This window comes from Somniosus microcephalus, unplaced genomic scaffold (assembly GCF_052327205.1).
Source record: "Somniosus microcephalus isolate GS21.2 unplaced genomic scaffold, FLI_Smic_1.0 scaffold760, whole genome shotgun sequence".
In the NCBI taxonomy this organism is placed as follows: domain Eukaryota; kingdom Metazoa; phylum Chordata; class Chondrichthyes; order Squaliformes; family Somniosidae; genus Somniosus; species Somniosus microcephalus.
Genome location: NW_028225947.1, coordinates 1 through 72089, shown reverse-complemented (window position 1 = coordinate 72089; position 72089 = coordinate 1). Strand labels below are relative to the sequence as shown.

The 72089-nt window shown below is 47.4% G+C and overlaps 1 long non-coding RNA gene across 1 annotated transcript; it reads left to right on the top strand.

Annotated features, from left to right (window-relative positions):
• Positions 1-41188: 41188 nt before the first annotated feature.
• On the top strand, positions 41189-68187 carry LOC147081144 (uncharacterized). Its single transcript, XR_015076819.1, has 3 exons — positions 41189-41373; positions 66949-67045; positions 68127-68187. It is a non-coding gene; the product is annotated as an uncharacterized LOC147081144 (long non-coding RNA).
• The last annotated feature ends 3902 nt before the right edge of the window (positions 68188-72089 follow it).

The following is a 72089-nucleotide window of genomic DNA, read 5'->3' as shown; positions in this document are numbered from 1 at the left end:
AAGTTTTACTCTTGTGGTCTGTGTAGTAATTATCAATATAACACACAGACTTAACAAATGTGACCCCCCATGAAAGGCTCTTTAATTACCCGCAGAGATCTACTACGGGATATTCGGTACCTTCATGGCTTACTATGCAGGGACCTGTGCTGCTTCGACGCCATGTTAGATTGTCAAAATATGATCCTTTAGTGGAGGAGGTGGAGCTGTTGGAGGCAAATTCCCAATATGCTCATATTCGATTCCAAGATGGGAAAGAAAGTACTGTTTCAATTAAAGATTTGGCTCCTTGTGGTGGCCAGCCCTCTTCTGAGGATACTAATAATAGTCACGATTCAGATAATGTGGATGTTGTTATAGATACTACGAATATTTCCAATCCTACTGCAGATAATTATAATTCTATTAGTCAGCCTTTGATGGATGTTCATGACCGTCCCAGTTTACGTCCTGATGGGATTTTCAATTCGGAAACCGTTGATAATCGGGATATGGATAGCCTTCCTGCAGAAGATACTTCGGTGTCTCCGGGTGTGGGAGGGCAAGGACTTTCACAAAGGTTAAGAAGGTCGACACGAACAAGATATCCGGTCGACCGATTGAAAATGGACTTTTAAATTGATAGTAATGTTTAAAATTGTTGAAATATTATATTTGTATTTTAGTTGTAAATAAATTAATTATAAATTGTAAAGGTTGTTTTAGGTTGGAGCATGTTTTAAAAGGAGGGGTGAATGTGGTGATTATTTCCTATGTTTAATAAGAAGTATTGTGATTGGTGAATGGGGTGGTTGTTCTGTGTTAGTAAGAAGTATTGTAATTGGTTGTTTGTTTCTACCTTGAGATATATGCTGTAAACTCATTGGTAGTGGATGTCAGGTGATTTGTGGTGGCCATCTTAAATTCAGTTCTCTCCAGTCATGGTTGGAGACTGGTGTTGAAAGATGTGCTACTGGATTTTTAAAGTTAATAAAGCCTAGATTAGAAAGGCAAATCTATTCTTTATTTCAAGGCCTTAATTTTAAAGACTGTTTTAAAAGAAGCCCAGAAAAAGGGGCATACAAAATGGCCACCAGACCCCGTGACCAGCTTTTTGGACATTTTAAAATGGTTCCTGCAGTCCCCAGACAGCCTTTGTGGATTCAGCCCACAATAAGTTCTGGAAGGCCATTTCGGAGAAAACAAAACCAGACAGAACCACATACATATGGATTGGATGCAGATCCAGTCAGATCGGCCTGTAGATAAAGGCCATCTATATGTTTACCCAGACAAAGGGAAACAGTTTTATATTCATAAGGGGAGCATCAAAGACCCATTAAAGACATCAAGAAGACATTCAAAACAATACAAGGTCATTCCAGACCAGAGATGGCCATCACCGGCCATCCCAAAAGCAGTTTAAACACAATAACTACCCAGTTGTGATACCAGCCCGTCAAAAAGTAAACAAAGACTAACCTTGATTTGGCGGGAGATAAAGGCCTCTTTTGAGAAGTGAATTGTAGTGTATGTACCTTTAAGAGAGAACTACTTTTACAGCTCCTGTATACTGTAGTAGCAGCAGTGACCACACCTGTATATAAGCCTTGAGCATGCCTGTGTACCCCAGTCTTGAGACTACCCTACTCCAGTAAATACCTGTTGATTGTTAAGTTACAGCATCCGTGTGGTTATTGAAAAACATCATACTCTCAGAATCATGGATCTAACAGTGGCGACGAGTGTCGATTCGAATCTACCTGCAACTCTGCATTTCCCTTCGAGGATTCGCTCCAGGAGGGCGGTGGAAGAAAGTCGAGGCCAGAAACACTGGCGTCGACCACGAGCAACTGCCCAGTCGTCCGGCAGAGAGTGAACATCACAGGGGAGGCTGTGGAGAGCCGGGCTTGGTTCCCCAGCCACGACGATCAGCAACAGACTGACGACAGGTACAGCGCAGACCCTTCCCGGACAGTGGCGGCTGGAGCCGACCGACGGCGGAGAGAAAGCCGAGCAGCGTCGACGGGGTAAGACAGAGGGTGAAGCGCACAGGGCGCAGCCGGGGGTTGAAAACCGAGCGGCGTCGAGGAAAAACAAAACGGAGAGAGAGAGGGTAAAGCAGCAGCCGGGCTCAGGACCGAGCGGCGGAAACGGGAAAGGCGCACAAAAAAAAAGAATGCGCAGAGCACAGCCAGGGCTCAAGGGCTGAACAGTGTCCGCGGGGAGAAGAAGGGAGAGCGCGGGAGACGCCATTGAGCCGCGGAAAAGAAGGAAGAGCGCGGGAGACGCCATTTTTAGAAGCCGCAGCGGAGAAGAAGGGCGAGCGCGGGAAGGAAGGAAAGCGCGGGAGACGCCATTTTGTGCCAGCGGAGAAGAAGGGGAAGCGCGGGAGACGCCATTTTTGACAGTTAAATCACACCCAGGGATGCCGAAGAGTGGCAGTATCTCTACGTTCGACAATGAAGTCGAAGATTGGGCGACATATGTGGAACGTATTGAGGTGTACTGCAGGGAGAATGAAGTGCCAGATGCGAGGAAAGCACTGGTTTTGTTAAATTCCATGGGTGCAAAAACTTATGGGTTACTGCGAAACCTAATAACCCCAGAGAAGCCTGTGGACAAGAATTTTGAAAGCATAGTAGAAATCCTACAGGACCACTTAAACCCCACACCGCTGCTGATAGCAGAACGATTTAAGTTCCATAAAAGGAACCAACACAAAGACGAAAGCAATGCTGAGTACCTAACGGAACTGCGCAAGCTATTGAAACACTACCAGTTTGGAGCAGGACTAGCAGATACGTTAAGGGACAAGTTTGTGTGTGGGCTGCAAAGTGAAGGAACCCAGAAACGGCTTCTGTCAGAAAAGGATCTTACGCTGGACAAGGCTTTCAGTATGGCAGTATCACACGAAGCAGCCGCAAGGGGCGCTGCAGAGATACAATGGAGACCGCAAGAATATGGCACCAATGAAATGTCCTATGGGACAGGGAAGTGCTATCACTGCGGCAGAACAACACACGACCAGAAGGAGTGTTGGTTCAAGGACCAAGTGTGCAGACAGTGTGGAAAAGCAGGACACATAGCAAGAGTCTGCAGGTCTGGGAAGAAAACCAACAGTAAGAAATCTCCACAGGAGAAGTACAAAAAGGTACACAAGGTGATGGACAGTAGTTCAGACGAACAGAAAAGTGACACAGACTCTGGAAGCAAGGAGCTGGGTTGCCTGAAACTACATAAGGTAACCAAAATGGAGGATCACCAGACTATCTGGGTTACACTCAAGATAGACGGAGTCGAAGTGAAAATGTAATTGGACACAGGATCAGCCCTAACAGTCATAAACCAAAGGGACTACAAACGGCTATTTTCACATATACCCTTGAAAGCTACAGAGATTGTTTTGATGACGTACATGGGGCAAAAAGTCTACCCCAAAGGAAAAATAAGGGTGAAAGTGATATATAAAGGCCAGGAAATACCTAAAATGGACATATATGTATTGCCAGATGGAGGACCACCACTACTAGGACGTGAATGGATCCGGAAGATACAATTAGATTGGCATTCCATACAGGCACTAAAGGTTGAGGCCAAAAAGGATGACGACGTCACACCTGGACAACTGTCAAAAATGCTAACTGACACAAAAGAAGTGTTCTAGGAGGGACTCGGAACACTAAAAGGCATAACAGCAACGATTAAAATAGAGGAAAATGCAAGCCCAAAGTTTCTTAAGGCCAGACCAGTGCCTTATGCGATCAGACCAGCTGTCGAAGCAGAGCTGGAAGGGTTGGAACGTTCAGGAGTACTGTCCAAAGTAGACTGGAGTGAGTGGGCTACACCCATCGTTCCTGTAATGAAGAGGTCGTTGAGTAATACGCCTGGGGGAACCAAAGATGGTCCCTGTTTCTAGGGGCGAATCAATATGAAATAGAATGTAAAGGCACGAAACAGCATGGAAACGCTGATGGGCTATCGCGCCTGCCACTGCCTACTGTGGAGGAAGCACCAGCAGTGAACCCTATCGAGATATTTTATTCGTCAATAATTGAACGATTGCCAGTAACGAACGCGGATATAGAGAAGGAGACCTGCAATGATCCGACGCTGTCTCGGGTATATGATTTGACGGTGAGGGGATGGCCAACACATGGCGACTCACTGTTGCCAGCATTCTCATCCAGAAGAGAACAGTTGTCAGTGTGCCAGGGGACAGTGATGTGTGGATCCAGAGTGGTGATTCCACCCAAGTTAAGGGAGAGAGTGCTCAATGAGCTACATGAAGGTCATCTGGGGGGAGTGAAAATGAAAAGCCTTGCTAGGGCTTATGTGTGGTGGCCGGGAATCGATCAACAAATTGAAGACCTAACCAAGAGCTGCTCAGGATGCCAGAAGGTCCAAAATGCACCACCACATGCCCCTCTACACCCATGGGAGTGGCCCTCCTCTCCATGGCAACGGGTGCATATTGATTTCGCTGGTCCATTCATGGACTCAATGTTCTTAATAGCAGTAGATGCTCATTCGAAATGGCCTGAGGTGATAAAAATGTCCTCAACCACTACAGAGAAAACGATTGCAGTCCTACGGACCATATTTGCCAGGAACGGCTTGCCAGAGCAGATCTACTCTGATAATGGACCACAGTTTGTGTCCAAAGAGTTTCGAAAACTTATGAGAAGGAATGGGCTAAGGCATTACACATTCGCCCCGTATCATCCAGCCACAAATGGATTGGCTGAGAGGTTCGTAGAAACCTTTAAGAAGGCGATAAAGGCCATGTGCGATGATGAAATTCCACTACAGCATAAGGTGGACAATTTCTTATTAGCCTACCGAAACGCGACACATGCAGTTACCAACCAGACCCTGGCCATGATGTTCTTTAACCGAAGGTTGAGATCTCGTCTGGTCTTGCTCAGACCAAATGTGCGAAGAAATGTTGAGGATTAACATTTCCAGCACATCAATGAGAAGCCGACAAGGAGCTTCAACGTAGGACAACCAGTCTTGGCCCGTGACTACCGAACAGAGAAATGGCAAACCGGAACGATATGCACAAGGCAGGGGCCATTAATGTACACAGTGGATGTCGGGGAGAACATTGTGAGACGCTACGTTGATCAGATCTTAGCGTCACAGGAACGAGTCAGCCCCATGTCTTGGGTACCTGGGGATGAACCCGACATACCGGTAGCATCTACCTCCGAACCAGTAGCAGTGGAACCCGATGAACTAACCTATGAAAAGGGGCCAGAATCGCCTCCACACCAAGAACAAGAACCTCAGGAAAGGCGCTATCCCGAAAGGGTCAGGAAGCCGCCCCAAACACTGAATCTATAAATGGACTATTGTTGTTTAATGTACATGTTAAAGTGTTAATTGTTATTTGAATATTATGGGTACTACTAATCTAAAAGGGGAGGAATTGTAGTGTATGTACCTTTAAGAGAGAACTACTTTTACAGCTCCTGTATACTGTAGTACCAGCAGTGACCACACCTGTATATAAGCCTTGAGCATGCCTCTGTACCCCAGTCTTGAGATTACCCTACTCCAGTAAATACCTGTTAATTGTTAAGTTACAGCATCCGTGTGGTTATTGAAAAACATCATACTCTCAGAATCACGGATCTAACAAGAAGTATATCTGGGAGACGCGGAGTAGCGATCGAGGTTCTGAGGAGGTTCACAGGATCCGAGGCTTCAGCTGGGCTTTTACATCGGTATGGAGTTCAAGCGGGGATGACGGAGGATCAAGGTTCGAGATAGGAGGTTGAGTCAGCATCTAGCCCCGGGGTAACTGTTGGGAGATCATCCACCAACCCCGGGACGCTGACAAGTATAGGTGAAACCTATATGAAAACGGTGAACCAACTGGGCTCTGCGACGAAACCCATACGAAAATGGTAAAACAGTTGGTCTCTCCCCCACCAACTCCCAGGCCTGCTGACATTCAGCCTGTCCGTGACCTTCACCTTGAGGAAGAAGAGAGAGTGTCGCAGCCCGCAGCACTGACCACGTGGAGACAGGACGCTTGAAAGGATCAAAACGCAGACCTGTTTCAAAACTCTATACTTTCCAACTGGATTGGTGAGCATGTTTCTGGCCCCTCACAATCTGATCTAGGTAGGCTTAGGGGGTGGGCATTTAAAAGGATAATTTTAACAATGAGTTGTTGTCCCTTGATGTTCCGTGTGTTTCCCCATTTCGTGATGACTTTTGTAAAGTATAATATGCCTGTATATATCTTAGCCAGTACTGTATTATGATTTGTTTTTCCCTCCCATGTACCTTATTGGCTTGCAGTTTGATCTGTTCCTTTATGCAATAAAGTTTCATTTCGTTTTCATTAAGCCTGGTCTATGGAGTTTTCTCTGCATTGTAGTTCCTGCCTCAAATTCCAGTGTCTAGAACCTAAGGGGTGAGTGGGTCGAACCACTCAAGGTTTTACTGTGCAAGAGAGGGAGGCCTCTAGAGAGAGAAACCTCTGCGATCTAAAACCCCTTACAGAAAATGGCGACCGCGGCAGGACACCGGCAGCAGGATTGCAATGTGTTAGACCCAGGTTTGAATGTTCGAAATGTTATGGATGAGAGGATAGCGGATTACGTTTTTAGCAAGGTAAATCTCACTAAGCAGTGGATTTCCGATCTCTTACTGGATGGGTGTCCGGTAGACGCAGCCATCAGGTGGACAGAGAGCAAAGAACATAAAAAGTCAGTGGAAAAGGCAGTGTGGCTGATGTGCTACAAGAAACAAGTCCAGATTTTGAACAGAGTCGTTGCAGCACAGGCAGCCAAGATCACTACCCAGGCAGCAGAAATAGAGGAAAAGGCCATGGGTGGGGAAAAACTCATCACAGCGCTTCACGCGCTGAATCAGGAACGCCAAGTTGTAGCCAGCCAACAACAGGCTAGAATAGAGTACCTGGAATGCCAGGTTACTGAGGCAAAGATCCATGAAGCGAGAATACGGGAGAAAAACGCCCGCCTCGCACAACAGCTAAGAGCGTAGGAGGAGAGAGTAGTGGAGGTCAAGGCAGCTTACAAGCTGTCCCTTGAGCACGGGTTTGAGAGCACAGACCATGGCACCTGCCAAAAGACCATAGAAGACCTAAGAATGGCCTTGGTTAAGGCAAAAGGCAAGGTATGCCTCGTAAGCCCAAAAGCAAGTCACATAGACTTTTTGCAGGAATCCAAAAATCCGATTCCGTATGAAGTAGTTGCGGCACCAGCCACTGAACCCTCAGCGCCACCGAGCTATAGTGAGGCTTGGCCCGAAGGGGGGGTGGTGAAAGGAAGGGCAGCCGAGGTGGAGCAGGAGGAGGAACAACCCCTGGTAGTAAAGCCGGAGCCGGCACCAATGTGTCCTACTCGGCACCAGAGGTTCGGTCCCACCGCTGCAAATGGCGCGGACGGACCCCACATGAACCTGCTCGTGGTGCCCCACGGTGCCCAACAACTCAGAGCGATGATAAGCCACCTCCCAAAACTCTCCGAGAAGGGAGATCCCTCAGTCCATTTCAGGGAGGTAGAGGAGACAGCCGCCATCAATGATTGTGATGATCTTGAACAGGCAAAGATGCTGCTCTTCTCCCTGGATAGCACAATCCTTCAGTGCCTCTCAGACGGGAGTAAGAGGGGACGAACAGGGTATGTGGAACTCAGGGACGGGGTCTTGGAGGTTCTGGGAGTGTGGAAGGGACTGTGCAGCTAACTGGAGAACCCCAGCGGGTTTTCGCAGAAAGTCTGTGGCCAGTGTATCGGCGCAGTTGTCCGGGCATGCCTGAACGGGCTGCAATGAATGCCGAACAGTGGGTTCATTGGCTCCATTGTTTGGTTGCTAACAGCTTGCCCCAGATACGGGCCCTAGCCAAATCTTGGTTTGACCCCCAAGGTCCCGGTATCACGGAAGAGACAGTGCTCCGACAGCTTAACATTGCTTACAAGAATTGTAGAAGTCAGGAAGCACCTCCCTCTAAAGGAAAAGTGCATGAGGCAAAACCCGCAGCCCCAAGCAAGAAGGAGTGGCGTCAGGAGGGAATCGCCCTGCCCAAGCCAAGCTCAATTGTTACGGGTGTGGGAAGGATGGACATTGGCGCAAGGACTGTAAAAATCCGTGGAAGGATAATAAGGGAAAAGCTCCCGCAGCCCAAGCCCAAGCTCAGACCGCCGCCCCAGCATGAGTCCAGGTCCAAGACACAGCCCCTGCCCCTGAAAGAGGAACCGGTGCAGCTATGGATCCCGCTGCAATAGAGTCAATTATAGAGACAATGCAGTCTCTTAAGGTAGAGCAGGGGAGGATAGCCGTCGCCACCGGTCCTGTCATTCCTGCAGCCCCGACCGCTGCACCCAAATGACTAGAGCCGGCGCAGCCCGTCTACCTGTGCACGCTGTGATATGATGTATGGAAAAAACCCATCGTGGAGATGGAGGTGGAGGAGGTGCAGGGGACCTATCTATTGGATACGGGGGCATCGTGCACCGTGATCCACTCAGATAACCCTACCACCTCACCTCTGTCCACCGGAGTTCCATATATGCTATCGGGCTTCACAGGCGAAGAACAGGCTGGCGCATTTTCCATTCCCCTCTCCATTCGTTTAGGACCACTCCGCACCACGTGGAAGTGCACCCTAATGAAGTGGGAGACAGGGGGTGGAAAGGGGGTCCTTGGGTCCGATTTCCCAGTAGAACACGGGATTCTCATGGATCTTAGAAATCATTGTCTCTGGGGAGCGAGTAAGGGAGAGAAAGGAAAAGAGGGTTTCAAGGTGAAACCAAAGAAGGCACGGGTCGATCGGCAGGAAATAAAATTCCTAGGTCTGACCATCCGCGCTGGGGAGAGAGCCATAGAAGAGGCTAGATGGGAGTCGGTGCAAGACCCACCGGTCCCCGCCACCAGCGTAGTGAAGTTGCCCCGACGCACTAAATGGCTTCACATCAACCAGTGCAAACTGTTTAAGCCGGGTGCAAAAGAGCCAACAACCGAAGCCAGGTCTGAGGGTAAAGATCCTCAGCCTGAGGCGTGCAATAAGTCACAGACCACACAGGCTGGAACCACAGCCTGCTTGAAGGGAGAAGCTGTCCCGCCCACCTGGGAGGTTTCCCCATTGGACTGGGACTCGGACGAGGAGGAGCCCGAAGACCAAGGCCCTCCCCCTGATGCGAACACCATCGGGGGGGAGCCCGAACAGCTAGGCCCCGCCCCTGACACGATTCTGGAGGAGGTGGAGTTGGAGGACGGAGATCCCGTCCTCGACTCAGGTGTAGGGGAGGTAGAACTTGGGGGCGGAGATTCTCCACCTGTAGGGACAGGTAGGGAGAAGTCGTCTGCCACAGACCCAAATCCCAAAGGGGCGGAGCCTGAGGGAAGGGAGCCAAAGCCGGCAGTCGTGGAGGAGCCACGGGCTGTGAGGGCTAAAGTCCCAACCACAGGTCCACTCGCTAAGGGAGTCTCGCCCAAGGCATCCTCTCGCAGGTCGTCTCGGACGCCCCAGCCAAGAAAACCCTGGCCAGATTCCCCCTACCCCAGCAGACACCGACTTGGCAAATCCCTGGAAAAACGCAATCCACAATTGGCAGCAAAAGGCTGCGAGGGACCCAAGCTACAGGTCAATACAGCCCCGCCACAGGGAGCGGTGAGCTGCAGTCCAAACAGGGATTAGGCAAGCCGCCCGGGGACGGGCGGCGTTGTACATAAGTTAAGTTTAAGTTTAGTTAAGTTTAAGGTGTGTAATTTTTAAGATGATAGTGTGTATAAGTAATAGTTTTGGAATCTGCCCAGCATGTGTGTTGTTTTGGATCAAGGTCGAAAGACCCGATCATGCCTTCACCTAGGCCAGAATCTCTCGGGAGCCTGGCTGTATCGTTTAATTTGTTACAGGAACCAAAAGGATAATGAAGGGGATTCTCGTCACGTTTACGGTGATCGGGTGTAGCCTGGCCTATCGGGGCTACATCAAGGACTCCATCGTGTATGGCTGTTCCGGGGACACAGTCCCCATCGCGACCGATGGGACGGGAAGACGGGACATTGAAGAAACAGCCACCTATTTCCATGAAGGGAGGTGGCCAGGATGGCTGGGGTCGAACTCTACAGAATACTACAGCCAGTCGGGTTTTAAGTACAGAGAGACTTCTCTAATGTGTCCCAGGGTGAGGATCATCACGCCCAGCGTCAGTGTCACTGTCGGGAAGAAGATCTGTTTAGAATGCTACAGACATGTTCCTTTGGACAAATGGTGGTGGCTCAGGAAGTTGAGCAAAACCATGAAGAACTCCACAGTTGAGTGGGAGCGACTGGGTAACAATACCCATTGGACTATTGCGGGGACTCATGGGGGATTGAGTGTCTGTTGGGACAAATGGTGGGAACCAAATGAGGGGATTTACATCTGGATGTGGGGTTCAGAACGTGTCTGCCCCACAGGCATCTCCATCTTTTTCCAAAGACAGTGGCAGGATGCTGGGAAAGGGATGAGGTGGGACGTCAGCACACGGGCGTGCGGTGTCCCATACTCTCAGATCCCGGTGAATGCCACTGAGCTCATCATCCGCCCCGCAAGCCCCTGCCCACAATTCCGGAGGCCAAAGCCCGCAAGGAAGGGTGCCCCACCACTACCAAAGGACCCGGGAACGGATTGGTATTAGTGCCCACAGGTCAGGTGCTGTACCAAGGGGTGCACTACGCGGTGGCCTCGGTGATCTTAAACCTCACCGAGGTACGATTGCCAGAGTGGTGCCCCAAGGAAACGGAGCAATTGTACCAGGTCGTGTTAACAAACATGTTCAGACAGTTTTATGAGTTCGACTTTGCCGATGTCGACAGAGCCGGACTGTACACCACACCACATGAGGTCTTGGACAGGGTAGGGAGACAAAGAAGGGGTACAGTAAATGATATTTTTCCCGCTTTTAACACAGGGACTTCCGTCATCAACACTCTGGATGACGTGGAGCTGCAGACTCAGATCAATGATTTAAAAGGGCTGTTAAGAAAGATACTGATGGATAAGAATAAGGTAGTGGGTTCTGAGTTAAATGAGGGCCAGGCCATGACACTACACTTAAAAGAAATTATAGCTGAGCTGGAGAAACACGCTAAAACGGTAAATGCTCTCATCAGAGAGGATCGGAATGCGTCAGATCAGGCTGCGCAGAACGAAGCGTGCGTGCTGTATGGGGCGTGGTTACTGGGCGAGGGCCGCAGTAATCTGGAGGCTTTAAAACAAGGTTTGGCCCCCTCCTGGATCGGCACTAAGCACTTCGCAGCCCTCCACCCTTTTGAGAACGCATTAAGTCCGTGCCAGCTCAGACTAGCTTCAGAGGACTAGTGGACTGTGGGCGGTCTAATCATACCATTATGGGTATAGTGGTAAGAATGCCAGTTATGGGAAAAACGGCTAAACCCGCCCCGGTATACAGGGTGGAGAACATTGGAGTCATTCAAGGGGGTGCACACATTCGCTATACGGCGGTCCCACCGTACATCATTCGATGGGAGCATGCAATGACGGGTACCGACCTCTCGGGGTGTCGGAGCCGGGGAGCACTCATCATCCTGTGTCCGCAGCACTTGAATGCCTATTCGAAACCACAGTGCGGGTTCAGAACTGCTGGTGCGAAGCCTATAAATTGCTCCATGGAGGCAATGGCACAAGGCTATGTGCCCCCACAGGTGGCATATATAGGAGGTGGGACGTACTGTGTCACCACTGCAGCGCCCCACTACCAACATGGACAGCACAGCTGGTGTCCGGTCAGTGACAACAGTTTTTGTTTCAAACCCAAGGCAGAAGTTCAAGTGGCCCAAGAGCGAATTGTCCCCATTCCTGAACCTTCCGCTGTTCACATCACTGTCAAAGAAAATTTCACCGATCTGCAACGATTCGTTGCACATTTTGGCTATATCATTCCCCCTCTCCCTGAACACCTCACCAAGATACTAAAAGCCGTTGCCGTTTCACAGAAACATTTTTACACGCTGGAGCAGAAGACTTTAGAAATAGGGGCAGACATACTAGATATAGTGACCCCACAGTGGTGGGACCTGTTCACTAATATAGAAGTCCCTTCTTGGATTAGGATAGCCTTCCACATCCTTGTAGTGTGTCAGGTTTTTATTGTGATTTATTTACTGTTTGTACACTGTAAAAAGGTCAGACATTCGCAGAAGTATGAGAACAGAGGAGAATGGAGGGAGCATTATGTGCGGGTAGACGAGGAGACACCCGTTTAGATTTTTGCTGCTATGTATAAAGTTAAAGTTTCCCTCCCTCCTCTATGTTTGATGTTTGTTCATGTGCAATTTTGTGTGTACTTTATTTTTATTATTGAAGTTCATTAAGTGAGTTGTTGTTAATAAAAGATAATGCGTATGAACCAGGTGGTGTAGGGGTACTAGGCCCCCCTCCACGCCTGGAAATGAATGTGTCAGATTTTAAATCCAATGTATTGCCATCTATAGATGCTTAATGTACACTGTAGGTTTTCTGAAATGGGAAATACATGTGTCGTGGGATCATAGATAGGTAATTACAGGGGATGGTTTGATTGTGGAGAGTCAGAAAATTTTGCTCACCCAGAGTTATGATACTTCAAGCAAGTTATAGTATCATCAGGGGGGACTGTAAGATTTGCAAAATTGAACATTGTCCTATAAGGGTCTATTGGCAGAAGAGGCCTTAATTTTAAAGACTGTTTTAGAAGAAGCCCAGGAAAAGGGGCATACAAAATGGCCGCCAGACCCCGTGACCAGCTTTTTGGACATTTTAAAATGGTTCCTGCAGTCCCCAGACAGCCTTTGTGGATTCAGCCCACTGTAAGTTCTGGAAGGCCGTCTCGGAGAAAACGAAACCAGACAGAACCACATACGTATGGATTGGATGCAGATCCAGTCAGATCGGCCTGTAGATAAAGGCCATCTAAATGTTTACCCAGACAAAGGGAAACAGTTTTATATTCATAAGGGGAGCATCAAAGACCCATTAAAGACATCAAGAAGAGATTCAAAACAATTCAAGGTCATTCCAGACTAGAGATGGCCATCACCGGCCATCCCGAAAGCAGTTTAAACATAATAACTACCCCATTGTGATACCAGCCCACCAAAAAGTAAACAAAGACTAACCTTGATTTGGCGGGAGATAAAGGCCTCTTTTGAGAAGTATATCTGGGAGACCCGGGGTAGCGATCGAAGTTCTGAGGAGGTTCACAGGGTCCGGGGCTTCAGCTGGGCTTCTACATCGGTACGGAGTTCAAGCGGAGACGACAGAGGATTGAGGTTCGGGATGGGAGGTCGAGTCAGCATCTAGCCCCGGGGTAACTGTCGGGAGATCATCGACCAACCCCGGGACACTGACAAGTATAGGTGAAACCTATATGAAAACGGTGAACCAACTGGGCTGTGCGACGAAGCCCATACGAAAATGGTAAAACAGTTGGTCTCTCCCCGCACCGACTTCCAGGCCCGCTGACATCCAGCCTGTCCGTGACCTTCACCTTGAGGAAGAAGAGAGAGTGTCGCAGCCCGCAGCACTGACCACGTGGAGACAGGAAGCCTGAAAGGATCAAAACGCAGACCTGTTTCAAAACTCTATACTTTCCAACTTGATTGGTGAGCATGTTTCTGGTCCCTCACAATCTGACCTAGGTAGGCTTAGGGGGTGGGCATTTAAAAGGGTAATTTTAACAATGAGTTGTTGTCCCTCAATGTTCTGTGTGTTTCCCCATTTCGTGATGACTTTTGTAAAGTATAATATGCCTGTATATATCTTAGCCAGTACTGTATTATGATTTGTTTTTCCCTCCCATGTACCTTATTGGCTTGCAGTTTGATCTGTTCCTTTATGCAATAAAGTTTCATTTCGTTTTCATTAAACCTGGTCTATGGAGTTTTCTCTGCATTGTAGTTCCTGCCTCAAAGTCCAGTGTCTAGAACCTAAGGAATGAGTGGGTCGAACCACTCAAGGTTTTACTGTGCAAGAGAGAGAGGCCTCTAGAGAGAGAAACCGCTGCGATCTAAAACCCCTTACACCAGACGTCGTTGACGAAGTCCAACACCGCCTTCAGTGTGCCAGTGCAACCTTCGGTCGCCTGAGGAAGAGAGTATTTGAAGTCCAGGTCCTCAAATCCGGCACTAAACTCATGGTCTACAGAGCAGTAGTGATACCCCGCCCTCCTGTATTCTTCAGAGACATGAACCATGTACAGCAGGCACCTCAAAGCACTGGAGAGGTATTACCAACGCTGCGTCCGCAAGATCTTGCAAATCCATTGGCAGGATAGGCACACCAATGTCAGTGTTCACGCTCAGACCAACATCCCCAGCATCGAAGCTTTGACCACGCTCGATCATATCCGATGGACGGGTCACATCGTCCGTATGCCCGATATGAGACTCCCAAAACAAGCGCTCTACTTGGAGCTCCGACGCGGCAAGAGAGCCTCAGGTGGGCAGAGGAAACACTTCAAGGACACCCTCAAAGCCTCCTTGAAAAAGTGCAACATCCCCACCAACACCTGGGAATCCTGGCCCAAGACCGCACAAAGTGGGGGAGAAGCATCCGGGAAGGCGCCAAACACCTTGAGTCTCTTTGCTGGGAGCAAGCGGAAGCGAAGCGCAAACAGCGGAAGGAGCGCACGTCAACCCAAGCACCCCACCCACCCGCCCCTTCAACCACCGTCTGCCCCACCTGTGACAGAGACTGTAGGTCCTGCATTGGACTCATCAGTCACCTGAGAACTCATTCTTAATGTGGAACAAGTCATCCTCGGTTCCGAGGGACTGCCTAAGAAGAAGAAGGGAATCACTGCAAGATGTAAATGCCTGATTAACCCTTATGCTGGAAGGTTCTTCAGAAGCACCTTGATCGCAGCATGTGTGTGGCACTAAATGAAAGAAGGAAAACCAAGGTGATCAAGAGTCAGCGTTGCTTGTTTGCTCATACCTGCCAAGAAGGCACCAATTATTTCTACAGGCCCTGGCAAACCTACCTAGGAGTGATGTGGGGAACCTCTCTTCTCAGGGCCTGGGTCTGCAAATAGGCAGATACGGAGCTGTGCCATCTGCTGCAAGTACACTACCAGTATAGGACTGGCACATGCAGTGGCATTAACAATCATAGCTTAAAACCTGCCTCAGCCTCCTTTCAGGCGTTCTGCAATACCTGACCTGTGCAGACTGACACAGAGGGCAGCCTTCTTCATTAACAGTTCACACAGCAGGCCATCTTAAATTCATCAGCCGTCAAACTGGGGGGTTTGGGCACTGGACTGCTCACTTACTTGTCTGCCTTCCCTTAGGGCCCCTTTCCCTTCATTTTTGTTTGACAGTTCTTAACCTCCTCCCCCATTCAGTCTTGGCAAAGCTATTAATGGGTTGAGATGTCTTTTAATGCTCTCCAAACAGTTGCTGAATTTTTGTCCACCAGGTGGTACTCCCATTAAATTTCTCTTATACATAATTTTCCCCCTTCCACCATGAGTGTCATCCCTAGACCCATCTAAGTGCCCACCTAGAGTTAAAGATGAAAATAGGTCCCTATATAGAGTCCCCACCAGGCTACTGTCACACTGCTCCTGACAGCCAGTCAAAAGCAGCTGTACTTACACTCGCAATTTGCCTGTTTTGGTGCTGCATAGGCAATGCATGTCCCAACCGGGAGGCCTGAGGACAGCGGAAGAGCTGAGGAAACCCCGGAAAAATGGTGTAAATAACGGTTACGCTGTAGGAATGTCTAGTTCCTATCCAAAAGACTGAGGTCCACTCAGGCGATCAAACAAAACGAAGTTTAATGGAAACTAACAGGTATAAACAAGTAACGACAGGAGAACATCGAGTGTAGGTCTGCTCAGTTCGGAGGCTCCATGAGGATTGACTGGGAGGTCCCCGGGTCGACGTCATGACGTCATCACGTTTTTCCCGCCGCTGGAGGATCACGTGATCAACGTGATGACGTCATCGCGTTTGGCCGCGCTCTTAAAGGGGCCGCGCTATTTACATGCAAACAATATAAACAAAGATACAGATTCAGTCTGTAGCTAACAAGTTGTTAAAAGGGAATTATGTACAGTTGTTTAGAGTCCCTTAGTGGCTCTGCCACATGTGCCCCCCCAGAATTGCCTTTAACAGAAAAAGTCAACCGGCGAGGAGGTCTGACAAGCCTGTCAGAGCGACTTCTGTATTCCTGAAGTGGAAGCTGCTGGATGGTGGGCGGGCTGGTGGCTGGAAGCATTTGGTCTGGCGCGGGAGCTGCGGGTGGTCGACCACGTCTTGGCGGCTGTGCGGTCTCGACAGGACGGTCAAGGTCCAGGTGTGCCGGCTTAAGACGATCAATCGAAACGTGGTCCGGTTTACCCCCGATCTCCACAGAGAAGCTTTTGTCCCCTGCTTCCAGTACACGGAAAGGGCCTGTGTAAGGGGGCTTGAGCGGATCCCGATGAGCGTCGTGGCGGATGAACACATATGTGGCATTCTTCAGCTCTGCTGGGACGTGTGAGGTTTGCAAGCCATGATGCGACGTTGGTATTGGAGCGAAAGACTTGGCTGTTTCCTGGTGGCTGATGAGTTGGTCGGATGCGGACCATGGCTCTGTTGGACTCGGGAGGATGTCACCCGGTATGCGGAGTGGTTGACCGTACACGAGCTCAGCCGAAGACGACTGAAGATCCTCCTTGGGTGCCGTACGCAAACCCAACATGACCCACGGTAGCTTATCTACCCATCCGGCGCCTTGGATACTGGCCCTCAGTGCTGCTTTTAAAGACCTGTGAAAACGCTCGCACAAGCTGTTCGCCTGTGGATGATAGGCCGTGGAGCGGTGTAGCTTGGTGCCGAGGCCCCGGGCCACAGCGTTCCAGAGCTCAGATGAAAACTGCGGGCCCCGGTCTGAAGAGATGTCCGCCGGAACACCGAAATGGGCAACCCAAGTGGATATGAACGCCCTGGCGACGTCAGCTGAAGTGGTAGATGACAAAGGAACGGCCTCTGGCCATCTAGTGGTGCGGTCTACCGTGGTGAGGATGTGTGTGAACCCCTGTGATGGTGGAAGCGGCCCAACCAGGTCTACGTTCACATGGTCAAACCGACGCTCCGGTACTGCAAAAGTGGCCAATGGAGCCTTGACGTGGCGTTGGATCTTTGATTTTTGGCAGACAACGCAGGTGTTAGCCCAGTCGCGGACATCCTTGTGCATACCTTTCCAGACAAATTTTGACGACATCAACCTTTGGGAGGCCTTCATTCCAGGATGTGAAAGCCCGTGGATGGCGTCAAAAATTTTGCGGCGACCGGAACGATAGGGCGAGGATCTCCCATGGAGACGTCACACAGTAGCATGGTGCCTGCTGCATGGAATTTAACATCAGCCGGTTGGAGGCTAGAGATGCCGGTTCTGTAAGCCTGCACCTCAGGTTCTGATACTTGCTCGGCAGCCATGAGGGCAGAGTCGATGCCCAGCTGGACCGCCTGAACGGTCGCGTGGAAGAGGCAATCTGCCACCAGGTTGTCTTTGCCAGCTACGTGTTGGATATCTGTCGTGAATTCCGATATGAACGTTAACTGGCGTTGTTGTCGGGCTGACCACGGTTCGGCGGTCTTGGCCATGGCGAAGGTTAATGGTTTGTGATCCACAAACGCGATGAAGGGACGTCCCTCCAACAAGAACCGGAAATGGCGGATGGCCAGAAAGAGTGCCAGCAACTCCCGGTCGAAAGTGCTGTATTTTCATTCATTGCGCCGTAGCTGACGGCTGAAAAACTCCAGTGGTTGCCACGTCCCGTTGACCCACTGTTCCTGCACAGCGCTGATGGCGTAGTCTGATGCGTCGGTGGTAAGGGCGATGGTGGCTCCTGGCAGTGGGTGCGCCAGCATGGTCACGTTGGCCAAGGCGCTTGTTGTGTCGATGAACGCCTGGTCCATGTCGACCGTCCAGCTAATCGGATCCTTGCCGGACTTGCCCTTGAGGGCCTCGTACAGGGGCTGCATGAGCAGAGCTGCGTTTGGGATGAACCGGTGATAAAAATTCACCATCCCGAGGAACTCCTGCAGGGCCTTGACGGTCTGCGGGCGTGGGAAAGATGGAACTGCTTCCACCTTCGTCTGCAAGGGAATTGTGCCGTCCGCTGTGATGTGATGGCCTAAGAAGTCAATCTGCTGCAGGCCGAACTGGCACTTGGCCGGGTTGGTGATCAAGCCGTGTTGACTGAGGCGTGTAAAGAGGGTGTGTAAATGGCAGATGTGCTCCCCTTTGCTAGGGCTGGCGATGAGGATGTCGTCGAGGTAGACGAATAGAAATTTTAGGTCCTGAAGCACGGAGTCCATCAAGCGCTGGAAAGCCTGTGCCGCAGTCTTCAATCCAAACGGCATCCGCAGAAATTCAAACAGGCCTAATAGGGTGATGACTGCGGTTTTCGGGACGTCTTGCGGGTGCACGGGGACCTGGTGGTAACCACGGTTGAGGTCGACTTTGGAAAAAAAAGTATTTCCCGCCAAATGGGCCGAGAAATCCTGAATATGCGGGATCGGGTACCGATCAGGAGTAGTGGCGTCGTTCAGGCATTGGTAGTCGCCGCATGGCCGCCATCCGCCGCCAGGTTTTGGAACAATGTGGAGAGGCGAAGACCAGGGACTATTCGACCGGCGAATAATCCCCAGCTCGTGTCAAACTCCGCTTTCGCAGCCGCGAGCTTGCCGGGTTCGAGTCGTCGGGCCCATGCGTAAACCGGGGAGCCAGTAGTGGTGATGTGATGTTCTACACCATGCTTCATGGCCGAGGAGGAGAAAGTGGGCCTGGTCAGATCTGGGAACTCTCCGAGGAGGCGAGTGAAGTCATCCAGAGGTGGGAACGCACAGGAGACAGTGCGCAACATGGCGTTACCGCGGTGGCACGGGATGGAGTGGAACGTGGCCGCATTGATCAACCGGCGGTGCCTGACATCGACCAGGAGGCCATTGGCGCGCAAAAAATCCACCCCGAGGATGGCCTGCGAGACTTTGGCTGTAATGAATTCCCAGGCTGGCCGCCGAAACACACCTGGACCCGCCGCCTTCCGAAGGTCCGAATGGCCCCGCCATTAGCTGCCTCGAGGGAGAGGCCGTGGCCCCCAGCTTGTATATCGAGATTTGACGCAGGTAGGATGCTACACTGCGCCCCGGTGTCGCAAAGGAAACGTCGACCAGATAGGGAGTCGGTGATGAAGAGGAGCTTTCCCGAATTTCCGATGGCCATCGCAGCCGCGGGGTGCTCGTTAGACCCGGTCTTCTTTCACCAGGGTTGCTGTTGATGCTTTTTTTTTTGAGCGAAAAGCTGCAGGAGGGGCGGCAGCATCTTGCTTTTGCGCCAAAATGGGCGTGGTAGAAGCACAACCCCGCTGATTGAGGAGCTGGAGCAGTGTCTGTGGGGGATGGGCGCCTCGTGGCAGCGCAGTACTGCTGTGTCACTGCGAAAATCTAGTCCGCTTCGGCAGCAAGCTCTGCGCAGTCTGTGACTTCGGACCTGGCTAGGGCAGCCTGAACTTGCTCCGGTAGTTGGCTGAGGAATAGCTCCCTGAAGAGGAAGCATTCCGGTTCGGAACCTAGGAGCGTGAGCATTTGGCTCATGAGCTCGGACGGCTTGGAGTCCCCGAGGCCGGGCATAGCGAGCAGCCGGCGGGCGCGCTCCGACTTCGTGAGCCCAAAAACCTGTAGCAACCGCGCCTTTAACGTGTCACACTTGCGATCAGTAGGTGGACTACCAAGTAGGCTGATGATCCGCGAGGCTGTGGCGCTGTCGAGGGCGGAGACCACGTAATAATAACGGGTCTGATCCGCAACGATGTCCCTGATGGCGAACTGGGCTTCAGCCTGGATGAACCACGTGGCTGGTTGTTGCTCCCAGAACAGCGGTAGCTTCGAAGTAACGGCGTTCGTTTCCATGTTGAGTATCTTCTGCGAAAACCGTTCGCAAAAGTCGGGGTCACCAATGTAGGAATGTCTAGTTCCTATCCAAAAGACTTAGGTCCACTCAGGCGATCAAACAAAACAAAGTTTAATGGAAACTAACAGGTATAAACAAGTAACAACAGGAGAACATCGAGTGTAGGTCTGCTCAGTTCGGAGGCTTCACGAGGACTGACTGGGAGATCCCCGGGTCGACGTCATGATGTCATCACGTTTTTCCCGCTGCTGGAGGATCACGTGATCAACGTGATGATGTCATCGCGTTTGGCCGCGCTCTTAAAGGGGCCGCGCTATTTACATGCAAACAATATAAACAAAGATACAGATTCAGTCTGTAGCTAACAAGTTGTTAAAAGGGAATTATGTACAGTTATTTAGAGTCCCTTAGTGGCTCTGCCACAACGCCATTATCCTGGGGTTTCCGTGCCTCTTCGACCAAAGCTTCAGCAGATGAAAACGACGACCCCTGAGGAAATACGCCTGTGGTTTGCACTGCAGAAACCTGACAATGACAGCAATTCTGGGAAATGAACTCATGTTTTGTTCTGAAAGTGAAAGATAATGTTGCCTACATCGAAACTAATTATCACATTGCATCAAACATTTAAATGTAAATTAGGGTGGATTTTTTGAATAGTTTAGCACGTAACAAATTGGCAAATTGGGCAGAAACCTGTTAGGTTGTATCTTTACCTGTAGTTTTTACACATCCCTTTTGACAATATAAATTCTAATGTTTGCAGGAAGCAACCGCCAATTTAGAATCATAGAATAGTACAGCACAGAACGAGGCCTTTTGGACCATCCTGCCTGGGCCGGCTCTTTGGTAGAGCTAACTGTTAGATCCGTGGTTCAGTGGATAAATAATTACATGGATGCTGTACATAAACAAATAACAGGTCTTTACTGGAGGAGGGTAATCTCTAGACTGGGGTACAGAGGCATGCGCACAGCTTATATACTGGTGTGGTCACTGCCGATACTACAGTATACAGGAGCTGTAAAAAGTAGTTCTGACTTAATTGATGTGCCTCAATAAATCCGAGACTCGATGTTAGCGAAACAAAACAAGGCTTTTATTGACTTAGAAGGTAACACACAGGAGAGAGGTATCTTCCATCCAGAGCTCTGCCGTACTGGATGTGCTGCAGGCTGGGCCAGCTTACATAGGGGCCAGGTATGGGCGGAGCCCTACACATAGTACAATACAATGGGCCAGGTATGGGCGGAGCCCTACACATAGTACAATACAATGGTGAGGAAACGGAACAGAGGTAAGGGAAATGAAACTGAAACCAACGACAGTCACAGGCAGTGATGAATGGAATATTTCATCACAAAGCACATACACTACAATTCCTCCCTTTTTAGATTAATAATACCCCCTTAATATTCAAATAACAATTACATTTTTACATGTACATTCAATAACAAAAGTCCATTTATAGATTCAGTCTTTGGGGCGGCTTCTTGACCCTTTCGGGATAGCGCCTTTCCGGAGGTTCTTGTTCTTGGTGCAGAGGCGATTCTGACCCCCTTTCATCGGGTAGTTCATCGGGTTCCACTGCTACTGGGTCTGAAGTAGATACTACCGGTATGTCGGGTTCATCCCCAGGTACTCGAGACATGGGGTTGATGCATTCCTGTGATGCTAAGATCTGATCGACGTGGCGTCTCACATTGTTCTCCCCGACATCCACTGTGTACATTAATGGCCCCTGCCTTGTACATATCGTTCCGGGTTGCCACTTCTCTGTTCGATAGTCCCGGGCCAAGACTGGTTGCCCTACATTGAAGCTCCTTGTTGGCTTCTCGTTGATGTGCTGGAATTGTTTGTCCTCAACATTTCTTCGCACATTTGGTCTGAGCAAGTCCAGACGAGATCTCAACTGTCAGTTAAAGAACATCATGGCCGGGGTCTGGTTGGTAATTGCATGTGTCGCGTTTCGGTAGGCTAATAAGAAATTGTCCATCTTATGCTGTAGTGGAATTTCCTCTTCGCACATGGCCTTTATCGCCTTCTTAAAGGTTTGTACGAACCTCTCAGCCAATCCATTGGTGGCTGGATGATACGGGGCGGATGTGTAATGCCTTATCCTATTCCTTTTCATGAATTTTTGGAACTCGTCGGACACAAACTGTGGTCCATTATCAGAGCAGATCTGCTCTGGCAACCCGTTTCTGGCAAATATGATCCGTAGGACTGCAATCGTTTTCTCTGTAGTGGTTGAAGACATCTTTATCACCTCAGGCCACTTTGAATGAGCATCCACTGCTATTAAGAACATTGAGTCCATGAATGGACCAGCGAAATCAATGTGCACCCATTGCCATGGAGAGGAGGGTTACTCCCATGGGTGTAGAGGGGCATGTGGTGGTGCATTTTGGAACTTATGGCATCCTATGCAGCTCTTAGTTAGGTCTTCGATTTGTTGATCGATTCCCGGCCACCACACATAAGTCCTAGCTAGGCTTTTCATTTTCACTCCCCCCAGATGACCTTCATGTAGCTCATTTAGCACTCTCTCCCTTAACTTGGGTGGAATCACCACTCTGGATCCACACATCACTGTCCCCTGGCATACTGACAGCTGTTCTCTTCTGGATGAGAATGCTGGCAACAGTGAGTCGCCATGTGTTGGCCATCCCCTCACCGTCAATTCATATACCCGTGACAGCGTCGGATCATTGCGGGTCTCCTTCTCTATACCCGAGTTTGTTACTGGCAATCGTTCAATTATCGCCGAACAAAATATCTCGATAGGGTCCACTGCTGGTGCTTCCTCCACAGTAGGCAGTGGCAGGCGCGATAGCCCATCAGTGTTCCCATGCTGTCTCGTGCCTTTATATTCTATTTCATATTGATTTGCCCCTAGAAACAGGGACCATCTTTGTAACCGCTGTGCAGTCATTACTGGCACGCCCTTCTTAGGATTAAAGATGGAGACAAGTGGTTGGTGGTCAGTCAGCAAGGTGAACTTCTGTCCATGCAGATAGTGGTTGAATTTTTTTACTCCCCATACTAGGCTGAGGGCCTCCCTGTCAATCTGGGCGTAGTTGCGCTCGGCTGAGGTTAGTGACCGAGACGCAAAGGCTACTGGCCTCTCCAACCCGTCTGGGAATTTGTGCGACAGCACCGCTCCAGTGCCATAGGGTGATGCATCACATGCCAAACTAATTGGTAGTGCTGGGTTGAAATGGGCCAACACCTCTTTTGATGTGATCAATTCTTTACACTTCTGGAAAGCTCGTCTACGTTCATCATCCCACTCCTGTTTGCAGTAGGGTGTTCAGCGGGTGTAATATCGTAGACAAATTTGGTAAGAACTTGTGGTTATAGTTTACCAGCCCGAGGAACGACCTCAGTTGTGACACATTTTCCGGTGCTGGAGCCTTGACTACTGCCTCTATCTTGTCAGGGGACTTATGTAACCCCTCTTCATCGATGACGTGGCCGCAATACGAGATCTCTTTCTGGAAAAACTCGCACTTGTGGCGATTAGCTCGTAGCCCATATTCCTTTAATCTGGCGAGCACCTTCTCCAAGTTAGCGAGGTGATCACCGTCATTTTCGCCCGTGACCAAGATGTCGTCCAAATAACACTGGGTCCCTGGAACCCCTTGCAGGACCTGATCCATCGCCCTTTGCCAGATAGCCGGAGCCGAGGCTACTCCAAACACCAGCCGGTTGTATTGATAGAGACCTTTATGGGTGTTGATCGTAAGGTAATGTTTCGAAGCTTCTTCTACCTCCATTTGCAAGTACGCCTGGGCTAGATCAATTTTGGTGAAGCGTTTACCACCAGATAGCGAGGCGAAAATATCCTCAATTCGTGGAAGCGGATATTGCACCGTGTGAAGGACTGGGTTCACTGTCACCGTAAAATCCCCACAGATGCGGACCTTCTTTGGTTTCCCAGGCATATTACTCAACGACCTCTTCATTACAGGAGCGATGGGTGTAGCCCACTCACTCCAGTCCACTTTGGACAGTACTCCTGAACGTTCCAACCCTTCCAGCTCTGCTTCAACCGCTGGTCTGATTGCATAAGGCACTGGTCTGGCCTTCAGAAACTTTGGGCTTGCATTATCCTCTATTTAATTGTTGCTGTTATTCCTTTTAGTGTTCCTAGTCCCTCCTGGAACACTTCTTTTGCGTCAGTTAGCATTTTTGACAGTCGTCCAGGTGTGACGTCGTCATCCTTTTTGGCCTCAACCTTCAGTGCCTGTATGGAATGCCAATCTAAATGTATCTTCCAGATCCATTCACGTCATAGCAGTGGTGGTCCTCCATTTGGCAATACATATATATCCATTTTAGGTATTTCCTGACCTTTATATGTCACTTTCACCCTTATTTTTCCTTTGGGGTAGACTTTTTGCCCCGTATACGTCTTCAAGACAATCTCTGTAGCTTTCAGGGGTATGTGTGAAAATAGCCGCTTGTAGTCTCTTTGATTTATGACTGTTAGAGCTGACCCTGTGTCCAATTCCATTTCCAATTGGACTCCGTCTATCTTGAGTGTAACCCAGATAGTCTGGTGTTCCTCCATTTCGGTTACATTATGTAGTTTCAGACAACCCAGCTCCTTGCTTCCGGAGTCTGTGTCACTTTTCTGTTCATCTGAACCACTGTCCATCACCTGGTGTACCTTTTTGTACCTCTCCTGTGGAGATTTCTTACTGTTGGTTTTCTTCCCAGACCTGCAGACTCTTGCTATGTGTCCTGCTTTCCCACACTGTCTGCACACTTGGTCCTTGAACTAACAATCTTTCTGGTCATGTGTTGTTCTGCCGCAGCGATAGCACTTCCCTGTTCCATAGGTCATTTCGTTGGTGCCATATGCTTGCGGTCTCCATTGTATCTCTGCAGCGCCCCTTGCGGCTGCTTCGTGTGATACTGCCATACTGAAAGCTTTGTCCAGCGTAAGGTCCTTTTCTGATAGAAGCCGTTTCTGGGTTCCTTCACTTTGTAGCCCACACACAAACTTGTTCCTTAACGTGTCTGCTAGTCCTGCTCTAAACTGGCAGTATTTTGATAGCTTGCGCAGTTCCGTTAGGTACTCAGCATTGCTTTCATCTTTGTGTTGGTTCCTTTTATGGAACTTAAATCGTTCTGCTATCAGCAGCGGTGTGGGGTTTAAGTGGTCCTGTAGGATTTCTACTATGCTTTCAAAATTCTTGTTTACCGGCTTCTCTGGGGTTATTAGATTTTGCAGTAACCCATAAGTTTTTGCACCCATGGAATTTAACAGAACCAGTGCTTTATTAGCATCTGGCACTTCATTCGCCCTGCAGTACACCTCAATACGTTCCACATATGTCGCCCAATCTTCGACTTCATTGTCGAACGTAGAGATACTGCCACTCTTCGGCATCCTTGGTTGTGCGTTAACTATCCCCAATGGCGCCTCCCGCGCTTCCCCTTCTTCTCCGCTGGCACAAAATGGCATCTCCCGCGCTTTCCTTCATTCCCGCGCTCACCCGTCTTCTCCGCTGCGGCTTCTAAAAATGGCGTCTCCCGCGCTCTTCCTTCTTCTCCGCGGCTCAATGGCGCCTCCCACGCTCTCCCTGCTTCTCCGCGGCTCAATGGCATCTCCCGTGCTCTCCCTGCTTCCCCGCGGCTCAATGGCGTCTCCCCTTGCTTCGCCCCGCGGACCCTGATCAGCCCGTGATCCCTGGCTGTGCTCTGCGCGTTCTTCTCTTGATATTTGTCGACGCCGCTCAGTCTAGAACCCGGCTGTTTCTTACCCTCTCTCTCTCCGGTTTGCAGTATTTTTCCTCGACGCTGCTCGGTGATCAACCCCTGGCTGCGCTCTGCTCTCTTCACCCTCTTTCTTACCCCGTCGACGCTGCCCGGCTCTCTCTCTCTGCCGTCGGTCGGCTCCAGCCGCCACTGCTCTGGAAGGGTCTGCTCTGGACCTGTCGTCGGTCTCTTACTGCTCGTTGTGGCTGGGGAACCAAGCCCGGCTCTCCACAGCCTCCGCAGCGAAGTTGGATCTCTGCCTGACTGCTGGGCAGTTGCTCGCGTTCGACGCCCGTGTTCCTGGACTCGACTATTTTTTTTTTTATGTTGCAGGTAGATTCGCATCAACACTCGTCGCCACTGTTAGATCCGTGGTTCAGTGGATAAATAATTACACGGATGCTGTACATAAACAAATAACAGGTCTTTACTGGAGGAGGGCAATCTCTAGACTGGGGTACAGAGGCATGCGCACAGCTTATATACCTGTGTGGTCACTGCCGGTACTACAGTATACAGGAGCTGTAAAAAGTAGTTCTGACTTAAAGCACATACACTACACTAACCAATTAATCCCACTCCCCTTTCTCGATAGCCTTGTAAAATGTTTCCCTTGTTATTCAATTTCCTTTTGAAAGTTACTATTGAATCTGCTTCCACAACCCTTTCAGGCAGAGCATTCCAGATCTCAACAACTCGCTATGTAATAAATTGTTTCCTCGTGTTGTCTCTAATTCTTTTGCCAATCACCTTAAATCTGTGTCCTCTGGTTAGCAACCCTTCTGCCACTGGAAACAGTTTCTCCTTATTTACTCTATCAAAACCATTCATGATTTTGAACACCTCTATCAAATCTCCTCTTAACATTTTTTGCATTTTGGTAGGAAGAATAAGCTCAGATAATAGAGACTAAATTGGGTAGAGGAGCAAAAGGATGTAGGGGTACAGATATACAAATCACTAAAAGTAACGACGCAGGTTAACAAGGCCATAAAAAGAAAACCAAGCACTGGGGTTCATTTCTAAAGGGATAGAATTGAAAAGCAGAGAAGTCATGTTAAACTTACATAGAACTTTGGTTAGACCACACTTGGAGTGCTGTGCACAGTTCTTGTCTTCATGTTATAAAAAGGAAATAGAGGCACTGGAGGAGATGCAAAAAAGATTCACAAAGATGATACCAGAATGGAGAGGTTGTAACGATCAGGAAAGGATGAACAGGCTGGGATGCTTTTCTCTGGAAAAGAGAAAGCTGAGGGGTGGCCTGATAGAAGTGTTTAAGATAATGAAAGGGTTTGATTGAGTAGATGTGGAGGAAATGTTTCCACCTCTGGGGGAGACCAAAACTAGAGGCCATAAATATAAGATAGACACTAATAAATCCAATACTGAATTCAAGAACAACGTCTTTACCCAGAGAGTGGTTAGAGCGTGGAACTCGCTACCCACAAGGAGTAGTTGAGGTGAATAGCATAGATGGATTTAAGGAGAAGCTAGATAAGCACATGAGTGGAAAAGGAACAGAAGGATATGCTGATAGGGTTAGCTGAAGAGGGGTGGGAGGGGGCTCGTGTGGAGCATAGTGTTTACGTTACTGGACTAGTAATCCAGAGGCCTGGACTAATAAGCCAGAGACATGAGTTCAAATGCTCACCATGTCAGCTGCGGAATTTAAATTCAGTTAATTAAATAAATCTGGAATAAAAAGCCAGTATCAGTAATGTTGACCATCAAACTACCAGATTGTCGTAAAAACCCATCTGGTTCACTAATGTTCTTTAGGGAAGGAAATCTGCCGTCCTTACCTGGTCTGGCCTATATGTGACTCCAGAACCACAGCAATGTGGTTAACTGCCCTCTCAAATGGCCTAGCAAGCCACTCAGTTGTAGCAAACTGCTGCAGTGAAGTATACTAAGAATAAAACCGGACGGACCACCCGGCATCGTCCTAAGCACTGAACATGACAAAGGCACATCCAGCCCAATTGTCCCTGCAAAGTCCATCTGGGACCCAATGTTCCCGTTAAGCTGAAGGTCCAGCACAGGCTGCTTACCAGCTTTTGAATGGGAGATTTCGTGCAGCCCGTTAAAGGGACCATGCACCCAAAAAAAAGTTAGGTGGAACATTGCCGGGGACTTGTGCCAAAGTTGGGAGAACTGTCCCACAGACTCGTCAAGCAATAGCCTGACATAGTCATACTCACAGAATCATGCCTTTTAGCCAACGTCGCAGAATCCTCCATCACCCACCGGCAGGACAGGCCCACCAGAGGTGGCGGCACAGTGGTACACAGTCGGGAAGGAGTGGCCCTGGGAGTCCTCAACATTGACTCCGGATCCCATGATGTCTCATGGCTTCAGGTCAAACATGTCAAGGAAAGCTCCTGCTGATTACCACCTACTCGGAGGTCGAACTCCAAACCATCGTCAACACCTTCACCGAAGTGTACGAGAGCATGGGCCTTACACTAAACATCCGTAAGACAAAGGTCCTCCACCAACCTGCCTCCGCCACACAGTGCTGTCCCCCGATTATCAAAATCCACGACAAGGCCTTGGACAACGTGGACCACTTTCCATACCTTGGGAGCCTACTGTCAACAAGGGCAGACGACGACGACGAAGTCCAACACCGCCTTCAGTGTGCCAGTGCAGCCTTTGGTCACCTGAGGGAGAGAGTGTTTGAACACCAGGACCTCAAACCTGGCACTAAGCTCATGGTCTACAGGGCAGCAGTGATACCCGCCCTGCTGTATGCCTCAGAGACATGGACCATGTACAGCAGGCACCTCAAACCACTGGAGAGGTACCACCAACGCTGCCTCCGCAAGATCCTGCAACTCCATTGGCAGGATAGGCGCACCAACGTCAGTGTTCTTGCTCAGGCCAACATCCCCAGCATCGAAGCTCTGACCACGCTCGATCAGCTCTGATGGACAGGTCACATTGTCTGCATGCCCGATAAGGGACTCCCAAAAAAAAGCTCTACTCGGAGCTCCGGCACGGCAAGAGAGCCCCAGGTGGGCAGAGGAAACGCTTCAAGGACACCCTCAAAGCCACCTTGAAAAAGTGTAACGTCCCCACCGACACCTGGGAATCCCTGGCCCAAGACCGCACAAAGTGGAGGGGAAGCATCCGGGAAGGCGCCGAACACCTCGAGTCTCTTCACCGGGAGCAAGCGGAAGCCAAGCGCAGGCAGCGCAAGGAGCACACATCAGCCCAAGCACCCCAGCCACCTGCCCCTTCAACCACCATCTGCCCCACCTGTGACAGAGACTGTAGATCCCGCATTGGACTAATCAGTCACCTGAGAACTCATTTTTAGTGCGGAAGCAAGTCATCCTCGGTTCCGAGGGACTGCCTAAGAAGAAGAAGACCGCCCTCTTTCAGCTGATGAATCAGTACTCCTCCATGTTGAACCCCACTTGGAAGAAGCACTGAGGGTAGCAAGGGCACAGAATGTGCGCTGGGTGGGGGACTTCAATGACCATCACCAAGAGTGGCTCGGTAGCACCACTACTGACCGAGCTGGCCGAGTCCTGAAGGACAAAGCTGCCAGACTGGGCTTGCGGCAGGTGGTGAGGGAACCAACATGAGGGAAAAACCTACTGTGGCACTACCACCGTGCTATAGGGATGAATTCAAAACAGATCTAGCAGCTCAAAACTGAGCATCCATGATGCGCTGTGGGCCATCAGTAGCAGCAGAATTGTATTCCACCACAATCTGTAACCTCATGGCTTGGCATATCCCTCACTCTACCATTACCATCAAGGCAGGGGACCAACCCTGGTTCAATGAGGAGTGTAGAAGAACATGCAAGGAACAGTGCCAACCTGGTGAAGCTACAACACAGGACTACATACATGCTAAACAGCGGAAACAGCATTCTATAGACAGAGCTAAGCAATCTCACAATCAATGGATCAGATCAAAGCTCTGCAGTCCTGCCATATCCAGTCATGAATGGTGGTGGACAATGAAACAACTAATGGGAGGAGGAGGCTCCATGAACATTGGCGTCCTCAATTATGGCTGAACCCGCAACAATCTTCAGCCAGAAGTGCCGAGTGGACAATCCATCTTGGCCTCCTCCTGAGGTCCCACCACCACCACAGAAGCCAGTTTCCAGCCAAATTGATTCATTCCATGTGATATGAAGAAATGAGCCCCAACAACATCCCAGCTGTCGTGCTGAAGACTTGTGCTCCAGAACTAGCCGTGCCTCTAGTCAAGCTGTTCCAGTGCAGCTGCAAAACTTGCATCTACCCGACAATGTGGAAAACTGCCCAGGTATGTCCTGTCCACAAAAAGCAGGACAAATCCAATCCGGCCAATTACCGCCCCATCAGTCTACTCTCAAAAGAAAAAAAGGAAAGACTTGCATTTATATAGTGCCTTTCATGACCTCAGGAACATCCCAAAGCACTTTACAGCCAATGAAGTGCTGTTGAAGTATAGTCACTGTTGTAATGTAGGAAACACGGCAGCCAATTGCACATAGCAAGCTCCCACAAACAGCAATGTGACAATGACCAGATAATCTGTGTTTTTTTGTTATGTTGATTGAGGAATAAATATTGGCCAGGACACCAGGGATAACTCCCCTGCTCTTCCTCAAAATCTTGCCATGGGATCTATTACATCCACCTGAAGGAGCTGACAGGGCCTCGCTTTAAAGTCTCATCTGAAAAACAACACCTCTGACAATGCAGCACTCCACTTGAGTGTCAGCCTAGATTTTGTGCTCAAGTCTCATGGAGTGGGACTTGAACCCACAACCTTTTAACTCAGAGGCAAGAGTGCTATCCACTGAGCCACATCTGACTCAATCATCAACAAGGTGATGGAAGGTCTCATCGGCAGTGCTATCAAGTGGCACTTACTCACCAATAACCTGCTCACCAATGCTTAGTTTGGGTTCTGCCAGGACCACTCAACTCCTGACCTCATTACAGCCTTGGTCCAAACAAGGACAAAAGAGTTGAATTCCAGAAGTGAGGTGAGAGTCACTGCCCTTGACATTAAGGCAGCATTTGACTGAGTGTGGTATCAAGGAGCCCTAGTAAAACTGGAGTCAATGGGAATCAGGTGGAAAACACTCCACTGTCTGGATTCATACCTAGCACAAAGGAAGATGGTTGTGGTTGTTGGAGGCCAATCATCTCAGCCCAGGACATCACTGCAGGAGTTCCTCAGGGCAGTGTACTAGGCCCAACGATCTCCAATTGCTTTATCAATGACCTTCCCTCCATCATAAGATCAGAAGTGGGGATGTTCACTGATGATTACACAGATAATGAAGCAGTCTGTACTCGCATGCAGCAAGACCTGGACGAAATTCAGGCTTGGGCTGATAAGTGGCAAGTAACATTCACGCCACGCAAGTGCCAGATCAGGAATTGCCATCAGAGCACAGGTGCACAACCTTGGTCTTCTGATTATCTCTGAAGTAAGGTAACATTCGCGCCACACAAGTGCCAGGCAATGACTATCTCCAAAAAGTAAGCGTCTAACACCGCCTCTTGACATTCAACAGCATTACCATCACCGAATCCCCCACCATCAACATCCTGGGGGTCACCATTGACCAGAAACTTAACTGGACCAGCCACATAAATACAATGGCTACAAGAGCAGGTCAGAGGCTGGGTATTCTGCGGTGAGTGACTCACCTCCTGACTCCCCAGAACCTTTCCACCATCTACAAGGTACAAGTCAGGAGTGTGATGGAAAACTCTCCACTTGCCTGGATGAGTGCAGCTCCAACAACACACAAGAAACTGGACACCATCCAGGACAAAGCAGGCCGCTTGATTGGCACCCCATCCACCACCTTAAACATTCACTCCCTCCACAACCGGAGCACCGTGGCTGCAGTGCATACAATCTACAAGATGCACTGCAGCAACTCGCTAAGGCTTCTTCGACAGCACCTCCCAACCCCCGAACTCTTCCACCTAGAAGGAGAAGGGCAGCAGGCGCATGGGAACACCACCACCTCCAAGTTCCCCTCCAAGTCATACACCATCCTGACTTAGAAATATATCGCCATTCCTGCATCGTCGCTGGGTCAAAATCCTGGAACTCCCTCCCTAACAGCACTGTGGGAGTACCCTCACCACACAGACTGCAGCGGTTCAAGAGGTGGCTCACCACCACCTTCTCAAGGGCAATTAGGGATGGGCAATAAATACTGGCCTTGCCAGCGACGCTCACACCCCATGAGCAAATAAAAATAAATAAATAGACCAGTTGGGCCGAATGGCCTGTTTCTCTGCTGTAGACTCGATGTAAGTTCGGAAACCAAGATCCACTGCTGAAGGCCTCATCAAAAACTATGGTTTTCAACAGGTAAGCCACTGGAGACAGAATGGAGACAGAGGAGGCCTCTACAGCAAGAACAAGATGAAGAACAACAAGAACTTGCAATTATATAGCACCTTTAAGGTACAAAAATGTCCCATGATGCTTCACAGAAGCATAATCAGAAAAAATTGAATGCCGAGTCAAAGAAGGCGATATTAGCAGGGCTGACTAAAGAAGTGGGTTTTAAGGAGGTTTGTAAAGGAGAGAGGGGTGGTGAGGCAGGAGGATTAGAGAGGGAACTCCAGAGTGTAAGGCTGAAGGCATGGCTGCCAATTATGGGGCAAAGTGAGGGAGATGCACAAGACACCAGAGTTGAAGGAATGCAGAGTTCTCAGAGGGTTTTAGGACTGGGGGAGGCTACAGCAATATGGAGATATGGAGGGGCGAGGCCATGAATGGATTTAGACATGAGGATTAGAATCTCAAATTTGAGGCATTTGGGGAATGGGAGTCAATGTAGGTCAGCAAGCACAGCGGTGAAGGGTGAGAGGGACTTACTGTGGATACAACACGGGCAGCAGAGTTTTGGATGAGCTGTAGTTTGCGGCGGGTTGAGGATGGGAGGTCAGCCTGGAAAGTATTGAAATACTCGAGTCTGGAGTTGACAAAGGTATGGCTGAGGGTTTTAACGGTAGCTGGGCTAGGAATATAGGAACAGGAGTAGGCAATTCAGCCTTCGAGCCTGTTCCACTATTCAATGGCCCAGAAATTTGGGTCGGAGGCTTCCCGCGGGTGCAAGCCTCCGACCTGCACTTACCTAGCGCGCCGGCCATTGTGCTGTGGGCCCGCGTGGGATTCCGATCCTGGGCCTGCTCCAACTGCCGACGCGCAGTGCTTGTGTATCCCAGGGGCACAGTTAGTTCGAAGCATCCCCTGGGATCACGTGGGCCATGGAGAGCCAATGGTAGCAGGGAATCTGTATTCATAGATTTGACAGGAAGACCTGTCAAATCTATGAATACAATTCAGCCCCAAAACATAATTAAAACTTCAAATAAATTTTTAAAAAATCACATTTTTAAAATAACTATAAATTACATAAAATAACTATTTTAAACAATAATTTAAATTTTTGAAAAAATTAATTACAGTTTCTAACAGGGCTAAAAATAAACTTACCTTTCTTTAAAGTATTTAAAAATAATAAACCTGTGGAAAAAATGTTTTAATTTTACTTAATTCACTACTTACCTTGTTAAAAGCAGGCCTTGCGACTGCTTTTTAGAAGCATAGCTCCTGGAGACTTACCCTCCCGGAGAAACCTGCAAAAAAAACGGAAGTTCCAGGTGTACGCGCTGCCTCTCTGGCACACACGTTCGACCTGTGAACCCCTTCCTTTAAGGGAACGGAAGTTCCGGTTTCCCGCGCATGCGCAGTGCATGCACGAAACCGGCACTTTCGTTGGGCCTACGCGTGAGTACCCAGCGTGTACTCACCCATGGGGACCCGAATTTCTGGATAATTAGATCATGGCAGATCTGTGTCTCAACTCCATTTAACTACCTTTGCTCTTTATCCCTTGATACCCTTACCTAACAAAAATCTAACAATCTCAGTTTTGAAAGTTTCAATTGATTCAGCAACCACAGCCTTTTTGGGAGAGAGTGTTATAGAGGTGGAAGTAGATGGCCTTTGTGATGAAGAGGGTATGTGGGAAACTCAGCTCAAGATCAAATAGGATGACAAGATTGCGAATAGTCTGGTTCAACCTGAGACAGTGGACAGGGAGCAGGATAGAATGAATGGCAAGGTTACAGATTTTGGGGCAGGTGCCAAATATGATGACTTCGGTCTTCCCAATGTTTAACTGAAATAAATTGTGACTCATCCAAGACTGTATTTCAGGCAACACAGAGGCAGTGGTGGGGTCGAGACAGGAGCACTTTACAAGCTGGCTGTGAACACACAGTTTTTAATAGAAAGACAGAGAAATACTGCTATACTGACTGGGGCTTAGCTGCTAAAATGCAGCTTAAAGAAGTTTTCTAAAAAACACACCTTAAGATACACTTACTAACTTGTATGACAGTGTAGTGCAATTATGGAATGAGGGACAAGTAGTTAGATGTCCTGAGGTCATGACACGTGCTATATCAATGCAAATTTTTCTTTCTTTAAATTACTACCCTGGGACCCATGTTTATAGAATCCTCTGCTCTACCTGGGCATGTCAGAAGAGATCAGTTTTCACCACCTCTGCTTCACATTCAGACATTCGCAGAGTTGTATCATCTGCTGCAGGATGATCTGCAGAGGACATTTACAGAAGTGAAAGTCACCATAGCATGGTGCTTTTGTTCTACCTGATCCTTCCAAGCCACTGTATGGGATATCTGTCAAAATTGGGTAGCCTGCCACACACAAATTGAATTTTTTGATGAAGTAACAGGGAGGATTGATGAAGGGAATGCAGTGGATGTTGTCTACATGGATTTTAGGAAGGCGTTTGACAAAGTACCACACAGAAGGCAGTTAACAAAATTGAGGCTCATGGAATAGGTGGGTCAGTGGCAGCCTGGATAAGGAATTGGCATACTACAGAAAACAGCGAGTTGTGGTAAATGGCTATTTTTCAGACTGGAGGATGGTAGACAGTGGTGTTCCCCAAGGGTCAGTGCTGGGGCCACTGCTTTTTTGATATATATATAAATGACCTGGATATTGGAATACAGAGTAGAATTTCTAAATTTGCCAATGACACCAAACTTGGGGGTGTGGCAAACAGTGATGATGATACCAATCGACTGCAACAGGACATAGAAAGGCTAGCAGAATGGGCAGACAAATGGCAGATGGAATTTAATACAGAGAAGTGTGAGGTGATGAATTTTGGCAGAAGGAACAGGGAGAGGCAATATACACTTAATTGCACAGTTTTAAAGAGGGGGGCCTGGGAGTTAATGTGCATAGGTCCCTGAAGGTGGCTGGAAATATTGAGAGAGTGGTTAGCAAAGCATATGGGATCTTGGGCTTCATAAATAGAGGTATTGAGTACAAAAGTAGAGAAGTTATGCTGAACCTTTATAAAGCGCTGGTTAGGCCACAACTGGAGTATTATGTCCAATTCTGGTCACCACACTTTAGGAAGGATGTGAAGGCCCTTGAGAAGGTGCAGAGACGATTTACCAGAATGGTTCCAGGGATGGGGGATCTTAGCTACAAGGACAGGTTGGAGAAGCTTGAGTTATTTTCATTAGAGCAAAGGAGGTTGAGCGGTGATTTTGATAGAGGTGTACAAGATTATGATGGGTTTGGATAGGGTAGATGGGGAAAGGCTATTCCCACTAATTAATGGTACAAGGACTAGGACACACAGATATAGGGCACAAATTCGGTTGGTTTGCGCCTCCCGTTTGTGAGGGCGCTAACGGAGGCACAAATCAAGTAACGTCTGGGTGCGGTGCCGCTAACGCCTCCCGCGAAATTCAGTGGGAGGTTAGCGGCAGCGCTAACCATTAGCGCTGCCAGCGATGACATCATCGCTATGCGCAGTGCCCCGCTCGCGCCCCAGCTGTAATATTGGGTGGCACCCACCCGACTTACCGCCAGACGCTATGTCCGCCGGGGTCAGGGGGGCCTACCTGTGGCCGGGGCGGTGCTAGTTAGAGGGGAGGTGGCGGGTGGCCATTTTGTTGCTGGCCGCCTGCCAGCACCTGCCCCCATTGCTATCCCCGGCCCCCGTGAATCCCCCCAGCGGGGTGCCGGCTGATCTTCGTGAGCCCCTCACTTCTCTTGAGTGCTGGGCTCGTTTGCCGTCACTCCCGATCCCTGGTGGCCCTGCTGGGCGCCGGGACGCGCTGCGCCAGGCCCCCCCCTTTAATATGGGGTGGAAGGCCTGCAGTACCGCGGCGCAATGTGCCGCGATATTGGCTCGCAGTGCCCCAAGATGGAGCGGGGCACTTCCAGTAGCGCTCCTCCTCCCTCTTGGGCCGCTGGGAAAATCGGCCACGGGGGCGCTAACTTTTTCAGGGTGCTAAAATTAGCGCCCTGGTGAAGGTAGCACCCCAAAGGGGGGGCGCTACCCAACTTTTACCCCTTAAGGTTTTGGGCAAAAGATACAGGGGGGAAGTGAGGAAAAATATTTTTACGCAGCGCGTGGTGATGACCTGGAACTTGCTGCCGATGGAAGTGGTGGAAGTGGAGACACTCAATGTTTTCAAGGGGAGACTGGATAGGCACTTGAGGGAAATAAATTTGCAGGGCTACGGGGATAGAGCGGGGGAATGGGTCTGACTGGATTGCTCTACAGAGAGCTGGCACGGACTCGATGGGCCAAATGGCCTCCTTCTGTGCCGTTATGACTCTATGGTCGGGATTTTACCTGAAGAGGCGCGTTGGGGGTGGGACTGCTGCCTTTTGGGTTCTAGTCCTGTCCCCAGCGACGTCCGACGCACAGATGCTATTTTGCGTCAATTGGCCTTGTTAAGCCCGCCCCGTGAGCTTGCCGGCCAATGTCAGATGGCATCAGTTGATGACACGTCACCTGCCGGTTTTCTTAAAGGGGACATGCTCATTTTTGTTTGACATGATTTTTCAGTGTTTGACAGCATTGAGGTGCTGCAAACACTGACAATCACTGTACAAAAGTGAGCCCTTGCACTCAGGCTCTCCAGTGACTCTCTCCTTAGGCTAAAACAGATGGCAGCTGCAGGTGAGGTTACAGAAGCGATCTGTCACTGGTGAGAGAGGTTCTCCCAATGAGGTGGGACTACACAAACACTTCAAAGCTTGTCACGTACAGAGAATTATAAGCACATTAAAAATGATTTTCCCAACATTTTCTTACCTCTGCAACTCACCAGTGTCCCATTGGATCCTTCACACCACTTCTGCAGCTGTCATCTATACACAAACATTACAGTAGACCCACAACATGCCACACTTACCCTGGCAGGGTGTCCTGATGTCAGGAAGCCCGCAGTAGAAGTGTCAAAATTGGAAAAAGCCTCTTAACTGCCTGTTAACTACCTGTTAACAAGCAGTTAAGTGGCTATAATCCTCTTCCTGCTGCTAGGAGTCGGGTCCCTGCGCAAATCGGGGACCTGACTCCCGGGAAGATTGGTTGGAGGTGGGTTGGAAGCGGGTTCTGGACCCGCTGCCAATCTTTTTGATTTTGCCAGCAGTCCCGCCTCCAAACCCGACCCCTGAGCGCCGGCAAAATTGCCCCCTATGACTCTATGACGTGCATCAAGTAAGTGACAAATGCTATATTTGTCAGGAGCAACATCTTCATGTGTCTGACTTGGCTGGTGCTTACTCAAGTGAATTTTCAGATCAGATAATTGAAATATTGTAGCAGGGTCCCAGCGGGATTCCTGCCTCACAGTGGACGGGCCTGCTTTCAGCACTATCGGCCTGCTGGCTAGCTGCTTTATCAGTCAAATGGGGTAGATGGAATTAAGATACAGATCAGCCATGATGTAATTGAATGACGGAGAACGTTCGAGGGGCTGAATGTCCTACTCTTGTTCCTCTGTTCCTATGTCAGCCGCCCGATAGTTAAAATTTACCTCTGTGGGTGTAAATTGAGCACAACTAATCTCCGCCCATAATTTCCACTCTGTTACACCCTGATTCTTTTTATTTATGGGGGTAATGGAGCCTAAAATCAGGGCTATCAGAAGCTGCTAAAGGATAAATTCATAAATCTGTTTACAGTGACCTGCACCTACTACATTATATGATATCAACTGTCACATAATACAGTTTTGATTTTGATTTTCACTTTATGTACCACATATATGTTGTTGTTTGTTGCAACTGAATTTTGATAAAAAGAGGACATTCAGTAATGAACAATGAACCACAAACAGCAAACATGTACGATTTTCTGTACAAGGTTCAATCTGTTGTAACCTCTAACTGCATTCAGTTAATTCAAATGATGCAATGCCTTTTTTGAATGATCCTACTGTCCTCTGAAAGGCTTCCTCAAGGTCTTAGTGCCTGTGGTGTTATTCTGCTCTACCAATTATATAGCATGTTTTTATTCTCTGAATAGATACAGCAACTCTGAAGTTTCATAACAAATTGTTCTTCATAACAGCTAGCCACTCATTCTGTACATTATGTACAGAATTGTCCTCACATTCGGTGTTGTATTCTGTAGTTTTCTGGCTTAGCCTCTATCAGTAAAATGCATTCTTGAAGGTATCCCAAAAAAGGATAGATTGTTAATGATCTGCCTTTGAGAAAGTTGGTGGTATTTGAAGGATTTATACATAGGAAAACAAATACCACAAAGGAGTTACAAGACAGTAGAAGTGAAGGGTTCAGAGTTCGTCAAATCACAAAGAGCAGAACCTGGACAATTTATCAACATCACCTGAACCTCAACATTTGGTTATAGCTCCCAGCTCCTTGCTAAGGGTGTTTCATTCATATAAAATTGTATATCAGGCTAAAAAGAGTTAAAAGACTATTTGCTGCTTTATGACTGTCTTCACCTACACGACATGTCAAACAACATTAATGGTAGGGGATTGCAAGCCACTTAGAATTTTAGAATGTGACATCACAAGACTTAGAGATTCAAACAAGATTGTTGCTTTTACCTTACTTATTATCATGTCAATTTATTTACTTCAGTAAATTACTTTCAAAGTCTACTCTTTAATTCAAAATGACTTAATTCAAATTATCTGATAATTCAAATTTCAGCACTAAAATCCCACATTGCTGTATTTTTACAACAACAACTTGTATTTATATATCACCTTTAATGTAGTAAAACGTCCCAAGGCGCTTCACAGGAGTATTATAAGACAAAAAAATTGATACCGAGCCACATAAGGAGAAATCAGGGTAGGTGACCAAAAGCTTGGTAAAAGAGGTAGGTTTTAAGGAGTGTCTTAAAGGAGGAAAGAGAGGCGGAGAGGTTTAGGCAGGGAATTCCTGGCCTAGGCGACAGAAGGCACGGCCACCAATGGTTGAGCGATTATAATCAGAGATGCTCAATAGGGCAGAATTAGAGGAGCGCAGCTATCTCGGGGGGTTGTGGGGCTGGAGGAGATTACAGAGATAGGGAGGGGCGAGGCCATTACACAGAATTTACAGCACAGAAACAGGCCATTTGGCTCAACTGGTCCATGCTGGTGTTTGTGCACCACACGAGCCTCCTCCCACCCTGCTCCATCTAACACCATCCGTATATCCTTCTATTCTTTTCCACCTCATGTACTTATGTAGCTGCCCCTTAAATGTATCTATGCTATTCACCTTAACTACTCCCTGTGGTAGCAGGTTCCACATTCTAACCACTCTCTGGGTACAGAAGTTTCTCCTGAATTCCCTATTGGATTTATTAGTGACTATCTTATATTTGTGTCCTCTAGATTTGGACTCCCCCACAAGTGGAAACATCTTCCCTACATCTATCCTATCACAAAATGGCTTTATTCCCTCTTATGCCAGTACTTCACTGGGGATAGTTAACCCCTTGTTAAAACAGTGGAGAAAAGAGGTTCATGCAATAACCTGCTCACTGATGCCCAGTTTGGGTTCCGCCAAGGCTCCCGACCTCATTACAGCCTTGGTCTAAACATGGACAAAAGAGCTGAATTCCAGGGGTGAGGTGAGAATGACTGCCCTTGACATCAAGGCAGCATTTGACCAAGTGTGGCATCAAGGAGCCCTAGTAAAACTGAAGTCAATGGGAATCGGGGGGAAAACTCTCCACTGGCTGGAGTCATACCTAGCACAAAGGAGTATGGTTGTGGTGGTTGGAGGTCAATCATCGCAGCCCCAGGACATCACTGCAGGAGTTCCTCAGGGCAGTGTCCTAGGCCCAACCATCTTCAGCTGCTTCATCAATGACCTTCCCTCCAACATAAGGTCAGGAATGGGGATGTTCACTGATGACTGCACAGTGTTCAGTGCCATTCACAACTCTTCAGATAATGAAGCAGTCCATGCCCGCATGCAACAAGACCTGGACAATGTTCAGGCTTGGGCTGATAAGTGGCAGGTAACATTCACGCCACACAAGTGCCAGGCAATGACTATCTCCAACAAGTGAGAATCTATCCACTGCCCCTTGGCATTACCATCGCCAAATCCCCCACCATCAACATCCTGTGGGTCACCATTGACCAGAAACTTGGCAACAAGAGCAGGCCAGGGCTAGGTATTCTGCAGTGAGTGTCTCACCTCCTGACTCCCCAAAGCCTTTCCACCATTTACAAGGCGCAAGTGAGGAGTGTGATGGAATACTCTCCACTTGCCTGGATGAGTGCAGCTCCAACAACACTCAAAAAGCTCGACACCATCCAGGACAAAGCAGTCTGCTTGATTGGCACCCCATCCACCACCTTAAACATTCACTCCCTCCACCACTGGTGTACCGTGGCTGCAGTGTGTACCATCTACAAGATGCACTGAAGCAACTCGCCAAGGCTTCTTCGGTAGCACCTCCCAACCCCGCGACCTCTTCCACCTAGAAGGACAAGGTCAGCAGGCGCATGGGAACATCACCACCTCCAAGTTCCCCTCCAAGTCACACACTATCCTGACTTGGAAGTATATCACCATTCCTTCATCGTTGCTAGGTCAAAATCCTGGAACTCCCTCCCTAACAGCACTGTGAGAGTGCCTTCACCACACGGACTGCAGCGGTTCAAGAAGGCAGCTCACCACCACCTACTCAAGGGCAATTAGGGATGGGCAATAAATGCTGGCCTTGCCAGCGATGCCCACATTCCATGAACGAATAAAAAAAAGTGGATATGTTAAATATTCATGTAATAATATTGTACAGCATATTTCACCCAATACTTTTTTGTGTTTGTCTGAGTCACTTTTCATACGGACCTGGTTGATATTCTTAAATTTATCAAATTCAATAAACTTTACATTGTTACCTATTTGTAATGAATGGAAGTGCCACAATTTCGAAACATAAATATTTTGAGAAAGCTATTAGTTAAATAAGGAGTTATGTTTTTTTCTTTATTTTGTTCTAACATTATTCATTAAATTTAAAAATGATCGAATATATTTTGAATCGATTTCAGCACCTAATTCTGTTGAGAAAAAGAAACTTTCATTTCCTTTGAAGCGAAATATATATTGCTCCTTAAGTGACACACAGCCTTTCAATTTCTGGGGCATTAGGACCTGCGGCGCGCTGAGCCGGGAGGTGGGAACGGTTGCGCGTGCCAGGCTAAAATATCGGCAGTACTTTGAAAGATAACAAGGACTCGCAGCATCCGCTTCAGCACAAATGCAAGAACCCACTTTTACCAGCCAGCTCTTACTGTGTGCGTGCACGGTGTGTCGCGGTGAAAAAGCGGAAAGAGCTGAGCCCAGAGAAGAGGTGGGAGGCTGACAGAGTGAGTAAACTGGAGTGAGCCTTGTAAAATCTCTATTGGTCTGTATCTAACGGTCTGAGACTGGGCTTGTCTCAACCAGCAACCCCACTGGCCAGGCTCCCCAATTATTTTAGATTAATATCTCCTCTAGAAAGCAGTTTGTTGATTTTTAGTAACCGAAGTCAGATAAATTGACAACATATATATATAACTTATATAAGGATATTTGGAGAAACTTTTTTTTTTCAGTAGAAATTTCATGTAAGGCTTGTGTGTTTAATCCATTTCTTGGGTTTCACTTTTTAAATGCTGGATTGTATGGTATAGAAATGAGCAGGTTATTATTTTTGGGTACAGAATACAGCAGTGATCAAGTGCTAATCATGTACATGTCTTGGGAAAGTTGTTTTACAATCGCTAATCCCTCAGTGTGACTGTCATTATGAATCAAAGACATGGAATGTACCAACAGAAAATGTACTGGCAGTTAGTGACTGCACTGTTCAAAGCGGAATAAGATCGCCCCAATTTCTGCACAACACCTTTTAAAAAGGCGCGGTAAGTGACTTCAAAACAATTGAGATCGCCAGATTATCATTGCCAACTCTTTGTTGTTTTGCTCTTACAGTTTAAGATGTCATCTAAAGCGCCTCAATTATTGTTTTGTAAGCAACCAGGTAGTCATCATCTATAGTAGCACGACCAGTATTTCCTGCAACATAATTTCATTATCAAACGCTCTGCTGTTTTTGTGTCAAATTTCTCATTAAACATTGTAATAATTTCTTTAAAACAATAGAAAACGTTAGAGTATTTTTATTACAGTGCATTTCAGCGTTAACATTTTGTTAAGCTTTTAATTGCTTAGCTTCTGATTTTGCTAAACAAAACAACAGTCCTGCCGTTTATCAGTAATTATCAGGTGACGTCATTGAGATTTTAAAGTGCACTTATTTTGATGTGGATTCACTCTTAAAATATACATCATTTCGTGTGTTTAAATGGCCTTGCAACCTGCCACTGCTAATATTTCCTGGATGGGCAACAAAAAAGAACACCTTGGCCAGGCAATTAAAATAAATCTATGAAATACTAATACGTGAAACTGTTTTGTCTACATCAGCGCAACAGATGTACAAATGACAACATAATCTTTCATACATGTTTGGGCATGTGTTGCTGTACCAGTTGCCAGGCTATTAAGATTCATGCGCTCAGTCCATATGCTGAATTTCCCCATCTCCACTGGGGTTGGAAAGCATCTTGCTTCTGTTGAGCAGTTCCCAGGGATGTCACTATAGAGAAACCAGGGATGTTATGATTGAGAAACTCCTCAGATAATGAAGCAGTCCATGCCCGTGTGCAGCAAGACCTGGATGACATTCAGGCTTGGGCTGATAAGTGGCAGGTAACTTTCGAGCATCTAACCACTGCCCCTTGACATTCAATGGCATTACCATCGCCAAATCCCCCACCAACAATATCCTGGGGGTCACCATTAACTAGAAACTTAACTGGACCAGCCACATAAATACTGTGGCAACAAGAGCAGGTCAGAGGCTGGGTATTCTGTGGTGAGTGTCTCACCTCCTGACTCCCCAAAGCCGTCTACAAGGCACAAGTAAGGAAGGAAGTGATGGACTACTCTCCACTTGCCTGGATGAGTGCAGCTTGACACCATCCAAGACAAAGCAGCCCACTTGATTGGTACCCCATCCACCACCTTAAACATTCACTCCCTCCACCACCGGCGTACTGTGGCTGCAGTGTGTACCATCTACAAGATGCACTGCAGCAACTCGCCAAGGCTTCTACAGCAGCACCCCCCAAACCCGCAACCTCTTCCACCTAGAAGGACAAGGGCAGCAGGTGCATGAGAACACCACCACCTCCAAGTTCCCCTCCAAGTCACACTCCATCCTGACTTGGAAGTATATCGCCTTTCCTTCATCGTCGCTGGGTCAAAATCCTGGAACTCCCTCCCTAACATCACTGTGGGAGTACCTTCACCACACGGACTGCAGCGGTTCAAGAAGGCGGCTCACTACCGCCACCTTCTTAACGGCACCTAGGGATGGGCAATAAATGCTGGCCTTGCCAGCGACACCCACATCCCAGGAACAAATAAAAAAAAAAGAAAGGAAACAAGGGGCATTACTTTCAGATATGTCAAGGCATCAGGACAAGAGGGCACAGATTTGAGCCTGTGAAGGGAGAGCTTAGGACAGTTGGGAGGGCAGGAGCAGGTGAGTGCACTCCCCCAAGGGTAGTGAAGTTTGGAACTCTCTTCCACAAACGCTGGGTCAATTGTTACTTTTAAATCTGAGATTGATAGATTTTTGTTAACTAAAGGTATTAAGGGATATGGGGCAAAGGCGGGTATATGGAGTTAGGTCACAGATCAGCCATGATCACATTGAATGGCGGAACAAGCTCGAGGGGCTAAATGATCTGCTCTTGTTTCTATTTTCCTGTGGTCCTATGTTCCTAGAATGAGCAGGTAGGTGCAAATCAATCATGGGGGAGCAGGCTCGAGGGGTTGAATGGCCTACTCCTGTTCCTAATGATCCTATGAGCTGCACTGTCATCCAGTCCAATCACAGAGCGGAGGGCACCTATTTGGAGCTAAGGAGAACACAATCAGTTCACTATATTCCCATGTATACAGACATAGTGTATTTTTTTCAGTGCAGGACCCCATTTAGAAACTGGTGTTACAAGTGGGTTTGCATTATTTACAGCTCATTATAACAAGGTGGTACATTAATTGTGTGGCATTACATAACAAGCAAAATATTGCAGCAGTAGTTGAATATTTTTGAAATTTGGTAATATACTACAGGAAAGCATTTCACTCCATCAGAAGTTCGTGCATTGTCATAGTAGGGCATTATGTTTCTCGTGCAATTAAGTATTTTCCTACAACAGATCACCGAATTTCAGATCAACCTGACTCTTAATTTGTTATTATAATGTTGGAAGTAGAATGCATCATCCCTCCCTCTGCACCTTTGGTGGCACAGCCTTCAGCCACCTTGGCCCTACTCTCTGGAAATTCCCTCCTCAAACCTTTGTCCCCTTTTATTTCTCCCCCCACCTTCAAAATCTTTCTCAAAACACATCTCTTCAACCAAACTTTCAGTTACCTCATCCCAAGTCTCCTGCAAAGGTTTGTTGCCCACTCCTTCCTCCTCTGTAAAATGCTTTGGGACTTTTTCTTACGTTAAAGGCACTATATAAATGCAGGTGGTTGCTCCCATTACACATTTGAATCTGAATCTTTAATTTAATGTAAGGTGGCTAATATGTAGACGTGAGGTCTTTTAGATTACACTGTAAAATGAACAAATCAGCATTTTGGAGGATCTTGGGACACTGTTTTCAAACCTGTCATCATCATGCATTTTAAAATGCGTGTGGTTGGTTAAGGAGGATTACTGTCTAGTACGGTATTTTGTAAGCTGCTTTACCAGGTTTGTTTTAAGTTGAATAGTGTATGACAGCGTCAATTTAAATTTTGTACCCTAACTAAAATGGAACTGGTAAAGCATACAGTCTGCTCCGCTTAATTCATGATAATTCATTTTAGCACGAATCAAATTGTTGTCTAATAACACTGCTGTGAAGCGCCTTGGGACATTTTACTACGTTAAAGGCGCTATATAAATACAAGTTGTTGCTGTAAACTCCCACTTTGCTGTGTCATTTACATTGCTCAATCAAATTATTAAATTTTTTTAATTCAAAAAGCAAATTACCAGGAATAGACATTATTGCAGAGATTTGGTGTAAAGGGTTTCCTTTCCTTTACAGGTGTAAAAAGAAAAAAACAGAAAATGCGGCAAATACACAATGCGTACAAACATCTAAAAAGAGAAGAGACAGGTTAACATTTTAGGTGTAAACCTCTCATCAGAACTGAGTCTACACCCCAAAGATTCATCTATCTTTTGTTATTATAGATGCTGATGTCTGCTGTGGTTTTTATTGCTGTACAAACATACCCTGACAGTGAGCATGATCACAATTGTTTACGTGGAGTTTCAAAGTAATTGCATGCTCCAGGAACTTTGGGCTGCCTGAAACTCCTGCAGATTAAGTATGTATCATCAATGATTTAAAGGCTTTAAACTAGTAAGAAGGGGGGAGGGCTCTACAAGAAATGTAAGCAGCCTAAATATAAACAAAACAGGAAAAGTGAGCAAAGGAAAGAATAAAGTAAGGGAGGACATTGACGGCAAGGGAGCAAATAAAGTTAAAGAACAGGATCTAAAAAGATGGTTAAACATAAAGTGAGAGGAAATCCTATTAAAAATGAGCTAAACTGTCTGTACAGCAATGCACACAGTGTCTGTAATAAAACAGGGGAGCTGGAGGCAATCATGCATTGGGAGGAACCAGACATAGTAGGGATTACTGAGACATGGTTACAGAAAAATCAGGACTGGGAATTAAACATTGCAGGGTATAACATTTAGAAAAGATAGAGAGGGAAAAGGGGAAGGTGGAGTAGCTGTACTTATTAGGGATAACATAATGGCAGCAGAAAAAAGGAAGTAGATATCAGCAAGACAAAAATAGAATCCATATGGATAGAGATAAAAGATAGTAAGGGATCAATCACACTAATAGGCATAGTCTACAGACCACCTAATAGTGGAAGGGAGGTGGAGGAAGAAATATGTAGACAAATTAGAGAAATTAGTAAAAAACATAGAATAATTATCATGGGGGATTTCAACTACCCCGATATTAATTGGACAGAAGAGGTAGGTAAAGAGGATAAGGGAATGGAGTTCCTACAATGTGTACAGGACTCCTTTCTAACCCAATATGTAAAAAGCTCAACAAGGGAGGATTAGCTATTGGATCTAGTTATGGGGAATGAGCCAGAGCAGATAAGAGAAGTAAAAGTAGGGAAACATCTAGGCAATAGTGACCATAATATAATACACTTTTTAAGATGACAATAGAGAAGGACATAAGTATGACAAAAAACAGGTTAATAGATTGGAGAAAAGCTGATTTTTGAGGGGCTGAGAATGGAACTTGGGAAGATAAAATGAGCAACAATATTGGCAAACAATGATGTAGAACGACAAACGGAAACATTTAAAACTGTGTTCAACAGAGTGCAGGAAAAATATATTCCGCTAAAAGGAAAGAACAAACTAAACACTAATGAGACTCCATGGATGAATAAAGACATAAGGGAACAATTGAGGGTAAGGAAAGAAGCATACATTAAGTACATAGACAGCAAAGGAGTGCATTATAAGAGAGAATATGAAGGGATTAGGAGAGAAGTCAAAAAAATCAATTAGGAGGGCAAAGAGGAACTATGAAATTAAGTTATCAAGGAACATAAAACAAAATAGTAAAATATTTTACAGGCACATCAATTAAAAAAAGGAAGGTTGGGATGGGAATAGGGCCATTAAGGGATAGACAGGACAATACCACAGGTAACAATAGGGAGATGGTGGAAATATTAAATCATTATTTTGCTTCGGTATTTACCAGGGAGATGGACCAGGTGGACATGACATTGGATGATGAGATGAGTAATGAGTTAAGTGCATTTAAAATAAAAAAGGGGATATATTAAATAAACTAATCAAACTCAAAGAGGATAAAATCCATGGTCCAGATGGATTGCATCCATGCATTTTAAAAGAATCTAGGGAAGAGATAGCAGAGGCATTACTACAAATATTTAATAATTCGTTAGAAAAAGGTGTAGTGCCAGAGGACTGGTGGACAGCTAACATAATACCTATATTTAAGAAGGGATAGAACATGTTCAGGGAATTATAGACCAGTCAGCTTAACATCGGTAGTAGGAAAAATAATGGAATCTCTACTAAAGGGGACAATACAAGAACATCTAGAAACAGAAAGTAAAATAATGAATAGTCAGCATGGATTTCAAAAGGGAAAAATCTTGCTTGACCAACCTTATTGAATTTTTTGAAGAGGTAACAGAGAGAGTAGACAATGGTAATGCAGTAGATATAATTTATCTAGATTTTCAAAAGGCCTTCAATAAGGTACCCCATAATAGACTGAAGAACTAGGTTAGAGAATGCGGAGTCAGGGACAAGTAGCAGAATGGATAGCTAGCTGGCTTCAAGACAGAAAGCGGAGAGTAGGGGTAAAGGGTAGCTATTCACAGTGGCAGAAGGTGGGTAGTGGTGTTCCACAAGGATCAGTGCTGGGACCACTGCTGTTCACAATTTACATTAACGATTTAAACTTTGGAATCAAACACAATTTCTAAATTTGCAGATGATACCTAATTGGAGGGGATAGTCAATACTGAGGAGGACTACAACAAATTACAGGAGGACATTAATAAACTTACAGAATGGGCAAATAATTGGCAAATGAAGTTCAACACAGATAAATGTGAGATTACATTTTGATAGGGAGAATAGGGAGGTCACATCACTTGAAGGGTGCGAGTCTAGGTGCGGTCGAGGAACAAAGGGATCTCGGAGTACAAATACACAGATCACTACAAGTTGCGCCACCGGTTAGCAAGGCCATAAAAAAGGCAAACCAAGCACTAGGGTTTATTTCTAGAGGGATAGAATTGAAAAGTAGGGAAGCTATGCTAAACCTGTATCGAACCTCAGTTAGACCACACTTGGAGTACTACGTGCAGTTCTGGTTGCCATATTATAAAAAGGATACAGAGGCATTGGAGAGGGTGCAGAGAAGATTTACAAGGATGATACCAGAAATGCGAGTGTATACATATCAGGAAAGGATGAACAGACTGGGTCTCTTTTCTCTTGAAAAAGAAGGCTGAGGGGTGACCTAATTGAGGTCTTTAAAATTCTGAGAGGTTTGATAGAGTGGATACAGAGAGAATGTTTCCACTTGTGGGGAAGAGCATAACTAGAGGCCTCAATATAAGATAGTCACCAAGAAATCCAAAAGGGAATTCAGAAGAAACTTCTTTACCCAAAGAGTGGTGAGAATGTGGAACTCGCTACCACAGGGAGCCGTTGAAGCGAATAGTATAGATGCATTTAAGGGGAGGCTGGACAACCATATGAGGAGGAAAGGAATAGAGGGTTATGCTGATTGATTTAGATGAGGAAAGACGGGAGGAGGCTCGAGTGGAGCATAAACGCCAGCAGGGACTGGTTGGGCCGAATGACCTGTTTCTATGCCATATATCCTATGTAATCCTATGATTCTTGTTTAGTGTCTGTCTGAAAAGAGTGGAGAATATGGACTGGATATTTACTGAGGCGGGGCTGTGTAGGCCGGCTTGGAGTTTCGGATGGAAAATCCGGAATTCTTCGTTTCGCCACATGTTAGCATGTGACTCTTGGCCCTGGCCGGTTCCCCGCCCGGAAGTCAGCCTGATTGACAGGCTTGGCTTCCAGTCGGGCGGGAAGCATTCTGGGGGAGGTCGCAGGACCAGGTAGGTTCGATCTCTGACCCCGGTGGGGGTTGTGGGGGGTCTGATCCCGGGCGGGAGGGGGTGGGGGGTTTAGGTATGATGGTGGGGGAACGTGGGGGTGCAGGAGGAAGCCCAGCTGCTCCTCCTGGCGCACAAAGAGTGATCCCGAGGCTGTCCTCGCCTCGCTGCAGCTGCCGGCTTTCCCGAGACCTGGGAAATCCAGCCGGCCACTATATAACCGGCAAAGCAGGTTAATTCCAAAGCTTCCAGCCTCATTAACATATTTAAAATACCAACCCGCCTCCTGGGAGCGGCTTGGCTGCTTGCCTCTTGTCCTGCCTCAGTAAAACTCGGACATCGGCGTGTTGGAGCCGGCTGCTTGACACGTTTGGAATTTTTGCCCATTTAACCTCCCACTCGCACCCAATCTCACCCGTGTTAAAATTCCCCCCTATAGATCAGAACAGTAGAAGTGCTGTGTAATGCTGTAGGGCTAATTTTACATTCATCAGCTAAATGCTTTTTTTAATCTTAGTTCTTCCCCTTTCAGTTGCAAACTTGCTGAACAAAGCAGAAATGGAGAGCTATTTCCGGTGGTAACCACTGAGCTCATCTTATATTAAATAGTGTAGGCTTACATTTGAAAATAAACAATCTGAAGCTACTTTAAAAGGCTGAAGTGCAATGTCTTTTAAAAAAAAATAAAAAATAAACTCATTGTACAGAAGTGACGTAATTGAGTCATTGCAAGTTTTACATTCCTGTGTTAAATTGCTGGTAGAATTTTAAAAAATTCTTTATCAGGATATACGTCAGAACAAAATGTGCCCAGTTACCCACAGGACAGATATACTGCATATCCTGTGCCAGTTTGAAGCAGTTTTCGAAAGATACACAGTGTGACTTCAGTTTTCCAGAAAACAATTTGAATTTTCTTTAGTGGTCAATTTTACTTTCAAGTTTTTAACGTTAATACAGAGTTGCCTAACCTATCGTTTCCTTCCTAATTTTTAATATTTCACCCACAGTTGGAGGCCAAATAACAGTGCACTTTTAAGCCTACATGCTCTGCTTGAAGAGAGTAGCACGAGCAGCTCATAACTCCATACTGTTCACTCACAGTCTAGAAAATGTCAGTGTCAAAATAACCAGATAGGGTTGGATGAAGTAGGGTGGGAGGAGGCTCGTGTGGAGCATAAACACTGGTACATACCAGTTCAGCTGAATGGCCTGTTTCTGTACTGTAAATTTTATGTCATTTTATGTAAAATGATGCCTGAATTATTATTGCACCACTAATTGATCATCAGTAACCTTAGAGTCTTAACGAGTAATTAGTCTTGAATTTTCCAGTCAGTGTTAATACCAGTGGTAACCCTTACAGCCAACAGAGTGACAATTGTAAAATAAGTAGGTTCTTGCTGGTTAGAAAATCTTGGCCTTTACCTCAGGCTACTGATTGTTGTGGTACAGTAGAACTTTTACATTGAAATGCATAAGAGTAGACATTACTGTTACCATACAAATTCCTAATGCACTCGTGTCAAATTCCTCTCTCCAATAATTTAAGTGTTAAGATAAACTCTTTCATTAAAATAGCAGCAAAAGGAATCTGATATGACCTCACTCATGCGATAACATTACTGACAGTAATTTCTAGACTCTGATGAGATTAAAGTTTTATTATTCAGGGGACATTGCATAAAATATAATTAATAGGTTGGAGACTGTGCTAAGGCAATACGTCAGCAAGAAGTCGATGTCATGAAGTGCAAAAGATTAACTCAAACAGTTTATTAATGTCTCAGTCTTGAGCTGTGTTCATTCTTGTAACAGTCTCCACGTGTCTATGCAATATATAGAAGTGAAGTTGATAGGAACAGTTTGCTGCCATTTTCATTGAAGTTTTTTGATTTTGCTGGCAGTGGTTGTCACGGGGATCACAAAAGATGTTGGGCTACCCTGAGAGAGGGGGATTGATGGGCCGAATGGTCTCCGCTTGTGCTAAAACGTTTAATACAATTTAAAACAGAATTGGTATCGAGACTTGATTCACTGCATTTTACAAGGGAATATTGTGCCTTCTACATATAAACAAGTGGTTTATTGCAGCAAGCAAATAATTCGGATCCTCTTGGAAAACACCATTTCCATTGGCTCTGGGACTTTTTCTGTAAGATTGTAGTGCTTGGTTAGCAAATTGTGCTACTCATGTTAAGAGTAGAAATTCGTGACATTTGTCACAGGATGTGCTGCACCAAATCACACATCCTAACCATAATTCTGTAATCTATAATCAGATTATCTGGTCATTATCACATTGCTGTTTGTGGGAGCTTGCTATGTGCAAATTGGCTGCCGCGTTTCCCACATTACAACAGTGACTACACTTCAAAAGTACTTCATTGGCTGTAAAGTGCTTTGAGACGTCCTGAGGTCGTGAAAGGTGCTATATAAATGCAAGTCTTTCTTTAATTATCTATATATTACTGATTTTGCTATACATGCAGGTACAGCAAGTAATCAAAAAGGCAAATGGAATGTTGGCCTTTATTTCAAAGGGGTGGGAGTATAAAAGCAGGGAAGTCCTGCTGAGACCACACCTTGAGTACTGCGTACAGTTTTGGTCTCCTTATTTAAGGAAGGATATACTTGCATTGGAGGCAGTTCAGAGATGATTCACTAGGTTAATTCCAGGGATGAGGGGTTTGACTTATGAGGAAAGGTTGAGCAGGTTGGCCCGATACTCATTGGAATTTAGAAGAATGAGAGGTGATCTTATCGAAACATATAAGATACTGAGGGGACTCGACAGGGTAGATGCAGAGAGGATGTTTCCCCTTGTGGGGAAATCTAGAACTCGGGGGCACAGTTTTAGAATAAAGGGTCGCCCTTTTAGAACTGAGATGAGGAGGAGCTTCTTCTCTGAGGGTTGTAAATTTGTGGAATTCTCTGCCGCAGAGAGCTGTGGAGGCTGGGTCATTTAAATACATTTAAAGTGGAGATAGACACATTTTTGCAAGATAATGGAGTGAAGGGTTATGGGGAGCGGGCTGGGAAGAGGCTTTGAGCCCAAGATCAGCCATGATCTTATTGAATGGCGGAGCAGGCTCAAGGGGCCGAGTGGACTATTCCTACTCCTATTTTTTATGTTCTTACATTCTCAGTGCAGCCTAATCTCATTGGTGCTGATTGTGAAAACCATCTGAAAGACCCTTCCGTTAATTTAGAAAGAAGGTAAAACTTTTGGACATCAGCTGCCAAACCGTTCCTCAGAATGTCAAATTTAAATAACATTTAACATGTTCCGATGTGTTTACATCTTGGGGAACTGTGATGGTTTATATTATGCTAAATAATATTTCAATGCAGGCTTTGAAGGTTGACCTGTTGCTGCTTTTTGCACAGCTGGCTTTGAAGGTTGAGATTGGGTAGTAAGTTTCAGTCATTGTAATCAAAGGAGTTACTATGGCGATTCCTCTACCACGTTTCCTTCTGAAAACGAGACTATTCTAGTGATGAGATCCTTGCTGGTCTTTGTTTTTGTCCGTGTGCATTCAGTAATAATTGTAGACTAATCTGGGATAAAAGCGGCTGGCTTTGGCAGAAGGAAATGTCTGAAATTTAAATCCAGTGCTGCAGATGAACTGCAGCTGAGTGACGTCACGTTAACTCCTCGAGGATCAGCGACCGGGGCATTTCTAAAAACCAATTAGACGTAGCGAAGATGTTTCCTCTTATGGAGAGACCAAAACTAGGGGCCATAAATATAAGATAGTCACTAATAAATCCAATAGGGAATGCAGGAGGACCTTTTTTACCCAGAGAGTGGTTAGAAAGTGGAACTCAGTACCACATGGAGTAGTTGCGGCGAATAGCATAGATGTATTTAAGGGTAAGCGGGATAAACACATGAGGCAGAAGGAATAGAAGGTTATGCTGATGGGGTTAGATGAGGAGGGGTGGGAGGAGGCTTGTGTGGCGCATAAACACCGGCGTGGACCAGTTGGGCCGAATGGTCTCTTTCTGTACTCTACGTTCTATGTAATTAATGCAGTAAAATCCTGAGGTGAACACCCGCATTCAAAACGTGTTGTAAACAATTCTGGCAATGTGAGCAGCCTCAGTATTTACAGCAATCTTTGTGATTATGAACTGATGCATTTCCCAGTCATCACTTGACCGTTCACCAATCAATAATTGACTTTAATATTATACTACTTCAAAACTTTTCGTACAATGACGTGCAGAGACTTATGTAGGCAAATACAGCAGCTGTTCTTGTGCCAGCAATGTCCCACCAACAGCAGTCGGATGAAGGCAACAAAATCTGTTTTGAATTTGCTAAATCTGTAAGAATGGTTTAATTAAATGTGTGGTTAATAAATCTTTCTAAAGAAGACTCTTTGAACCAGTGGATTTACAGAGGAGGCAGAGGGAAAAGCAAGTTTTATCTAGAAGTATGGTTCTTTTGTAGTTTGTGTTAGAATAGGTTCCACCACAGCAAAATTCAACTGTAGAAGTACAGTGGCTCATGAAGTTTTGTAAAAAAAACAATGGCCTAGAAATTCGGTGGGCTGCGCCACCAGTTAGCGCCTAAAGAGGGCACTCAGTGGCTTTAGCGCCACTGGCCACGTCTCCCGTGATATTTAGCTGGGGCGCTAATGGCGGTGTTAGCCTGTTGCGCTGCGCCGCCACCGATGATGTCATCGGTGTGCGCAGCGCCCCGCTACCGCCCCGATCTCGATATTCGGTAGCGCCCACCTCTGTAGCACCGTTCACTAATCGCGCCCGGTTCACAGGGCCTACTTGTGGTGGCAGTGGCGCAAATTAAGGTGGAGGTGAAGGGCGGCCGTTTTTTCGGCGGCCGCCTGCCAGCACCTCCATCCCCGGCCTCCTGATCTCCCCCCCGCGGCAGTGCCGGCTGTTTTCCGAGAGCCCGGCACTTCTCCTCGGTGCCGGGCTCTTTTGCTGGCACTCGCGATCGCTCATCGTGCTGGTGCAGGCCCCTCCCCCTTAAGAATGGGAGGAAGGCCTGCAGTACCGCAGCGCGCCGTGCCGCAGCGTGTGGCGCTGCGGCACGTTGCGCTGCGATATTCAGTTTCAGCGCCCTAAGAGGGACGCGGAGCACCTCGAGCCTCGCCCCGTGTCCCTCTTGGGGCGTTCAAGCTGAATTTCCGGCGGTCGCAACTGCTCCGATCGCTGCACTAAATCCGGCGCCCAGGCGAGCTTGGCGCCCCGTTTGCGGCTCCACCCAATTTCTCCCCCAATGATTCTGAACTGAATATTAGGAGTTGACAGCACCTCGAAGGTTCTAAACCGAACTGATTATAACATTTGCTTCCTTAAAATTAGGAAGGTTTAAAGTTAATAACTAGAATAAGCTGCTTTAATAAAATATAAAGGAAACTGCATGCGCAACATAAATTGTTACTGGAGCAAGGACTGGCCAAGAAGGAATGTTAACTTGAAATGACCTCATTCTGTCTGCACAGCTTTGGATTGTGTCGGATGTTGTCTGAAAGGAGGTAGTCCTGGGGGATTTGTCTGTATGTGCCGTTCATGGGAATGTGCAGCTGTTCTATAAATAAAAACATGTTAAGTATTGGGGAATTTAGAGACGTTATCCCGTGTTGGAAAGCATCCCGTGCTATTGACCAAGATTAAATATCAGACTCAAGTTGCTCTGTTTTTGAAGCGGCATGCTAATCACCTGGAAGGTTATAAAGATTGTCCAACACTCTTAAAAAGGGGGCTAAATTCGGTTGATTTGCGCCTCCCGTCCAAATCAACTAGCGCCTGGGCACGGTGCCGCTAACGCCTCCCGCGAAATTCAGCAGGAGGTTAGCGGTGGCGCTGCGCCGCCGGCGATGACATCATCGCCGCGCGCAGCGCCCCGCTCGCGCCCCGGCTGTAATATTGGGTGGCGCCTCCCGACTTACTGCCAGATGCTATGTCCGACGGGGTCAGGGGGGCCTACCTGCGGCCGGGGCGGCGCTAGTTAAAGGGGAGGTGGCGGGCAGCCATTTTTGTTGCTGGCTGCCTGCCAGCACCTGCCCCCCCCCCCCCACCCCTTGCGGGGTGCCGACTGCTCTCCGTGAGCCCGGCACTCCTTGCGTGCCGGCCTCATTTGCCATCACTCCCGATCCCTGGTGGCCTAGCTGGGCGCCGGGACGTGCTGCACCAGGCCCCTCCCCTTTAATAAGGGGAGGAAGGCCTGCAGTACCGCGGCACGTTGTGGCGCGATATTGGCTCGCAGTGTCCCAAGAGGGCTGCGGCGCTTCCAGTAGCGCCCCTCCTCCCTCTCAGGGCGCTACCTGGGAAAATCGGCCGCGGGGGCGGTAACTTTTTCGGGGCGCTAAAATTAGCTACCCAATTTTTACCCCAAAGTGTTTGGAGATTTATACATAGGATTACACAGAATTTACAGCACAGAAACAGGCCATTTGGCCCAACTGGTCCACACGAGTTTCATCCCACCCCTCATCATTTAACCCTATCAGCAAATCCTTCTACAGTATTCCTTTCTCTCTCATGTTTTTCTAGCTTCCCCTTTAATGCATCTATGCTATTCACCTCAACTACGCCCTGTGGTAGCGAGTACAACATTCTCACCACTCTCCGGGTAAAGAATTTTCTCCTGAATTCTCTATTGGGTTTATTGGTGACTATCTTATATTTATGGCCCCAACTTCTGGTCTCGCCTGCAAGAGGAAACCTCTTCTCTACGTCTACCCTATCAAACCCTTTCATAATTTTAAAGACTTCTATCAGGTCACCCCTCAGTCTTCTATTTTCTAGAGAAAAGAGCCCCAGCTATAGGAAGAGGGCTTTCAGAACATGAGCATTATATGTCTTCATCCACCCACTAAAGTCATGGTGGGTTGTCTCAGAAGTGACTGAGTGCTGTAGTGAAGGGGGTAGATTTTGACCTTTGGACAGTCGACAGGCTGAGTCTGCTGGTTGGCTGCCCATTCCGCCGCTGAAGTGGCGGCCGTGATTTTGAGGCTCTGGCCAATTTTCAATTTGCTGGGCTAGCTGCAGGGTATCAAACAGGCTTACGCCCGGTGAAGCCATTCATAATCGACCTCGTTTGGGGTGATTTTAATTTTGGGCAATGGCATAAAATGGACGGTATCGAATTGGCAGTCTATTCTTCACCTTGCCCGATTTTCCCTTCTTTTGACTTCAGTGGAATGGTAAATTAAATGTTTATAATACACGGATAATTTGCTATCACTGCTTTACACATCGCTCAAAGTTAAACGCCCTTTGTACTAAATCCGATGAGTCAGAAATCAGTCATTAGGATTTCTATCTGCATGAGTAAATACATTTGTTTTGTAAATGTTAACTTTTTTAAATTCCTGGATTAGCCCCTATAACCTTAACCCTTAAACTGCTTGTGGGTCCAGGGAAATTCCTGTCTCCCTGAGCCTACTGGTTTTGTACAATGTCAGCTAACATGAGGCTGTAAAGAGAGAGAAATTTATTGCTGCAGTAACCCGATAAAAGCAAATCACAATTTTGCGTAATTAGAAATAAATGAAAAACTTGTGCTTGACATCGTCTACTTTTTTTTCCCCTGTTCTCTCTCTCTCATTGATTTTATAGCTAATAATCTATGCTGCCCTTTATACATAGATACATACATAGAAGATAGGAGCAGGAGTAGGCCATTCGGCCCTTCGTGCCTGCTCCGCCATTCGATGAGATCATGGCTGATCCTTTAATTCAGTATCCCGTCCCCGCCTTCTCTCCGTAACCCTTAACCCCTTTTGCCCGTAGAAATATATCTAATTCCCTCTTAAATATATTTAATGAGCTGGCGTACACTGCCCTCTGTGGCAATGAGTTCCACAGGTTCACCACTCTCTGAGTGAAGAAATTCCCCCTCATCTCTGTCCTAAATGGTTTAGCCCTTATCCTTAAATTATGTCCTCTAGTTCTGTTCTCACCCGCCAAGGGAAACATTCCTTCTGCATCCAGTCTGTCTAGACCTGTCAGAATTTTATACACTTCTATGAGGTCCCCTCTCAATCTTCTAAACTCCAGTGTGTACATCCCTAAACTACATAGTCTCTCCTCATAGGTCATTCCCGCCATTCCTGGTATCAGCCTGGTGAATCGCCGCTGCACCCCCTCCATGGCAAGAACATCCTTCCTCAGATGAGGCGACCAAAACTGTACACAGTACTCGAGGTGTGGTCTCACCAGTGCCCTGTACAGCTGCAGCAAGGTATCCCTGTTCCTGTATTCTAACCCTTTTGCTATGAAGGCCAGCATACCGTTTGCCTTCTTGACCGCCTGTTGCACCTGCATGCTCGCCTTCAGTGACTGGTGTACAAGAACACCCAGGTCTCTCTGTACTTCCCCCTCTCCCAATCTATTGCCATTTAAATAATAATTTGCCCTCCCGTTCCTGCACCCAAGGTGGATAACTTCGCACTTGTCCACATTATAGTGCATCTGCCATTTATCCGCCCAATCGCCCAGTCTGTCCAAATCGCTCTGGAGCTTCCTGGTCTCTTCCTCTGAGCCCACCCCCCCTCCTAGTTTAGTGTCGTCTGCAAATTTGGAAATGCTGCATCCGACTCCCTGATCCAGGTCATTAATGTAAATTGTGAACAGCTGGGGGCCCAGGACAGATCCCTGTGGTACCCCACTTGTTACTGCCTGCCATTCAGAAAATGAGCCGTTTATTCCAACTCTCTGTTTTCTATCTGACAGCCAGTTCCCTATCCACGCCAAAACTTTCCCCTTTATCCCATGAGCCTCAATTTTCCATGCTAATCTTTTATGTGGGACCTTATCGAAGGCCTTTTGGAAGTCCAGGTACACCACATCTACTGGCTCTCCCCCATCTATTCTACCAGTTACTCCCTCAAAAAATTCCAATAGATTAGTCAAGCACGATTTACCCTTTGTAAATCCATGTTGACTCTGTCCTATCCTGTCCCCATTTGCTAAGTGCTCCGCTATTTCATCCTTAATGATGGACTCCAGCATTTTGCCCACAACTGATGTAAGGCTTACAGGTCTGTAATTACCTGCTTTTTCCCTACCCCCCTTTTTGAATAGTGGGGTAACCTTAGCTACCCTCCAATCCATCGGCACTGTTCCCGAGTCTAATGAATTCTGAAAAATCATCCTTAGTGCATCCGCTATCTCTAGGGCCACCTCCTTCAGTACCCTAGGATGCATGTTATCAGGCCCTGGGGATTTGTCCACCTTCAATCCCTTTAGCTTCCTTAACACCATATCCTTAGAGATATTGATTTGCGTCAGTTCCTCCTTTGCCAATGTCCCTATTTTTCCCGATATCCCAGGGAGGTTTTTTGTGTCTTCCTTCGTAAAGACTGACCCAAAGTATGCATTTAGTTGATCTGCCATTTCCTTATTTCCCATTATATATTCCCCCGTATCTGACTGCAATGGACCAACTTTGGTTTTCACCAGTCTTTTCCTTTTGATATATTTATAAAAGCTTTTGGAGTTAGTTTTTATATTTTCCGCCAGCTTGTTTGAAGCTTAAAACAATTCACTTACCTTATCTGTTCTGGCTGCCTGCTATCAATATCCATCTTAGAGGTGGAAGTAAGGCTGGAAAAATAAACCTTTTGAGCTACATATTGGTTCCGAACTGGTTTTCAGCAAATTGATGCCAAAGATCTGCAGATTGGTCAAGAGGTACCGATTGTCAAAAGATGAGGAGGGTGCCACTCAGCTGGGTAAACGTGTCTGCAGCATGTTGCCACCTTCACCCCAAAATCAGACTCTTAAGCTGTGAATTCAAAGTCTACCTCTCCAGACGGGGAGGAAGTAGATTATTATCAAATTGTACACAGTTACTAAGGATTTCATGCACAGTTTCCCTTTTCTCTCTTATCCTACCCAAGATCAAAACAAGTCCTACCAGACTGCCAGAGAATCTGATGTGAATCTACATTGTCCCCCTCCCCATTTTTTTGTTTCAAAAATATATTTATTCATAAAAATCTGTTCAAATACATTACAGTACAGTCCACATCACATTTCATGTGGTACAATACAACATGGCATTTAATTTACAGAGACAAATTGCAATACATTTTCATTATACATTTCAATACTTGTTAAAAAACATTACAATACAATTCGCAAATCCTATTATGTATAGCATAATACAGATGAATGCAGTACTCTATTTACACAAACAGATTCCAAGTACATTTTCATTTAAGCATTTCTGCGTCATACGGCCTGAGGTTTTTTTTTATACTGGTTCCAGCCCCTCGCTGTACAGTGGCAGGAGGGCCTTAAACTGTGGCCCTTCCTCATCGTGCCTTAAACTGTGGCCCTTCCTCATCATGCCTTTGCGTCCCTCAGCATGTACTCCTGGACCTTGGAATGTGCCAGTCTGCAACACTCGGTCGTGGACAACTCCTTACTCTGGAAGAATGTAAGAAGTCACACAACACCAGGTTATAGTCCAACAGCTTTATTTGAAATCACAAACTTTCGGAGCGCTGCTCCTTCGTCAGGTGAAGTGGAGAAATGCATAAAGACACAGCTTATATAGTCAGAGAATCATGTCAGATGTTTACAGGTAATGTTTCCAACTGCCATTTATCACACCTCGGCAGAGAGATAATCACAGCAATCAAAGGTGTGAATGGTGTCCAAACAGGTCAGTCAGGAACCTCAGTACTCAACACCAACAACAGCCCATCTCCAGACACCATCCTGCAACTCATTCGCTTCATCCTTGACCACAATGTCTTCACCTTCGACAACCAGTTCTTTACCCAAACACACGGAACAGCCATGGGGACCAAATTCGCACCCCAATACGCAAACATCTTCATGCACAAGTTCGAGCAAGACTTCTTCGCTGCACAGGATCTCCAACCAACGCTATACACCAGATACATCGACGACATTTTCTTCCTATGGACCCACGGCGAAGAATCACTGAAAAGACTACATGATAACATCAAGTCCCATCCCACCATCAAACTCACCATGGACTACTCCTCAGAATCGGTTTCATTCCTGGACACACGAATCTCCATCAAAGACGGACACCTCAGCACTTCACTCTACCGCAAGCCCATGGACAACCTCACGATGCTTCACTTCTTCAGCTTCCACCCCAACCACGTTAAAGAAGCCATCCCCTATGGACAAGCCCTGCGAATACACAGGATCTGCTCAGACGAGGAGGAACGCGATGGACACCTACAGACACTGAAAGATGCCCTTGTAAGAACGGGATAGGACGCTCGACTCGTCGATCGACAGTTCCGACGGGCCACAGCGAAAAATCGCATAGACCTCCTCAGAAGACAAACACGGGACACAACCAACAGAGTACCCTTCGTCATCCAGTACTTCCCCGGAATGGAGAAACTACGCCATGTTCTTCGCAGCCTTCAACATGTCATTGATGACGACGAACACCTCGCTAAGGCCATCCCCACGCCTCCACTACTCGCTTTCAAACAGCCGCCTAACCTCACAGACCATCGTTCGCAGCAAATTACCCAGCTTTCAGGAGAACAGTGACCACGACACCACACAACCCTGCCACAGCAACCTCTGCAAGACATGCCAGATCATCAACACAGATACCATCATCACACGTGAGGACACCACCCACCAGGTACATGGTACATACTCATGTGACTCGGCCAACGTTGTCTACCTCATACGTTGCAGGAAAGGATGCCCCGGAGCATGGTACATCGGCGAGACCATGCAGACACTGCGACAACGGATGAACGGACACCGCGCAACAATCACCAGGCAGGAGTGTTCCCTCCCAGTCGGGGAACACTTCAGCAGTCAAGGACATTCAGCCTCCGATCTTTGGGTAAGCATTCTCCAAGGCGGCCTTCGAGACACACGACAACGCAAAATCGTCGAGCAGAAACTGATAGCCAAGTTCCGCACCCATGAGGACGGCCTCAACCGAAATCTTGGGTTCATGTCACGCTACATGTAACCCCACCTGACGCAGGGTCATCCAGACTCGAGTCTACATTGGCTTGTTCTCTCTACACAGATGCGGCCGGACCTGCTGTGATTTCCAGCAAAAAAAATGTTTTTTGTTTTTTTTTGTTTTTCATACAGACCCCAGCATCTGCAATATTTGACCCCTTGTGACCCCCACCTCATTGTTCTTCGATGTAATGTTTTCCTGACTGACCTGTTTGGACACCATTCACACCTTTGATTGCTGTGATTATCTCTCTGCCGAGGTGTGATAAATGGCAGTTGGAAACATTACCTGTAAACATCTGACATGATTCTCTGACTATATAAGCTGTGTCTTTATGCATTTCTCCACTTCACCTGATGAAGGAGCAGCGCTCCGAAAGTTTGTGATTTCAAATAAAGCTGTTGGACTATAACCTGGTGTTGTGTGACTTCTTACATTTGTCCACCCCAGTCCAACTCCGGCATCTCCCCACCATGGTTACTCTGGAAGACCAGCAAGTTTCGGGCAGACCAAAGGGCGTCTTTCATCAAGTTGATGGTCCTCCAGCAGCAGTTGATGTTTGTCTCGGTGTGCGTCCCTGGGAACAGTCCATAGAGCACAGAGTCCTGTGTTACCGAGCTGCTCGAGATGGACCGTGACAAAGACCGCTGCATCTCTTTCCAGACCTTCTTTGCAAAGGCACATTCCAGAAGGAGATGGATGACAGGCTCATCCCCACATTGTCCCTCTCCCCTCTCCCATCTGTTCCTGATGTAAAGATACCAAAAAGAGGGATAGAATCTGCTAAACCCTTTCAACATGCTTCTGAATGCATCCTCGCTTGGGTGGATATAGGAAATATTTTTGATCCAAGGTTGTGAGGTGATGTGCCTTCAATAACTCAAAGACAAGGAGTTTAAAGGATTCAACTAAGGCTTTTAATCACTAAGAACATTGCAGCATTACAGGTCTTCCCACATCGGGCATCTGGTAGGAATGACTCATACAGCTCTTGAGACCTTTATATGGCAAAAGACAGGGGCGTACCCAATACACACAATAGGAACAAAAGGGGGCGGTTCACACAATAGAAGCAGGTAAAACACACAGGCAAAACACATGGGCTGATGAAGGCATATATTTCATCACATTCACCCCTTCTACAGATTTAGTCTGTCCGGGGGTGTGATAGTCCTTCCTGAACGTCGCAACAGTACCTCGGGTTCCGACCGGGGGTCCGTGGTGCCCTCCTGGGCATACCCATGTGCTGGGGGTGTTGCAGGTACTTCTGGGGGTGGTGAGGATACCTCTGGGGATGGTGGAGGTTCTTCTGGGGGTGGTGGTGATGGGTCGTCGTCGTCGCTTCCTGCCGAGGCGAGGTCCTTTATGGACACGGTGTCTTCACGCCCGTCGGCGTGCTTGACGTACGCGTACTGTGGGTTTGCGTGGAGTAGGTGTACTGCCTCCACGAGGGGATCCGTTTTGTGGCCCCTCACATGCTTCCGTAACAGGACTGTCCCTGGGGTGGAGAGCCACGAGGGTAGGGATACTCCTGAGGTTGATTTGCGGGGAAAAACAAACATTTTCTCGTGAGGAGTGGCGTTAGTAGCAGTACACAGTAGCGACCTTATCGAGTGGAGTACGTCTGGGAGGACCTTCTGCCAGCGGGAGGTGGGGAGGCCTTTAGACCTTAGTGCTAAGGTGACCGCCTTCCGCACTGTCGCGTTCTCCCTCTCCACTTGCCCATTACCCCGGGGGTTATGACTAGTGGTCCGACTCGTGGCTATCCTCTTTGACAGCAGGTATTGGCGCAGTTCATCGCTCATGAACGACGCCCCCCTGTCAGTGTGGATGTAGTTGGGCATGCCGAACGTGCAAAACAGGTTGCCGAGGCACTTGATGACCGTGGCACTGGTCATATCTGGGCAGGGGTAGGCGAATGGGAAGCGGGAGTACTCGTCCACAATGTTAAAGTACACATTGTGGTCGGTGGAGGGGAGTGGTCCCTTGAAATCCAAGCTCAGGCGCTCGAATGGCCGTGTAGCTTTGATAAGGTGGGCTCGGTCGGGCTTGAAAAAACGGGGCTTGCATTCCGCACAAGTGCGGCAGTCCCTGGTCATAGACCGGACCTCCTCGATGGAGTAGGGCAGGTTACGGGATTTTATAAAGTGGAATAGCCGGATGACCCCCAGGTGGCAGAGGCCATTGTGGAGGCCCTGTAGCCTGTCCCCCCTGGATGCTGGCACACCTCCCTCGTGATAGGGCGCCGGGGGATTCGTTGAGGGCCCCCGGCCTATATATTATGTCGTACTGAAACGTGGAGAGTTTGATCCGCCACCTGAGAATTTTGTCGTTCTTGATCTTCCCCCTCTGTTGTTAAACATGAAGGCTACCGACCGCTGGTCGGTAAGCAGGGTGAAGCGTTTGCCGGCTAGGTAGTGCCTCCAGTGCCGCACTGCCTCCACTATGGCCTGGGCCTCCTTCTCTACCGAGGAGTGCCTGATCTCGGGCCCTTGGAGGGTTCTTGAGAAAAAGGCTACGAGCCGCCCATCCTGGTTGAGGGTGGCTGCTAAAGCGAAGTCGGACGCATCGCTTTCGACCTGGAAAGGGATGTTTTCGTCCACTGCCCGCAGCGCGGCCTTCTCAATGTCGTGTTTAATGCTGTTGAAGGCGGCGTGGGCCTCGGCCGTGAGCGGGAAGGACGTTGATTTCAGGAGGGGACGGGCCTTGTCGGAATAATTGGGGACCCATTGGGCGTAATAGGAGAAGAACCCCAGGCACCTTTTCAGGGCCTTGGGGGTGTTTGGTAGGGGTAGCTCCCGTAGGGGGCGCAATCGGTCGGGGTCCGGACCGATTTCCCCGTTTTCCACCATGCAGCCCAGGATACAGAGGCGCGTGGTGCTAAAGACACACTTATCCTCGTAGGTGAGATTGAGTCTGAGGGCGGTTTTCAGAAATCTCGCGAGGTTCGAGTCGTGGTCTTGCTGGTCGTGGCCGCAGATGGTGACGTTGTCTAGGTATGGGTAGGTGGCTGTTAACTGGTTCTCATCGACCATGCGGTCCATCTCCCACTGGAAGACCGAGACCCCGTTCGTTACCCCAAAGGGGACTCTGAGGAAGTGGTAGAGACGTCCGTTCGCCTCGAAGGCGGTGTATGGACGGTCCTCCGGCCTAATGGGGAGCTGCTGGTATGCCGATTTTAGGTCGATGGTGGAAAACACCCGGTATTGCGCGATTTGGTTAACCATATCCGCTATGCGGGGCAGAGGGTAGGCATCTAGCTGGGTGTATAGATTAACCGTCTGGCTATAATCTATCACCATCCGCTTCTTTTCGCTACCCTTAACTACTACTACCTGGGCGCGCCACGGGCTGGTACTGCATTCGATGATACCCTCCCGCTTGAGTCTTTCTACTTCCGACGCAATGAACCGTCTGTCCTCCCAGCTGTACCGCCTACTCTTGGTCGCTATGAGTCGACAGTTGGGTGCGAGGTTGGTGAACAGAGAGGGCGGCTTGACCTTCAGGGTAGCCAGACCGCACACTGTGAGGGGCGGCTAGGACCCACCGTAGGTAAGCGTAATACTTTGGTGGTGGCACTGGAAGTCCAGACCCAAGATCACGCTCACAGAGATCTGGCATTATCAATAGTTTAAAATCTCTGTAATCATTGCCTTTTACCAACAACATAACTGCGCAGAAACCTGTAATTTTTGAGGTATGAGTCTTATCGGCCATGGCGATTTTGCCCTGTGTGGGGCCTATCGTTAGTGCAAGTCGTTTTACCAGGCTAAGATGAATGAAGCTTTCGGTGCTCCCGCAGTCAATCAAGCATTTAACCTTGTTCCCGTTTACCTCTATGTCCATCATCGATTTAGACAATGGATGCGGCCTGGACTGATCCACTGTGATCGAGGCCACCAGTGGGTCCTGGAGGTCCGTGTAGTCGGGGCAAGATGGTGGACTCCATGAGGGTGGACAAGATGGCTTCCAAGATGGCCGCTCCCACGGCGCGCACGCGGCAGTGGTGGAGTTGGAGGCGGGGTTCCCTCTGCAGACTTTGCTGAAATGTCCTTTCTTCCCGCATTTAAAACAGGTGGTGCCCTTCGCTGGGCACAGATGCCTGGAGTGTTTGTCCTGGCCCCAGAAGTAGCATTTCGGGCCCCGATGCATCGCGGCAGTAGTGGGGCTCCTGGGTGGAGGCTGGGGCTCCGATGGTGCTGGGCTGGCCTGAGACCTGGGAGGTGAAGATGGCTTCCAAGATGGCGGCCCCCACGGCGCGCACGAGGCGGAGTGGGCCGCGTGGCCTGGAGAACAGGATTCAGAGTTCTTCTGGGCCATATCCAGCGATTGCGCTATGTCTATAGCCTGTTTTAAGTCCAGTCCCTCCTTTTCAAACAGTTTCTGCCGAATGTAATTTGAACTGAGGCCCGCAATAAGGGAGTCTCGAATCAGCTCCTCTGTGTACACGATGGCAGACACGGCCTTACAGTTACAGTCTCTGCCCAGTACTTTTAGGCTTAGTATAAAGTCCTCTAGTGACTCACCATGCCGCTGCGTGCGAGTAGTCAGAAGATGCCTGGCGTACACCTCGTTTATTGGCCGCACGTAGTGGGCCTTCAGAATGGTGCAGGCATCCCCGTAGCTGGTGGCATCTTGGATGAGAGGGGAGACCGATGGCTCACCCAGTTTCGCAGGATTCCCAGTCTCATGTCTCCGGTAGCGGTGGTGGATGAGTTTGCAATGAAAAATTCGAAGCATTGGAACCAGTGTCCGAACTGTGTGGCTGCGTCTGAGGCATGGGGGTCCAGATCCAAGCGCTCTGGTTTCAGGAGTCGATCCATCCTGGTGTTTTAGTGATTAAAATTGATGTGCCTTCAATAACTCAAAGACAAGGGCCTAGAAATTGAGTTTTGGCTTAGCCAGGGCTTTAGCGCCGGAAGTTAGTGCCGGCGCTAAGTCCCCCTGCGCGCGCCAAAAATTCAGCAGGGCCGCGCCCAAACGGCTGCCGGCGCTACTGAAGGGTCTTTGCGGCGGTAAATCGGCGCTAACTGCCGTTTCGCGCCGCAATTCCGGCGCTGCGGCACCCGATGCGGTGCGGCAGGCTCGGGAAGTGCAGGCCTCCTCCTTCCCTTAAGGAGGAGCTGCCTGCACCCGGCCGCGGCCCGCGAAAATCTTTTTAAAAATGAGCCCGGCACCTCGGACAAGTGCCGGGCTTGCTTCTGTTCCGGGGGGGGGGGGGGAAGTCCGGGGGGGGGGGGGGGGAAGTCCGGGGAGGGAGCTGCGGCCAGGCGGCTGGCGGGAAAGCGGCCGGCCGCCGTGGGGCCTTTAATGCGCCGGCGCAAAGACTTGTAAGACTCTGTTGCCAGAGTCTTAGTTGCGGCTGCCACGGGCGAGGCGGCCGCAACTGAATTTCGGCGCTGGGGCCCGTCGGCATGGCAACCGGGACGCTGCGCACACTGATGACTTCATCGGTGCCGGCGCAGCGCTACCGGTCTACCGCGGCGGAAGGGCCCCAGGCAATTTCGGCGCCGGCGCCAATTGCAGCGCTAGGCCCTCTAGCGCCGCAAAATCGGCGCTAAGGGCACTCAATTTCTAGGCCAAGGAGTTTAAAGGATTCAACTAAGGCTTTTAATCACTAAGAACATTGCAGCATTACAGGTCTTCCCACATCGGGCGTCTGGTAGGAATGACTCATACAGCTCTTGAGACCTTTATATGGCAAAAGACAGGGGCGTAGCCAATACACACAATAGGAACAAAAGGGGGCGGTTCACACAATACAAGCAGGTAAAACACATGGGCTGATGAAGGCATATATTTCATCACATGAGGTAATTATTTACAGAGTGCAATTTTGTGTTCTCTGGCTTCTTCCTTGCTGTATCTTTTTCATTGTTTCTTGTTTTTTTAATTCTCTGAAGTGGCGTTGCAAATCAGCACCATCCTGGAATCTGAGGTGTGCTGCAACAAATTGTTCTATCCAGAATCTTGCCAGTTATTCTCCTGGTATGGTAGCTGATAAATCCTGGAGAAGCTAGCAATTTGTAGACAGATGTTCCTGTTGCCATTTGTGGATTTGGGATACAAAAAGACAAGAGTATAGCTCTTGGCTAGACTTGATACCGTGGCCAAGGGTTTTGTTAAGGGATAATACTCCAGGTGAATTATTAAGAGTAAACCTGAATTGTTTGTGTATGTTTATTTTTTTTAACAGATCTTCATCCACTCTTCATTCAGTACCTGACTGTTGAAGACTGGAAAAACATCAGAAATGTATCCCGCATCACCTTATTTGTCGACCTCATTACATGGTAAATAAAACATCAATTGCACAAAACTATATAGCTGTATTTTGTTCAGCATTCTATTTATCGAAATATCATGGACTCTCTCTATATCTTCTTTATCTGTTATAACAAGAGCATCTAAATTACTCTGTAACATCGCCCGTCTCCATCCCTGCCTCAGACCATTTGCTGCTGAAATCCTCATCCATGCCTTTGTTACCTCCAGACTCGACTAGTCCAGTGCTCTACTGGCCAGCTACCACCCTCCATAAATTGAACTTATCTAAAACTCTGCTGCCCGTATCCTAGCTTGTACCAAGTCCTGTTGTCCCATCACCCCTGTGCCCGCTGACCTACGCGCCTCAAATTTAAAATTCTCATCCTTGTGTTCAAATCCCTCCATGGCCTCACCCCTCCTTATCTCTGGAACCTCCTCCTGCCCTGCTACCCTACGAAAACTCTGCGTTTCACCAAATCTGGCCTCTGGTGCATCCCCGATTTCCTTCAGCCCACCATTGGCGGCTGTGCCTTCAGCCATCAGATCCCTAAGCTCTCTAATTCCCTCCCTAAGCTTGTTGCATTTGATGGGCTGGCTTTGGTTGTGTTTGAGGCAAAACAAGAACCTTGAATCAGGGAGAATGACCAGTTGCTAGGGAAACAGTAGCAATGCACTGTGGCCATGTTGTATGTGGGGAGGGGTTTGTTCCTTGGATCAGCCGATATTGTCACCATCAGTATTGGCTTTAACATTCCAATTGTAGATCTACAAAACTGGTTATTTTTGAACTTTTTTAAGAGACAGATTTCTATTGTAAAGCAGGCAGCACTAACTCGTATAACCCAATTCCATGGTCTTTAAGTTTTAAAGTACTTCTTTACACTAGGTTTACCCTCTGTTTTTCACTTTTTTATTCTCCTGGTCATCAGCCACTGTTTTGTCCCTTTAATGTTAAGTACTTTGAGATCTTTTCGTGTACATGGACAGTGCTTGTATACTGTAAATGCCAGCAGTTAGTGTTCTTTCAAGTTGTTGGTAGTGTTGTTTTAAGTTTAACTTTCTGACCATTTCTTATAACTAACTTGAACTCTTTGTTGTATGTGGCAGGTGCACAGATGTCTCCAGGCGAAGTTCAGAAAGAGGGGTCTTCTGAAGGGACTCTCCAGAGGTAATTTGATGCACTACGATGTGTGTTATAGTTTCCTTGCTTTATAACATTGGCTATGATGTGGTTAAACATAGAAACATAGAAGATAGGAGCAGGAGTAGGCCATTCGGCCCCTTGAGCCTGCTCCGCCATTCAATGCGATCATGGCTGATCATCCAAATTCAGTACCCGGTCCCTGCTTTTTCCCCATACCCCTTGATCCCTTTAGCCTTAAGAAATATATCCAACTCCTTCTTGAATATATTTAATGAATTGGCCTCAACTGCCTTCTGTGGTAGAGAATTCCACAGGTTCACCACTCTCTGGGTGAAGAAATTCCTCCTCATTTCTGTCCTAAATGGCTTACCCCTTATCCTTAGACTGTGACCCCTGGTTCTGGACTCCCTGACCATCGGGAACATCCTTCCTGCATCTAGTATGTCCAGTCCTGTCAGAATGTTATAAGTTTCAGTGAAATCCCCTCTCATTCTTCTAAACTCCAGCGAGTACAAGCCCAATCGACCCAATCTCTCCTCATACGTCATTCCTGCCATCCCAGGTATCAGCCTGGTGAATCTTCGCTGAACTCCTTCCATGGCAAGAACATCCTTCCTCAGAAAAGGCGACCAAAACTGCACACAATATTCAAGATGTGTTCTCACCAAGGCCCTGTACAACTGCAGCAAGACATCCTTGTTCCTGTACTCAAACCCTCTCGCTACGAAGGCCAACATACCATTTGCCTTCTTAACCGCCTGCTGCACCTGCATGCTTACCTTCAACGACTGGTGCACAAGGACGCCCAGGTCTCGTTGCACTTCCCCTTCTCCCAATCTATTGCCATTCAGATAATAATCTGCCTTCCTGTTTTTGCCACCAAAGTGGATAACCTCACATTTATCCACGTTATATTGCATCTGCCATGCTTCTGCTCAATCATCCAACCTGTCCAAATCATACTGGAGTTTCTCGGCATCCTCCTCACAGCACACACGCCCACCCAGCTTTGTGTCGTCTGCAAATTTGGAGATATTACATCTAGTTCCTTTGCCTAGATCATTAATATATATTGTGAATAGCTGGGGTCCAAGGACCGATCCCTGCGGTACCCCACTAGTCACTGCCTGCCACTTGGAAAAATTCAGAAGAGATCTTGTTTAAAAATATGTATTAAGTAAGTGCTGTTAGTTGCCACTCATATTTGTGGGGTTTGCTTAGTTAGGCAAATTGAAACTTAAGTGAGATTTATTTTGCATAGTAAACAGCTGTAGTATTCATACACTGAAGTAACAGAAAATGCTGGAACTATGCAGCAGGTCTGTCAGAAAAGACGGGTTAATGTTTTGGGTGAATGGTCTACACCCGAAACATTAATTTATTTTTTCTCTTTTTCAGCTGCGTATTTCCAGCATTTTCAGTTTATATTTCATATTTACAGCATTTGCAGGTTTCTTTTTTCTCTCTCAGCCATGACGTGATTAAATGGCGGAATAGGCTCGAGGTTGCTGAATGGCCTACTCCTGTTCCTGTGGTCTAGGGTGTTCAGCTCTTGAGCTGAAGCTGATCTCATTAATTAACCACCAGCAACACTTCCATTTAATATTTATCACCCTGAGGGACTACACGTTGTTAAATATGCTTCTTCCCTGGGGTGAAATTCCATGCAAAAATTAACTTCAGCCGTTCAGTATTTGTATGACATTTGATGGGTCATAGACTAGGTGCTTAGTTAACCTTTTCTTTGTTTTAGGGAGAAAAAAAATCCTTCTGTTATTTTATCACAATTGTGTCTCATGCAAGGGGATAGTAATGTACTGAGAAAAGAATGTTTTCCCTTTTAATGAAAGGGGAGATGGAATTGCTGTATCTGGTTATACAGTAAAGAGGGACTTAGACAAAGTGTCACATTATGTTGCCATCTCACTGGAGATTTACTGCTTTATCAGATATGCTTATTTAAATTGAGATGATCAAACACTTCATGGCACAATAATTTTGTGCTCGAATGGGAAGGCGGGGAAAACTGTTTTGAGGGATATTAGGTAAGGTTTGTAATGTGAGATGAGAGGATAGATGAATGTTTTTTCATAATTTGAGAGCCAAGATATTGTGTAGAACAAGACCGTGGTTGGAAAGCAGTTGGAGAAGGGAAGAGAAATTGGGAAGTAGTGATCCTAAGATCCGGTTTTAAAAACCTAGAAGATTACGAACATACGTATACGAATTTGGAGCAGGAGTAGGCCACTCGGCCCTTCAAGCCTGCTCCGCCATTCAATAAGCTCATGGCTGATCCGATTACTCCACATTCTCGCCTACCCCCGATAGCTTTTCACCCCCTTGCTTACCAAGAATTTATCTACCTCTGCCTCAAAAATATTCAAAGACTCTGCTTCCACCGTCCTCTGAGGAAGAGAGTTCCAAAGACTCACGACCCTCCGTGAGAAAAATTTTCTCCTCATCTCTGTCTTAAATGGGCGACCCCTTATTTTTAAACAGTGACCCCTAGTTCTAGATTCTCCCACAAGAGGAAACATCCTCTCCACATCCACCCTGCCCAGACCCCTCAGGATCTTATATGTTTCAATCAAGTCACCTCTTACTCTTCTAAACTCCAGCGGATACAAGCCTAGCCTGTCCAACCTTTCCTCATAAGACAACCCGCCCATTCCAGGTATTAGTCTAGTAAACCTTCTCTGAACTGCTTCCAATGCATTTATATCCTTCCTTAAATAAGGAGACCAATACTGTACACAGTACTCCAGATGTGGCCTCACCAATTCTACAACTGAAGCATAACCTCCCTACTTTTGTATTCAATTCCCCTCGCAATAAACAATACATTCTATTAGCTTTCCCAATTACTTGCTGTACCTGCATAGTAACCTTTTGTGATTCATGCACTAGGACACCCAGATCCCTCTGCATCTCCGAGCTCTGCAATCTCTCACCATTTAGATAATATGCTCCTTTTTTATTCTTCCTACCAAAATGGACAACTTCACATTTTCCCACATTATGCTGCATTTGCCAGATCTTTGCCCACTCACTTAACTTATCTATATCCCTTTGTAGTCTCCTTATGTCCTCTTCACAATTTACTTTCCTACCTATCTTTGTGTCATCGGCAAATTTAACAACCATACCTTTGGTCCCTTCATCCAAGTCATTTCTATAAATTGTAAAAAGCTGAGGCCCCAGCACTGATCCCTGTGGCACACCACTCGTTACATCTTGCCAATCAGAAAATGACCCATTTATGCCTACTCTCTGTTTTCTGTTAGCTAGCCAATCTTCTATCCATGCTAATATGTTACCCCCTACACCATGAGCTTTTATTTTCTGCAATAACCTTTGATGTGGCACTTTATCAAATGCCTTCTGGAAATCTAAGTACAGTACATCCACTGATTCCCCTTTATCCACAGCGCATGTTACTTCCTCAAAGAACTCCAATAAATTGGTTAAACATGATTTCCCTTTCACAAAACCATGTTGACTCTGGCTGATTACTTTGAACTTTTCTAAGTGCCCTGCTATAACGTCTTTAATAATAGCTTCTAACATCTTCCCTATGACAGATGTTAAGCTAACTGGCCTGTAGTTTCCTGCTTTCTGTCTCCCTCCCTTTGTGAATAAAGGAGTTACATTCGCTTGTCGAAAGAACAAAAGATTGAGTAAAGAGTTCCAGTTTTGAGACCTTGTAAAAAAATGTGTTGGAATAGGAGACTAGAAAATTTCCTTGAGGTTCTTCGATCTTCCATAAGAACATAAGAATTAGGAGCAGGAGTAGGCCATACAGCCCCTTGAGCCTGCTCCGCCACTCAATGAGATCATGGCTGAACTTCAACTCCACTTTCCCACCCCATCTCCATATCCCTTGATTTCCCCTAGAGTCCAAAAATCTATCTCTCTCCGCTTTGAAT